This window comes from Lolium perenne, chromosome 1 (genome assembly GCF_019359855.2).
Source record: "Lolium perenne isolate Kyuss_39 chromosome 1, Kyuss_2.0, whole genome shotgun sequence".
NCBI classification, from domain to species: Eukaryota; Viridiplantae; Streptophyta; class Magnoliopsida; order Poales; family Poaceae; genus Lolium; species Lolium perenne.
The window spans coordinates 229,052,756-229,124,551 of record NC_067244.2 but is presented as its reverse complement, the minus strand read 5'-3'; the positions used below and the strand labels follow the sequence as shown (position 1 = coordinate 229,124,551).

General features: G+C 43.2%; 4 protein-coding genes and 1 long non-coding RNA gene across 10 annotated transcripts; 2 read left to right on the top strand and 3 right to left on the bottom strand.

Moving 5' to 3' along the window:
- Window positions 1-17,433: 17,433 nt before the first annotated feature.
- On the top strand, window positions 17,434-21,452 carry LOC127326836 (uncharacterized). Of its 5 annotated transcripts, none has more exons than XR_011750637.1 (5): window positions 17,434-18,065; window positions 18,727-18,822; window positions 19,427-20,832; window positions 21,006-21,059; window positions 21,166-21,452. It is a non-coding gene; the product is annotated as an uncharacterized lncRNA (long non-coding RNA). The 5 variants fall into 5 exon arrangements; XR_011750635.1 differs by having other exon boundaries at window positions 18,727-18,847; XR_011750636.1 differs by having other exon boundaries at window positions 18,703-18,822.
- Window positions 21,453-31,062: 9,610 nt separating this feature from the next.
- LOC127326853 (probable hexosyltransferase MUCI70) lies at window positions 31,063-36,670 on the top strand. Its single transcript, XM_051353636.2, has 9 exons — window positions 31,063-31,844; window positions 33,290-33,553; window positions 33,627-33,840; window positions 33,935-34,044; window positions 34,147-34,346; window positions 34,871-34,974; window positions 35,215-35,402; window positions 35,487-35,686; window positions 36,209-36,670. Exons 1-9 carry the CDS (start codon window positions 31,562-31,564, stop codon window positions 36,443-36,445), a joined length of 1,800 nt encoding a protein of 599 aa, XP_051209596.1. The 5' UTR covers window positions 31,063-31,561; the 3' UTR covers window positions 36,446-36,670.
- A 2,787-nt stretch (window positions 36,671-39,457) lies between these two features.
- On the bottom strand, window positions 39,458-40,978 carry LOC139834301 (uncharacterized). The gene has a single exon (XM_071824777.1). It carries the CDS (start codon window positions 40,976-40,978, stop codon window positions 39,458-39,460), a length of 1,521 nt encoding a protein of 506 aa, XP_071680878.1.
- A 3,892-nt stretch (window positions 40,979-44,870) lies between these two features.
- Window positions 44,871-49,666, bottom strand: LOC127326862 (uncharacterized). 2 transcript variants are annotated; one of them, XM_051353643.2, is made up of 4 exons: window positions 49,269-49,666; window positions 47,268-48,640; window positions 45,515-45,970; window positions 44,871-45,301 (listed from the first exon to the last, which is right to left on the bottom strand). In XM_051353643.2, the coding sequence occupies exons 2-4, from the start codon at window positions 48,357-48,359 to the stop codon at window positions 45,017-45,019; spliced, it is 1,833 nt and encodes a 610-aa protein (XP_051209603.1). In that variant the 5' UTR covers window positions 48,360-48,640; window positions 49,269-49,666; the 3' UTR covers window positions 44,871-45,016. The 2 variants fall into 2 exon arrangements, with proteins under 2 accessions (XP_051209603.1, XP_051209610.1); XM_051353650.2 differs by having other exon boundaries at window positions 47,268-48,637.
- An 8,810-nt stretch (window positions 49,667-58,476) lies between these two features.
- Window positions 58,477-59,594, bottom strand: LOC127326877 (VQ motif-containing protein 4-like). Its single transcript, XM_051353657.2, has one exon. The coding sequence runs from the start codon at window positions 59,526-59,528 to the stop codon at window positions 58,818-58,820; it is 711 nt and encodes a 236-aa protein (XP_051209617.1). The 5' UTR covers window positions 59,529-59,594; the 3' UTR covers window positions 58,477-58,817.
- Between the last annotated feature and the right edge of the window lie 12,202 nt (window positions 59,595-71,796).

Below are 71,796 nucleotides of genomic sequence, written 5' to 3'. Positions count from 1 at the left end.
AATCCAACACATGTTTCTTACACTCGGTGATATGGAAGAAGGGGAAAAGAAAGACTTTGTTTTAGAAACCCTTCTTAGAGAATTTGGTGGTATAGCAAGAGAGGCTAGAAAGGTCTTTGCTAAATATAATATGCTTGGTTCTTATACCAATTTTGTTAGTCTCCTTGAAAAGATGGATATGGATAGAATAAAGTACACTAATAATATTAATGATGGTGGGGAGATCAAAGCACCAATACCATGTAAGCTCCTAGCAATGAATGAAGCGTTAGAAAATAACTATGCTTGGCTTGTTTCTGAAAATTTGTTTGATGAAAGTAGCAAGCCCAAGACTAATGAAAAGGGAGCCGCTGAAACTTATGTATCCAATATACTATGCATGGTTGAGAAAACTCCAAACCCCGCTGAAAATTCACCGTCTCTCGATAATACTTGATTTACACTTTCTGCGCCTAGCTGAAAGGCGTTAAAGAAAAGCGCTTATGGGAGACAACCCATGTTTTTACCTACAGTACTTTATTTTTATTTTGTGTCTTGGAAGTTGTTTACTACTGTAGCAACCTCTCCTTATCTTAGTTTAGTGTTTTGTTGTGCCAAGTAAAGTCGTTGATAGTAAAGTTCATACTAGATTTGGATTACTGCGCAGAAACAGATTTCTTTGCTGTCACGAATCTGGGCTGTTTTCCCTGTAGGTAACTCAGAAAATTATGCCAATTTACGTGAGTGATCCCCAGATATGTACGCAACTTTCATTCAATTTGAGCATTTTCATTTGAGCAAGTCTGGTGCCTCGATAAAATTCGTCAATACGAACTGTTCTGTTTTGACAGATTCTGCCTTTTATTTCGCATTGCCTCTTTTGCTATGTTGGATGAATTTCTTTGATCCATTAATGTCCAGTAGCTTTGTGCAATGTCCAGAAGTGTTAAGAATGATTGTGTGACCTCTGAACATGTTAATTTTTATTGTCCACTAACCCTCTAATGAGTTGTTTCGAGTTTGGTGTGGAGGAAGTTTTCAAGGATCAAGAGAGGAGTATGATACAACATGATCAAGGAGAGTGAAAGATCTAAGCTTGGGGATGCCCCGGTGGTTCACCCCTGCATATATCAAGAAGACTCAAGCATCTAAGCTTGGGGATGCCCAAGGCATCCCCTTCTTCGTCGACAACATTATCAGGTTCCTCCCCTGAAACTATATTTTTATTCCATCACATCTTATGTGCTTTTCTTGGAGCGTCGGTTTATTTTTGTTTTTGTTTTGTTTGAATAAAATGGATCCTAGCATTCACTGTATGGGAGAGAGACACACTCCGCTGTAGCATATGGACAAGTATGTCCTTAGGCTTTACTCATAATATTCATGGCGAAGTTTCTTCTTCGTTAAATTGTTATATGGTTGGAATTGGAAAATGATACATGTAGTAAATTGCTATAATGTCTTGGATAATGTGATACTTGGCAATTGTTGTGCTCATGTTTAAGCTCTTGCATCATATACTTTGCACCCATTAATGAAGAAATACATAGAGCATGCTAAAATTTGGTTTGCATATTAGGTCTCTCTAAGGTCTAGATAATTTCTAGTATTGAGTTTGAACAACAAGGAAGACGGTGTAGAGTCTTATAATGTTTACAATATGTCTTTTATGTGAGTTTTGCTGCACCGCTTCATCCTTGTGTTTGTTTCAAATAGCCTTGCTAGCCTAAACCTTGTATCGAGAGGGAATACTTCTCATGCATCCAAAATCCTTGAGCCAACCACTATGCCATTTGTGTCCACCATACCTACCTACTACATGGTATTCCTCCGCCATTCCAAAGTAAATTGCTTGAGTGCTACCTTCAAAATTCCACTCTTCACCTTTACAATATATAGCTCATGGGACAAATAGCTTAAAAACTATTGTGGTATTGAATATGTACTTATGCACTTTATCTCTTATTAAGTTGCTTGTTGTGCGATAACCATGTTTCTGGGGACGCCATCAACTATTATTTGTTGAATATCATGTGAGTTGCTATGCATGTCCGTCTTGTCTGAAGTAAGAGAGATCTACCACCATAATGGTTGGAGCATACATATTGTTAGAGAAGAACATTGGGCCGCTAACTAAAGCCATGATTCATGGTGGAAGTTTCAGTTTTGGACATATATCCTCAATCTCATATGAGAATAATAATTGTTGCCACATGCTTATGCATTAAAGAGGAGTCCATTATCTGTTGTCCATATTGTCCCGGTATGGATGTCTAAGTTGAGAATAATCAAAAGTGAGAAATCCAAAATGCGAGCTTTCTCCTTAGACCTTTGTACAGGCGGCATGGAGGTACCCCATTGTGACACTTGGTTAAAACATGTGTATTGCGATGATCCGGTAGTCCAAGCTAATTAGGACAAGGTGCGGGCACTATTAGTATACTATGCATGAGGCTTGCAACTTGTAAGATATAATTTACATAACTCATATGCTTTATTACTACCGTTGACAAAATTGTTTCATGTTTTCAAAATCAAAGCTCTAGCACAAATATAGCAATCGATGCTTTTCCTCTATGGAGGACCATTCTTTTACTTTCATTGTTGAGTCAGTTCACCTAATTCTCTCCACCTCAAGAAGCAAACACTTGTGTGAACTGTGCATTGATTCCTACATACTTGCATATTGCACTTATTATATTACTCTATGTTGACAATTATCCATGAGATATGCATGTTATAAGTTAAAAGCAACCGCTGAAACTTAATCTTCCTTTGTGTTGCTTCAATGCTTTTACTTTGAATTATTGCTTTATGAGTTAACTCTTATGCAAGACTTATTGATGCTTGTCTTGAAGTACTATTCATGAAAAGTCTTTGCTATATGATTCACTTGTTTACTCATGTCATATACATTGTTTTGATCGCTGCATTCACTACATATGCTTTACAAATAGTATGATCAAGGTTATGATGGCATGTCACTCCAGAAATTATCTTTGTTATCGTTTTACCTGCTCGGGACGAGCAGAACTAAGCTTGGGGATGCTGATACGTCTCCGACGTATCGATAATTTCTTGTGTTCCATGCCACATTATTGATGATATCTACATGTTTTATGCACACTTTATGTCATATTTGTGCATTTTCTGGAACTAACCTATTAACAAGATGCCGAAGAGCCGATTCTTTGTTTTTCATTTCTGCTGTTTTTGGTTTCAGAAATCCTAGTAACGAAATATTCTCGGAATTGGACGAAATCAACGCCCAGGGTCCTATTTTGCCACGAAGCTTCCAGAAGACCGAAGAGGAGACGAAGTGGGGCCACGAGGTGGCCACACCCTAGGGCGGCGCGGCCTGGCCCTTGGCCGCGCCGACCTATAGTGTGGGGCCCTCGTGTGGCCCCCTGACCTGCCCTTCCGCCTACTTAAAGCCTCCGTCCTGAAACCCCCAGTACCGAGAGCCACGATACGGAAAACCTTCCAGAGACGCCGCCGCCGCCAATCCCATCTCGGGGGATTCAGGAGATCGCCTCCGGCACCCTGCCGGAGAGGGGAATCATCTCCCGGAGGACTCTACGCCGCCATGGTCGCCTCCGGAGTGATGTGTGAGTAGTCTACCCCTGGACTATGGGTCCATAGCAGTAGCTAGATGGTTGTCTTCTCCCCATTGTGCTTAATTGTCGGGTCTTGTGAGCTGCCGAACATGATCAAGATCATCTATCTGTAATTCTATATGTTGTGTTTGTTGGGATCTGATGAATAGAGAATACTTGTTATGTTGATTATCAATTTATATATATGTGTTGTTTATGATCTTGCATGCTCTCCGTTACTAGTAGATGCTCTGGCCAAGTAGATGCTTGTAACTCCAAGAGGGAGTATTTATGCTCGATAGTGGGTTCATGTCTCCGTGAATCTGGGAAGTGACAAATCTCTAAGATTATGGATGTGCTGTTGCCACTAGGGATAAAACATTGGTGCTATGTTCGAGGATGTAGTTACTGATTACATTACGCGCAATACTTAATGCAATTGTCTGTTGTTAGCAACTTAATACTGGAGGGGGTTCGGATGATAACCTGAAGGTGGACTTTTTAGGCATAGATGCATGCTGGATAGCGGTCTATGTACTTTGTCGTAATGCCCAATTAAATCTCACTATACTCATCATAATATGTATGTGCATGGTCATGCCCTCTTTATTTGTCAATTGCCCAACTGTAATTTGTTCACCCAACATGTTGTTTATCTTATGGGAGAGACACCTCTAGTGAACTGTGGACCCCGGTCCAATTCTCTATACTGAAATACAATCTCTGCAATCTTGTTCTACTATTTTCTGCAAACAATCATCATCCACAGTATACATCTAATCATTTGTTACAGCAAGCCGGTGAGATTGTCAACCTCGCTGTTTCGTTGGGGCACTGTACTTGGTTTGTGTTGTGCAGGTTCCACGTTGGCGCCGGAATCCCTGGTGTTGCGCCGCACTACATCCCGCCGCCATCAACCTTCAACGTGCTTCTTGACTCCTACTGGTTCGATTAAACCTTGGTTTCTTACTGAGGGAAACTTGCCGCTGTGCGCATCACACCTTCCTCTTGGGGTTCCCAACGGACGTGTCAACTACACGCATCAAACCTATATAACACAAAATAGTTATAGGTATCAACTATAAACCATGATTGGATGGACTAAATAAGTCTAATCCATTCTTAGAGGAATAAACCACCATGATCATTTCCATGTTAAGTACCTTACCAAGTACCATTATTGCAGTTTTGGTAGTAAGGGAAAACAAAGACCTATTTACCAATTAGGAGTATGTTACCCAATTAGTCCCCAATTAAGATTATTAGGACAAGAAGAAGTCCCAATCATTGAATCTTCAATAAGAAAGGAAACAAGTTTATAGAGTTGGAAGAAATCAAAGAATCAAAGTAAGAGCCATGATGCAGAGACAAACACTAATGGATTCCAGGAAGAATCTGGACAAGGGATATATTCAATTATACCTAGTAAGATCAATACGGAGTTCGAGAAAAGATATAGTCTGCACAAGTCAGATCCACACTCCGGAAACGTGAGAGAGTTCAAACTTCGAGGACAAAGTTTAGTTTAAGGGGTAGAGACTGTAATATCCCAGGTATTGGGGTTGCAAAAAATAGAGGAAACAGATGTGTGCATTGCATTCATGGATAGAAAATCTGGGGAATTTTCGCGCTTTAAAGTAAAACAGTCACAGTAACTGAAGTTTCACTTGATCTTGGTGGAATTGAAGTAGCTCATCAAGTCAAGCATTATAAACCTCAATGTGACTTTGTTAAAACCTTGTTTTGGGTAGAGATGATTTGATCTAAGGGGTTAGATCAAATGGAACTAATAATCAACACAACAACACCTTACTCAATGATTAATTGCTTGATCTCAAAACAGATCATAATATGGTAAACCTTGCCATAGCATATGAACATCTATTCAATTACAAACCAAGTAACAATAAAATGGAGAAACCATTCTTGACTTATTCTTTCCACGACTTAAACTAATCCATGATCCTACCATGAACCTCATGGAATTCATGTTGCTTTAGTCTTGGAAACATAACAAGGAGATCAACTCTAGAAATAAATATCTTTCTCTATTCCATATTATTATACATCAAACCTTGAGAGGTGAGAGTCCTATATCCTTTAGGGAAGCAATGACAAACCTAGAGGCAAACCTTGGATATAAATATCCATATGATCACAACATCATATTTAAAGAGAAACCCTAGAATATTATTCCAGACCATCCCTAGAGAGAGAACCCAATTATGTTAAACATAGATATTGATGATCACATCAACCTCTATGGAGCCTAATCTTAGGTTAGCATTGAAATCCTTCCCAAATGAGAGAGACCATTCATACTAACCCTAGTTTTACCTAATTAAGAATCAAGGACAATTCTTGAACTAAAGTATTAGGACTTAAACCATTTCACTTTGAAATGATGGGATAACCTAATATCAAATGGAACAAGACTATATCCATGAATTGGTGAAGTAAAGTAGAGACTAACTCAACTAAGTCATCTAGGTAGAGACTTAACCTTTACTATCTAATGAGATCTTGGGAACATGTCATAAACCCTAGAATAATCCATTCCTATATAAGAGAGCTCAAGTTATGGTGTTACACTCAAGTTAGTGAGGCAACACTTGGATTTGAGGGATAGAATTATCCATATACCCAGATGATTATATCATCATTCCCTGGAAAGAACCCTAAGTAATATCTCAGGCATTCTCCTGGGATATAAATTAATGAGGCAACCATAGTAGCCCCATTCAAGAAGGTAAATTAGAAGTACTATAACTTAGATGATCAAGACAATGCTTGATCATGGAAGTGAGAAACCCAATTAATGAGAGATACCTTAGGAATCCAAACCTTGATCATTATAAATGGAGTGATGATCATAAACCCTAAGAACTTGAGGTGGAGATATTAAGAACAAGTTGATCATGCCTAATTCATGATCATGCTCTTGAGGTATGTGAGGATAAGTTAAACCCTACTAGAATAAGTAGATCTCATCCTCACATAAAATTATAGGAAGATCACTAGTAATCAAATCTAGTCTTATATCCCACCCTTAACTTGTGAATCACTTGGTGATCATAAGTACAATTCTACCACATTTACATTCCACCTATTCTTCACTTAAGAACCACAAGAAAACATTTAGAGTCAAACTCTATACTCTAAATGGTGAGAAACCATACATCTATATGACCAAAGTTAACTATAAAAAGAACTATAACCACTGTAGTTACTTTAATGATTAATTGAGGATAATAATAGAAGTTAATTGGTAGAAGATAAAACCAATTCTCAAATCCTTAGTAATTAGAGAAGCACATGAAATATTAAGCAAGTAACCATCTTATCTTGGTTAGGGGAGACTAAACCCTACCAAATACATTATGATGCCATCCCATATCTCCAACCTAGAATTATATCTCAACCTAGTTTGTATACCACTTGAGTGAGCACAACTAAAAACAATGAAGCCACATTTTAGTTTCAAACCATGTGTCAGTAAGCACATAGAATTAGAACCCTAGCATTGCACTCTCATGCTTTATCATTAAACAAAAGAGACATCTAATGCTAAGCCCTATAATTAAACCCATGTGTGGTTAACAACCATTTAACTTTGTAACCAAGATAAACCATGATGGAAACAATACCTACCTTAGGTACTTTCAAAGATCAAGATAGTAACATCCTTAAAAAGGGGTTATAATAGAAATTATAAAAACCTAACAAATAGGTACTCACATAAACTCATATGCATTGGACTAAATTCTCAATTATGAGATCAAGTCCTAATGATACCTTGTAAAACTCTTGGAGTATAAATTATAAATTCTAACCATTCCAAAAGGGAGTGGCAATCCAAATAAAAAGGGACATTAAAATCAATACCTAAATACTTGTCTAATTGAAATTGTGACAATGCTCACATACACTTAATAATTATTAAACGAAACCATACAGTAATACAAAGCTCCTTGTAATAGACCTCATGAAAACCAAATTGTTAAACACCTGCAAAACAAACCAGAATTCAAATGTGAATTAAAACAAAATTCCAAAAATATAAAAAAAATTAAAAGAAAAACAGAAATAGAGAAAAAGGAGAGAGCCTCACCTGGACCTTACCTGGCCGTGCAGCCCACTGAGCAGCCCACCCACGCTAGCCCAGCACAGCCCAAACCAGCCCATCACGAAACGGTATCCAAATTAGAAGACAATCGTCTTCGTTCTCCTTCCCGAGCTCACCACCGCGTTTGTGCCAGTCGGCCACGACCTCGTCGCCGATAAGGACGAGCGCGGACGCCTGCGACCAGTTTAACAATGGATACAATGATCGCCGCGTTCGAGCTGATCCAAACACAAATGGATTCGTGCCCAAAACCTTGCCGTCATCACCGGTGCATCTGGGCCATCGCCGGTGATGGAGAGGACGATTCCGTCCTTGTCAAGCACTATAAAAACGCCAGGAGCTCCGCCTAGAAACCCTAGAACCACGAGGCTTACCCATTCTTCCTCAATCCCTCTCTAGCTCTCGCCATCTTCAACTACTGGCCGCCGGAGTCGAGGACGAAGCGGTCGTCTGGAGCCATGCTGGAGCCAGTGGAGTAGCGGAGGAGAAGCACACGAGCGTGTTGAACATCTGGGTGGAGTCGCGCATCAAGAAGACATCGGAATCAATCCAATTTTGGATTTTTCCCCGTACAGTAGATCGCCGAAATTGGTGAAGTTCTCGCCGTCTCCGTCAATGATCGACGCCATCGACCAGCTAGGAACAATCAGGGTAAGTCTGCGCATCTCCAAAACCTTTTATTATGTCCTAGGATCGTCGGTAGCTCCTGTTCCGATACTCACCGGACTCGCACCGCCGCAGGCTTGCTCTCCGGCGACGCTCCGGTGACCCCCTCGAATAACCGTCACCACCGTTCGATTCCGCGTGTCACAGGGGTTCGGTAGGAACTAACCGCGCGTCCCGGGATGCACTAAATCGGCGGCGCCACCTTCAACTGGCCGCCGGCGTCAAGCCGCCGGCGAGTGGGTGACGTGGCCGTGGTCCTCCAGATGTTGACCTGGTCTTTGCCTACATGGCAAATGACCTAGTCAATGGCCCCACTTGTCTGCGACTGCGGGTACAAATTGAACCGGTACAGTTAGCATTTATAGTTATTTTAGTATTCCTGAAAATAGTAGAAACTTTAGAAATTCATATCTAATTCATAAAAACTCAGAAAAATTCAAATGAGATATCAAAATGTTCCTAAAAATAAAATATATCCAAGAAAAATATAATATGGAATTTTATTTTTAATAAAAATTTAATTATTTTAAACTCATTAAATAAGCCTTTTTAATTATCCTAAATTCAATTAAAATTCACTAATTAGGAAAACTTCCAAAAATAAATAAAAACTCAATAAGTAAATAAGGAAAACATTAAAACTAATTTTCCTTTACTAATAACTCATTAAATCATTATTAGGAGTATTTAAACCCTGATTAATAATTACCCTAATTATTAATTGTTTAAAAACAATAAATGCCAAATTCAATATTGTTCTTTACTTAGAAGTTATTAATAACTTCAAATTCAAAATGAAGTTATTAATCATAGAACTATATGGTAAATAGTAAACCCTAGTTCCATATGGAAGAAAACTAGGAACTCATCATTTCATGTGTAATACTAAACCCTCAACTCATTTAGAAACCTAGCTCTATTATTACATGTGAACCCTAAATTGCTTCTAACCTAAACCCTAGGTTAGAGCATGTGATCATGGTACCTTCTTCCAAATCATAGAACCATAGTAGCAACTAAATAAATGCCATGACCACATAAAATGTAAGAACCCTATCACTAGTTAATGACTATGCTATGTTCTCATCTAAATAAAACTTGTTGATCTACTAGGATCAACCAAGTGTAAAACCCTAGCTCCTAGTCCCAAGACCACCATCCTTAATTATCCATGCTTAGCATCACACCATGGTGATAAACCCTAATAGTAACCATACCTATTATTTTGCATTACATACCATACTCCACTAAACCCTACTAGTGTGAGATACTTAGGAACCATCCCATTTAAGAACCAACCCTTCTTTGCTTAGGGAATTAAATAGCAAACCTAAACAACCTCAACCTAATTGATATACTTCTTATTATTTAAGAAGTATGTTCTTCAAAAGTTATTCTTTTGAAGTAAATAAAGAATTATCATCAACCCTGCTTATAAGGACCTATAAACCTAGCTAGCTATCACCAACAAGATGAACCAATCTGGATAGCCACCTTGTATGAACAATTGCTTAGGATACCTAGGCTTAACTCAACCTTGCCAGCCCTAGATGCTGATGAATCCAACCTTGTTTGGATCCATCTAATCCTTACTCCAGAAACCAATTAGAACCATAGAAAACCATAGAACTCCACAACCCTGATTATTATACTTGTTCTTTATTAAAGAACATGTTCTTCAAAAGTTATTCTTTTGAAGTATATAATAATTAATCATTAACCATGACATATAGTACTAAAATCAACCACTATTCATTACATGTTAGGATTACATCAAATCTTATTGTTGTGTGCTATTAATGCTATTGTTATGATATATTGCAGCACATGTTTATGACACCAAGTAATCACACATGAATAAGAACCTTGTTTGTGAATCACTCTAAAAGTGCAACACACTCTGAACTAATCATTACCACTCACTAATCCTAAATCATCGGGGTTAGGTTACGCTTAGAGCGATTGCATCTCATACTTATGCATTATTGCATCCTTGCCAATCTTTTAAACATCGTCCTTACCAGACGATGATGCTATTTTAGAATTTGGAGTTATTGCGTATCGAAGACCTTGATGTCTACGCCCCCCTCCTTTTCCTGTAGACAGTGTTGGGCCTCCAAGAGCAGAGGTTTGTAGAACAGCAGCAAGTTTTCCCTTAAGTGGATCACCCAAGGTTTATCGAACTCAGGGAGGAAGAGGTCAAAGATATCCCTCTCATGCAACCCTGCAACCACAAAGCAAGAAGTCTCTTGTGTCCCCAACACACCTAATAGGTGCACTAGTTCGGCGAAGAGATAGTGAAATACAAGTGGTATGAATATATATGAGCAGTGGCAACGGCACCAGAAAAGTGCTTTGCCCAGGACAATAAACAAGCAGTAGTAACGCAAAGAGTAACGCAAAGAAACGGTAAACAAGCAATGATAGCGATATTTAGGAACAAGGCCTAGGGATTAGACTTTCACTAGTGGACACTCTCAACTTTGATCACATAACAGAATAGATAAATGCATACTCTACACTCTCTTGTTGGATGATGAACACATTGCGTAGGATTACACGAACCCTCAATGCCGGAGTTAACAAGCTCCACAATTCAATATTCATATTTAAATAACCTTAGAGTGTAAGATAGATCAACACAACTAAACCAAGTACTAACGTAGCATGCACACTGTCACATTCATGCTAAGAAAGGAGGAATAGATCACATCAATACTATCATAGCAATAGTTAACTTCATAATCTACAAGAGATCATAATCATAGCCTACGCCAAGTACTAACACGGATGCACACACTGTCACCATTACACCGTGCAGGAGGAATAAAACTACTTTAATAACATCACTAGAGTAGCACATAGATAAATTGTGATACAAAACACATTGCAATCATAAAGAGATATAAATAAGCACTTCACTATGCCATTCATAACAGTGAATAAGTATTCTGTGAAATATAGCCTAAGAGACCCACACGGTGCACACACTGTCACCTTTACACACGTGGGACAAGGAGTCTCCGGAGATCACATAAGTAAAATTCACTTGACTAGCATAATGACATCTAGATTACAAGCATCATCATATGAATCTCAATCATGTAAGGCAGCTCATGAGATTATTGTATTGAAGTACATAGGAGAGAGATGAACCACATAGCTATCGGTACAGCCCCGAGCCTCGATGGAGAACTACTCCCTCCTCATGGGAGACAGCAGCGGTGATGAAGATGGCGGTGGTGTCGATGGAGGAGCCTTCCGGGGGCACTTCCCCGTCCCGGCGGCGTGCCGGAACAGAGACTCCTATCCCCCAGATCTTGGCTTCGCGATGGCGGCGGCTCTGGAAGGTTTCTCGTACCGTGGCTTTTCCGTATCGAGGTTTTAGGTCCAGGGGCTTTATATAGGCGAAGAGGCGGCGTCAGGAGGTCGAAGGGGCGACCACACTATAGGGGGCGCGGGCCCCCTTGGCCGTGCCGGCCTAGGGTTTGGTGGGCCCGTGCCCCCTCTCTGGCGGTTCTCGTGTGTTCTGGATGCTTCCGGGCAAAATAGGAACCTGGGCGTTGATTTCGTCCGATTCCGAGAATATTTCGTTACTAGGATTTCTGAAACCAAAAACAGCAGAAAACAGCAACTGGCCTTTCGGCATCTCGTCAATAGGTTAGTTCCAGAAAATGCACAAATATGACATAAAGTGTGCATAAAACATGTAGAAATCATCAATAATGTGGCATGGAACACAAGAAATTATCGATACGTCGGAGACGTATCAGACCTTGCCTGCATAATCTTGCAGTCAAGAAAGGCAAGTTCATCACTTGCTCATGTCATTTGAGTATCTTTATCAAATTACTTGCAAAGTACTATGATTATCACTATTGCATAAAAACCAAAACCACTATTTTCATAACTATGAATATGACTATGTGGTGGGCAATGGAACCATGGATTGTGTTGATATGGTGGAGGTTCCATTGCAAGGGTTTATATCCATCTAGGATTAAACAACAAATGTCGTCCAGTGATTCTTGTGCCGTAATACCCGTGTTAACCATAAGATCCGGAGTGGGACGGAATAGTCAAAAGTGTTTCCACCTCTCGTTCATCAACGGATGCGCTTTACCGTAGTACACTTGTAATCCAAGGGGGCAAGCGGTGAGGCTGGGGAGTCCTAAGTCCCCACGGCATTGTCCGTAGTACACTTGTCGCCCGAAGGAGCAAGCGGTGAGGCTGGGGAGTCCTAAGTCCCCACAGTATTGCGGTCTATGATGGGTTGTAGCTGCCGGTGTAGGAATGTATGGTAGAGCCCTGCATTGACGTCGTGGTCGGGGTCCACCCTGAAATCTACGGGAATAATGGGACCGGCGTGGACCCAGGGTCGGGGTTTGCAACAAAGGGTGGGTGTTCGAGGTAGCGGAGGAACATGATTGGCTAGACCTTATACCAGGCCTCACACCAAAGGAAGTGTGGACGAGCATGCAACTCGGTTGGCACCAAGGTTAAGATCTCTTATGGGTAAAGCAACACACCTCTGCAGAGTGTAATGAATCGTGACCTGTCACTCCCTGTTCCGGGATATGGAACTGCGAATGCTGCCGGAAAGGAACTCCATGAAGTTCTAGTAAACCGGTGAAGGCTGACGGACATAGTTCTTCTGAATAAAAGCAATCTTTTGAAGAAATGGTTATGAAAACTTGCATTGGTATTAGACTTTCTGGTCTAATGCCGTAGCTAGTGCATTAAACACCTCTTTCCTATAATGAACTTGTTGAGTACGCTCGTACTCATCCCACTCTTAAATCCCCTGCTTAGATATGGAGGCATCGAAGGAGGATCTACAGTGCAACTCGAAGGCCAAGGAGCCAACAACTACTTCACGAGACAGGACCCTGTCAGCGGAGTCAGATACGCCAACAAGGAGAAAACCTAGATTAGCAGTAGAAAGGAACTAGTTTCCTAAACCTAGCTCCTATTTAGCTAGAATCTATTCATAGCCTCTATAGCTAGTCAAATATTCTGCAAATAGAGTTCGTGATAGGATTAGACTACGAGTCGTTTTTCTGGAGTTTATTTGCAGCTTTACCTCATTGTAAAGTAGGAGGCTGTGATGATCTTTTGTAACAGAGTCAATGTTGTAATTCTATAGACATGCCTTGGACCCGCATATGTTTCTGTTGTACCACTCTGAGCGATATAATACTAGTGGAACGGTGTTTCATTGGTGTTATATCAGACTTGCATACTACATCATGCAGTGGTATGCCGGGTCAGCACATTACCTTACCTACATGCTTGCAAAATGGGGGTTAAATGATACTGTGAGAGTTAATTAACTCACTCTCAGGAAGTAGGGCATTACTAATCATTTTGTTAGTTTATTCTAATCAAACCTTCTATATGTTTTTGTTGTTGCATATTCCTTACTTCATGTCTCACGAAACCTAGTAATGTGTGCTGGGTTTTTTATTAGTTTAGAGGAGTTTTTGGTACATCTATGGGAATCAATTTTTGAAAAAGGATACATCTGCTTATGGTGGCATATCTAATAAAGATAGATTTGAGTTTTATTTTTTTTCTTTAAAAAATGAAACAGTGCCTAGACACTAATGATATAGTAGAAACGGGACTTGGCGTGATAATTCCAGAAAATCAACCCTAATAGGAATTGAACTCCGATCGTTGGGGTGCGCCACTGCGACCCCAACCACTGGGCTATGCCTTATTCACTAGTCATAAAACAAGTGGATTGGTCTTCTTTCACCAAATGAAACAAGCTAAATGATGATTCTGGAAATGACATCATGACTACGCGGCCGCAAGTAATATAAGTGAGTCGTTGTAACCTGTGTAAAACATGAAAAGTAGGTTTTTGGGGTACTGCTCGACACCCTAACGGGGTGTGGCCATCTCATTATATATGTGGTACAACTAGTGTACAAATGCACATATATAAGGTATATACATAAGCTATACATAGTATCTAACATCCTCCCTCAATCTTAATCGTTCTTTGAGAAATCTAGAAGCTTAAGATTGCGTCGGCATCCTTCAAACTGAGGTAGTGACAATGGCGTCGTGAAGATGTAAGCAAGTTGAACCTTGGAAAATATAATTTGAAGTGTTCCTGCACAAAATGTTACTTAACTTCTTTGTATTTCGTTCGGGCATAAAATACATGATCAGATGAAATTTATGTAGCATCGATTATGTCACACCAAAAAACTGGAGGCTGATCTTGAGAGATCCCAACTCTGTAAGTAAAAATTGTACCCAAATGAGTTCAACTGTGGTATTGGCAACCGCTACGAGGCTAAAAATGGGGGGAGGGGGCATTTTTTTGCTCAAGTTTTAGGGAACTATTGGGGAAGAAGACCCCTTAAGTTAGTTTCTCCTCCCACTGAATCTAACCTTTGTGCTCATGTGCAGAAAATCTTGTGGAGCCAGATTGATCGGACCACTCTGGCCAACCCAGTTCGCCATAGAGCCCTTTAGTTTAGCCCTGGACTGCTACTCTGCGGGTAGGTCCAGGTTAGGTGAGGGCTGCCCAAATGCTAGTAGGACTCAACCTGGAATTAGTCCGGACCAGTTCATCGACCCAGACTAAGGTAGGATCAGTCTGGCCTAACAGGCAAGCGAAAGAAGAAATACCACAACTTTTGCATCCAAACGTCAAATTTGATGATTTTGGGCTTGTTGGAATCAAAACAACGCTATATAACATGATGTAGAGAAACACCATAGTAAATCCATGGATGATAAAACCAAAATATGAAATATTTGACCTCTCTAAAAGACGACCAAGAAAAACCTCCAAACCAAAAACACCATATCTTGAGAATGCAAACTCCGACTAAGATGAAACCAATTTTATTGAAAAATGACTACAAGTCGTATGCAACAAAACGAAGAACCAACAATGGATAAAATACTAGGTACATATAGGTGTTTAACCTCTTTCACAAAGAACCGCTAAAAACTTCAACATAAAAAACACAACAATTGTTTTGACATGAATTTTTTTTATGAACTAGAGCTTGTCATAAAAATAAGGAGAAGCTTTACATCCTAAGATGGATAAATCCAAATACAACGAAAGTTGAAGCGAAGGATTCAAATATTTGATCCCTCTTCAAACAAACAACGTCTCCCAACAAACAACATGATATCGCTAAATGGGAAACCTTTCAAGGTCATAACTTTGCCTTATGCATATTCCACTTGAGCTTGGCTATGATGATCTTGTCAACCTCGAGATGGAACGACATTCTTGATTGCACTTGTTGGTGAAGTCTTGTGAATTTCTCTCCAATACTCCACTATGATAGAACCTTTTTGGAGGTACATCTTCACATTTCCATTATCCCCAAATGCATGGCAAAGCTTCAAGCATATGCTTTTCTTCGAAATGTCTCATCTTGAACTGACACTTTATTTTTTATTTCTTCATCATATTGATGTCTTGAAGGTACACACGAGAGCTCACCCCAATCCTTGTTTTTGAAAGACATACTTGCCATATACTCAACTCTCTAAGGAACAATCTTTAGATCACTCTTTGAATAACACCTTGGTCAACACTTGATTTTCTTCCTTTCTTCTTCTATCAACCTTAAAGCTTACATATGGTTTAAGCATTGCCTATGGACAAAACTTCAAGTGTAAATTGTAAACATTAGTTCATACATAGGGATTGTCATTACGTACCAAAACCACACATTGAGGCTCCATTCACTTTCGCCAACCACCCACACTGTTAGTAGCATTGGTGTGTGGGTTGCCAGTGGCCCATTGGCCCAACGATAGTGGATTGTAATAAAAATGGGGAGACTGTTCCTCAATGTCTTTTCATTTCCCGTGCTTCCAATTTGAGTGAAGATTTGGAAGATGAGGAATTTTTTTACGATGAAGGAATAGTGGATTTAAAAACGGGTAACTTAAAAGGGGGACGCACTCATAAAAAGAAAAGTAAGTCGTATGATAAGACTAAAGTTCGAAGAAGTTCTCGAATTAGATTCATAAAATCAAAGTCATAATGCATGGTCTAAAAGGTATGACTTGGAATAGCGAATGGTTTAAGGATCCTGAAATACACTTTTTTTTTGTTAAGGAATCTATTATAGATCATGGTCTTGATCTTATTGGTCTTTTGGAAACAGGAACATCCAATTTTGATATACCTTTTTTGCGGGATTTAGCTTGCGGTATGGATTTTGCTCGGTTTTGTTTACCACCACATGGGCGGTCTGGTGGAATCCTCGTAGGTATTAATATGAATACGCTCAAGGTTAATAAGGTGGTTTTGCGGTGATTTTTGTGTTACAATATCCATCAGATCGAAAGCCGATGGTTTTGAATGGATTTTGGTGCTTGTGTATGGAGCGGCACAAGCCTCTCACAAACATGAGTTCCTTTCCGAGCTAGTTAGGATGTGTGAATTAGAAACTTTGCCTATGCTTCTAGCCAGAAGAAAAGAGCGATGATAACTATAATCCTAGATAGCCGTTTATTTTTAACGCGATCATTGAGAACCTTAATTTACGAGAGATAAGATTTTCGGGTTGTCAATATACATGGGATAGCCGTAGAGAAACTCCAACTTTTGAAAAAGCTAGATCGTATTCTAGCTAGTGTTGATTGGGAACAAAAATTCCCATTAGTATCGGTGCGGGCGTTGTCTCGCTCTGGGTCAGATCATACTATTTTGTTGATTGATTTAGGTAATCAAGCACATAACTACTATATTAAACCTTAACAAACATCTTTTTTCTCATAATTTTGAGGTCTCATACAGAGTGAACCTGGTGGTGCCACGTGTATTTCGTTGGTGGTAACTCCTACTGAGTTTTTCTTGTGTACCGTTCGGTAGTTCCTAGCAATTTAAGATAGGTGCTTTTCTTGTTGGGGCTTGAGTTATGGGCTGTCGTGGTGCGTTGCTGGTGTGGCCATAATAGGTGGAGCAGTGGTGGGCCAAGTGGGGCAATGTCTGGATGGTTTTACAGGCCTGTCGGTTGTCTAGCTACGTGGTCCTTTTCTAGAGAAATCCTGTGCCAACAATACCGCCTCAATTTTCTTAATTTCCTCCCCGTTCTCTCTGTCCATTATCTTCCCCCACGACAGCGAGCTCACCCATGGAAAATCCCCTACACGGCTACACCTTCGCTGGCTTCCCCTCGCCGGAGCTCCGCCTTGGCCGTCCCCCCTCCGTTGAGCTCCTCTCTCTCGACCCCCGTGCGGAGGATGGAAGATACAACCGTTGCGACCTGGTGTCGAAAGTCTCTTTAGGCGGCCGGCGATCTATGGCACGGGGCGGTGGAGCAAGCCACTTGGGCCGGAGGTAGGCGGCAGCAGGCGATGCTGCTTGGGCGACGAGGCCGGCTACAACTGTGGCTTCCTCGAGCAGTTCCCACAGCCAGGTTGGCCATGACGAATACCGGCGACCCGACTGTGCCGGCAGACGGTTTGCTCAAAGTTGTCCCACTCCCGTAGCGGAGCCGGCGGCATCGTGGATCTCTACGTAAATTCGTCGGGCCATGAGGATACTGAGGTGGACTACAGTCTAAGACAGGCACGCCTTGCCCTTCGGTCAAGACATTGTTGAGGCAGGTGCGCTCAGCCTTGATCTTCAATTCTTCACACGCAACGTCACAGAAGTCTAATTTGATGGCTTCACCTAGGATTCGTGTCTCCTCCAACCTCAGGTAGCCCCTTTTTCACTGCACAACATCTATTAAAGCCGTGGTATTGAATTAGTTGTTTTAGCAATTATGGAGAGAGTGAGAGGATAACGGTAGTGTTGTGGTGGGCGCGAATGCTGTTGATGTAATAGATCGGTGTGCTGTAATTTCCATCAGTACACCACCACTGGTAGATTGCATATTTTCTGATTTGTTTTTAGATCCGGTTTGCTGCTAAGATTTGAGAGACGGGTATGCTTCTCAAATTGGAGAAATATGAGTTAACTGCTTTTAGCCATTACTCAATATTTTACACCGAGCTAAATTATATAGAATGTATGCAACTTGGCTAAAAAAGTAGTGACCGGCAAGCACTTCAAATAGTGCTTATGTGGTCAGTTTCTGGTAAATTATGCAAACTGTAGTTACAGTGAGTCTATGGAAAAACCATCTGGAATTCTTCTCGCCCCTGTCTCTTGCAACTCCCGTATATGGAGAAGTCACAAGAATCATGTGACCTTTCAATTCCTAAATCCTCCAAACCAAATCCAAAGTATTGGTTGTTTTCAGTTTGCTTTTTGCAGTGCAGTTTGCAAAGGATTTAAGTTTTACAAGTGCAGCTGCAGCTCTCTGATTTTTTTACTGAGAACATGCCTACCAGCCGCGTTGCTGCAATATTTTGCAGGCTGCTCTCTTCTTTACGGTTGATGTGATCATTTGGTCGACATGTGGCGCTTGCGTTCATACACTGACGGACAAGGAGCACAAACCGACTCAAAAGGTGCGGCTCATAATATATAATTTAGGTAAAGAACAGTGAATCTTAGTCTTAGGCGTGTAGTTAAATATGATCACTCATGGACACAATCAGTTGTTGTATTTTGAATTTTTTGATAATAGAGTATTCCTCCCATCTTGTATAAGCATGTTTCAGATTTAACGAATGGTGGCATGTTCTAATCCTATGAGCATCCAAAGGTTTAGATGTCATCTGTTCTATAAAACAACTGATTTCACTTCGAATGAAAGTTGCAGAGACTACATAGAGATAGAGAGATCAGTTTAATTAGAAAGAAGCACATATGTTAACTTCTGAACGAATTGCAGAACTAACTTAGGTATCTTTGACTCTCCAAATTTTTATTCTGTAAAAAGTGCCATCTTGCCTTCTTACATCCTTACCATTGTTTTTGTGTTTCCTATTTTCATTATACAGTGAATTGAGAAAAATACAGGAAAAAATGTAGGTACTTTGTATCTTAATGTACTACTCCTTTCAGTATATGTGATGCCTTATGTCCTTGCTCAGATCACAAAAATGCCTATTTCAGTATATTTGATTTTCTGTTTTTTTTTCTTACAAAATACAATTGCCATCATCTCAGGTGGAATATCAAATTGAAGATCTCAAGGCAGTAAGCTTGACAGAGAATATAAAGAGGTTTCAAAAAGTGATGCTCCATCTGTTATACTTTTGTCTTCTAATTAATCAGTATTGGGGATACCATGGTGCTCCAAAGGAGACTCCCAACTTCCCCTAAAAGATAATTGGCTTATATTATTGATGGTAATCCTTATTCACTTATGTTCGGAAAGCAAAATTATTAAGCAGTTAAATTGTATCCAAATAGTGTCTTGTAATTCTTGAAATGCTGATTGGTCTTTTCTCTCAGCCAACAAAATAATTCCTCTTGGATTATTGTTAATGTTGTCACCTATTTCACATTGGTCCAGAGTGTTCTATGGTTGCATCAGAAAAGAAGGCAGAAAATGATTATTTTCTCCGTTCTTAATGTTCAGTACATAATAATATTGACATTCTTGGAACTTCTCATGTCGTTCAGCCATTCTTATTTGACATTGGACTGACATTTTTATCATGAGACAAGTTAAAATTTGTGCTGGGCTAGAAAGAAGGCAGTATGTGCTCTATATACAGATCGGACTGAAATTCGGATGGAAGATACACATTTGCATGTATAGTTTCTCTTGCGTAGATTTGAATAAGTACATGTACTATTTAATCTCGCTCCCACTATTTTGAGGTTGGTATATCACAAATAGGTAGAATGTGTAGGTAACCTAGAACAAACATTGGAATTAGAAGTTAGGATGTTTACTTTTTGTGCCCAGTATTGATAAATGATCTAATTGCTTTTGGCGATGTTGATGATCTAAACGAGCGTGGGAGATGTAAAAAGCTGTTTTATAGCACTATGATTAGACCCTTTCTGATTATACCTTGATATTCTTAGTAATTTACTTCAAGCATGTGGTTAGGAGGAATTTGAGTTTGTAGCCTGACAAGTAATTAATGAAATTGTGGCTTAATAATATTTTGCTCAAACATTTAGGAGCATAGAGGCACCGTGTCAACATAAATGTTCTAATTGATATATATATACTCTCAGCAATTTACTACAACCATGCAGTTAGGATGAATTTAATGTTGTAGCCTGACAATTAATAAATGAAACTGTGGCTTAATAACATCTTCCTCAAATATTTAGGGGCAAGATAAGCGTTCATAATGATATCTGAAACCTGTCTTTTGTTGTTTATAGTGTCATTTGAAAGGTCAGCAATTACACTAATGCAGACATGGATACCAGATCCTGCCGAGAATCTTGACACCTGGTTCGAAACAGCTATCGGTAATGCAGATCCCTCAGTTCAGAAGGGAGCCAAATCGATCATCCTGCTTACCATGTGGAGATTATGGAATGTGTGCAATGACGCTATCTTCAAAAACATAGGAAAGTCTGCGAGAGAAAAGGAAACAGGCAGCCAGGCAGGCGCTTAACTTCTTATAAATTTAAGCAATTCTTTTTGTGATTACTTAGTACATACTGCTAATCAAGGAACTCAACATCTATTAAAACATGGAACTAAACATCTATTAAATGTTGGATGTTTCCATTAACCATGCCCAGTAATTGTTTTACCTCTTCAACTGTATTGTAGGTTAAGATGCAGGATAAAAGCATCCAAGATGAGGAGTTCATATTCACCAACAAGGTTAATCAAGGAACTAAATATCTAAATATCTAATAAATGTTGGACGTTTCCATTAACCATGTTGCAAGCTACAGAGAGTTGCTTACTTTTTTTGGCTTGATGCTAGGAATGGACAAATCTACAGCAGCAATGGCGTCATCTCTCTTCTTTTGTGAAAGGTCAAAATTTTCTGGCTTTTACTTGGGATACACATTGTAGATGAGAGAGTTTCTTTTTGGAAGATTATATGTGTCTTTTGTAATGAGCTAAAGATAAAGAAATGTTATATTTCATTCCTGGAATGTCTGCCTGGACATGCTGGAAGTACCTGTGACATTTTCCAAGCTACAGATTTGTTCGTGGTACCATTAAATTATATCGGTTGTCCCTTTCCATATGGAAGATATTACATCACTATAGCTTCAAATGTTTGCTGCTGCACGAATGACTCTATATTCAAAAACTTTCAACCATGAGTTTACAGGTGCATGAAAATATTCAAGACTAAGGGGGTTCTTCTATAGAGACTCCATGATCTTACCTGGCAATAAGAAGCTGGATGTTGGTTCCTCTTATAGAGCATCGCTGTGCTAACTCCTATTGCAGGCAAGAATACTCTAACTACATGTACCTGTTTTGTGTACTTTATTGTTGGACAAGGTTATATATCCATTGTTTATCTGTTCTGTGAACTTCTCCGCTGTCATGTATTCAAACTTCTGATTCATTGTTGCCAAGATGGGGTTCTTCCCCACCGTTCATATGTTGTGTGAGCTTACCTGCTATCATGTACTCCAACCGCTGATTCATTTGTTGTAAGTTAGGGTTTTTCTTCTTAGAAACTCCTTAATTATTATGCTCTGTTCTCTCTTTCTTACATATTGTTTTCTAAGGTCTGTCTGCTCTTCTATATTCACAACAGATGGCTCTTTATCTAATAATTTCTCTCAATGTCAAGGCTTATCTAACCATAACTGACAAGGAAGTTCTATGAATTAGTGAGGAGCTGAGTTTTAGCTTTGCTGCTGATGGTACTTAATGCACCAAAAATGAGCACTTTTTATAACTTGGAGCGATTGTTACCGATACTAAGATTGGGGTCTTGCAGTTTGGTGCACAAATTCAAATTGACGGTGGTCAACGACTCCTAATTGGTTGGCGATGACAGCTGAGTGGTTCTAATGGGTTTCCATTTTTTCAGCTTAGCCATTCATTTATGATTGTTTTTTATTCTGCAGTGTCACAAATGGCAGAAGGCTGCTTGACGGATATTGACACTGTACGGGAGATGATATATCTTTGCAGATTGGGTCGTCTTTGGGCAATTTACGCTAGATAATTCCCACCGAGTACTTGCACGTTAAGCTGTTGTTATTTTGATAGGAATAATGGATATTCTTTGGCCTCCAATATTGGTACCGAGTCTATTCCTGCTTTTCGCAAAAAAAAAAAGTCTATTCCTGCTCAAAGGTAGATTGGTAATAATAGATTAATCATGTAAGAATAACATAATGACAAGAATGCTTAAAATAATGTCCTGTAACAACTATACCTGAATGATGGCAGCAACAATGAATTCAGCTGGAGGTAACTATTCTGTAGGGATAAAAGCGGCATCCCGCAAAGTCCACTTGCTTAGCAGTAAATTTGGGGTGAAAACTTGAAGGAGCTGCGTAGGGTTGTGAAAATTATGTCCTGTATTTCGTCCCACGCAACCGCTATTGACTCAGAAGGTATTAATTAGCAGGGGTGGCAGCTTAGGTTATATCACATCTAACTATCGCCCTAATCTTAGATCGTCAGCCATATCTCCTGCATTAGATCAAGTGAAGTCTATGATATGTTGTTATGTTCTCTCAATGTCCAAGAACTCAGTGATTGGTGCCATGGGAATCTGCAATCGAGGTTTTCCTTTTGTACTGCTCATTTCTTGCATGCATCGTAATCACCTGACGGACATCGTTTTGTACAAATGGATCCTCCTAACAATACTACCTGACGGGCATCGTTTTGTACAAATGGATCCTCCTAACAATACTACCCACCAGTATGTTGGCTCATTCCTTCACCTGACGGGCGCGGCGTGCCGCCGCGCCACAGTTTGCTAGTAGTGAAAATAAGGCACGCATCTCCTTTGAATTGTCTTGGCTTCAATAAGAGGGTTTCCACGATATGGTGGCTGCTAAATGGCTAGCGGTACCGGCTAGGAAATCACCTATTGATACTTGGCAAAGGAAAATACGACACTAGCGTCATTTTTTGCTAGGCTGGGCTAAGAATTTAAGTGGCAAATCTAAAAAGGAATAAGAACGCCTATTAGGTGTTATAGATACGCTAGATATCAAAGCGGAGCTGAAAAGAGCTAATGACACCTTGAATAAACTTAGACGCGATGAAGAGACCAAATGAGCTCAAAGGGCTAAGGTCAAATATATTCAGGAGGGGGATAACAATACCAAGTATTTTCATCTAATTGCAAATGGAAAGCATAGGCAAAAAAAAAATCTTTCAACTAGAACAAGAAGAAGGTACTATCGTCGAGGATGATAACCTAAAGACATATATCACTGAATACTACAAAAAACTTTCTGGAGACCCTGCACCAGGTACAGTCACTATGATAGATGACAAAACACATGATATTTCACAATTGTCGGCGGATGAAAATAATATCCTCATTGCAGATTTTGCTATTGACGAAGTTCATGATGCTTCACAGATATAGAGTCAAGGAGACTTTAGTTCAATCTCTGGTTGGCTGGATCCTTCACTCCTTCTCTTAGTTTCTTAATGTTGTTCCTTTTCCATTTTCTACCCCCTTGATGTAATTGGTAACTTGTCTGGTTGTTTGCCTTGTGCATTTATAAATAAAAGAAAAATCACACCGTAGGGGCTTTCCCCTATGGTATCACTGTCAAAAAAAAAATTCATGATGCTATTTTCTAGATGGAGCATAATAAAGCACCCGGTCCAGATGATTTTCACGTTGAGTTTTACCAATACTTTAGGATACTATTAAATCCGATTTAATGGCGCCTTTTGTTTGCTTTCCAAAAGGAGAGCTGCCTCTGTTTAAATTAAATTTTGGGATCATTACCCTCCTCTCGAAAAAACAAAACGCGGTCCAAATTCAACAATATAGGCCGATTTTTTTTTGCTAAATGTGAGCTTTAATTTTTTTAATAAGGTGGCAACCAATCGTATTTCTGATTTGGCACATATAGTGATTAGGCCATCTCAGACTGCCTTTATGCCAGGGCTATATATTTTAGATGGGGTCCCGTGGTGCTTCATGAAACAATACATGAATTACATAAGAATAAATTAGATGGGGTGATCTTTAAAATTGACTCTGAAAAGCCATATGATAAGGTAAAATGGCCCTTTTTGCAACATATCCTACAGATGACGGGTTTTGATCTAGATTGGTGTGATAGAATTAAACATTATGTTGAACGCGGATGTATGGGAATTAGGGTCAATGATGATATTGACCATAATTTCCAGACTAGAAAGGGTTTGCGCCAAGGAGATCCTCTATCGCCGATTTTATTCAATATATTAGTTGATATGTTGGCTATTATTATTGCTCGAGCCAAAGAGGAAGGACATGTGCAGAGTATGATTCCTCATTTGGTTGACGGTGGAGTCTCTATACTCCGGTATGCTGATGATACGATACTATTTATGGAGCATGACACGGCTAAAGCAGTCAATATGAAGTTGATTCTTTGCATTTTTGAACAGTTATTGGGGTTGAAAATTAATTTTCATAAGAGCGAGATTTTTTTTGTTTTGGCAAAGTGAAAGATATGGAACATCAATATAAACAAATATTTGGATGCGAATCCGGAGCTTTACCATTTAGATATCTTGGTATACATATACACCACGGAACCCTTCGTAATGCGGAATGGATTCATGTGGAGAGTTGTTTTGTGTCCAAACTTGGATGTTGGCGAAGTAAAATGCTATCGTATGGGGATATGTTCGTTCTTATAAATTCGGTGTTAGCAAGCTTACCAATGGTCATGCTCTCCTTTTTGGAAATTCCAAAAGGGGTCAGAAAAATGTTAGATTATTATCGCTCGAATTTCTTTTGGCAATCAGATAAAACTAAGAAGAAATATCGATTAACAAAGTGGAATATTGTCTGTAGACCAATGGGTCAAGGGAAACTTGGGATTGAAGTGCTTGAGTTAAAAAAATAGATGTTTACTAAGAAAATGGTTGTTTAAACTTTTAACTGAAAAAGGTACGTGGCAAGAATTATTACATAATAAGTACTTGAAAAATAAAACACTTGCGCAAGTCGAAGTGAAACCCACTGACTCTCGATTTTGGAGAGGTCTTATGCATGTGAAGCAAGATTTCTTTAGTAGAGGGTATTTCCAAATTGGGAATAGCGCAAGTGTGCGTTTTGGGAAGGTATTTGGATAGGGGATTTGCCTTTTGCACAACAGTATCCTTCTCTTTACAATATTGTACAACACAAAAATGTTTTGGTCTCCACTGTGTTTGCCAACACACCTCTTAATATTTCTTTTCAACGGAGTCTTAATGATCATAAGTGGGGTGAATGGATGCATTTGTGTCAGAGGCTAATTTCAGTTAATCTGTTGACTGAGTCTGTTAAGTTTTTTTGGAAGCTCGCAGACTTAGGTTGTTTTACGGTTAAGTCTATGTATCTCGATTTAATGAATGATCATACTACATTTCTCTGCAAATACTTATGGAAATTGAAGATTCCTTTGAAAATCAAAAAATTTATGTGGTTTATTAGTAATAACTAGCACAAATGCCCGTGCGTTGCTACGGGGTAACAAAAAAAATTACTTACCAGTAAACAACTATTTCATTCTATAAATATGTGTGGAACATAAGTAATATGGTTCCCATTTATATATGGATGAATATCGACTCTCCCCTTCTCATGTTTCTTCTTGTCATGTCTCGCGGCCTCTTATTCCACTTCCCCTCTCCACCCCCTTCATTTACCCTTGGTTAGCATTGCCAATTCCACCACTTCATTTACCCTTGGGTTGGCATTGCCATCACTTTAAAAGTTTGCAATCCCACATAACCTCATGGATCATCAATATATCAAACTTTGTGACATACTAACCAAATTTACGAAGATTTAGTCCAGGGGAAATCAATACAAACTATACACTCAATTTTCACTTCTTTCACCTTAGTACATCATTAATAAAAGTGGGAAAAAAGAAGTAGTTACATAGGACAATTTTTTGGTAAAATCCTGAAATTGTGGAATACATGAGAGTTCTGCAGAATCTTTCATAACAACCAAGTAAACAATACTACTCCCTCTATCACATTTTAGATGTCCGAAGTGTAGTTGAAAACATTTTTTTATTTCCACCCTTCCTATTTCGAAAACACGCCATCAGATCCCCAATCCCCGATCGATCTTAACCTCGCACCAGTGGAGTCCCGCTCTTGCGTTAGCAACCTCCCGCCGGTGGACTCCCACCCTGCAGCCAAATCTACCCAAGCATGGAGTACTAAATGGCCTCATTTCTATAGCATGTTTTGCAAAGTGAGGATAATTTAAATATACATCGACAATCTAAAAGATACAGCATTCCGAAAAGGAAATCAAATACAGCTGTTACTACTGAAATGGAAAAGCACCACAATACAGCTCTATTTGAAAAGCTACAACTGCTACTACGCTACTACTGGACATGGAAAAGGAGTTTGACAGTAAAAACTCAACTAAGTTTGGAGAACCCTGATCCCGATCTCCATGTCTCGGCGGCATCTGATTGCACCCTTCCAGCCGCTGCTCCATCCGCCACCGCTAGCATGCTCCGCACCTTTGCGTCTGGCACCTCTGGAAACATAGAAACAGTGTGGTCTTTAAAGGCCTGGCTCCCTCTCTCCCCCTGCTCAGGAAATCAATCAATTAACTGTACATTGCATGCCAGGAAATTACAATCAATTCTGATAACACCTGCATTTAGTTCTTATAAATCTTGTCAAGACACGATCAGGAAAGAGTTCTGGATTTCTTTTTCTTTCAACAAAGGCTATCTTTACTTTGGTTATATACTCCAATATCATCTTCAAGAACAGGACATAATTACCAGCTAGCATGTATTGTGTCGAGAAGAAGGGACACTAAGCCCTGCAAGGAAAAAGAATGGGCCACAGATTGGTGCTTCAGGGGATACAACCTTCTTACAAAAAAGAGAGCAGTCCATAGCAATTAGCTCCTTTGAAGTTGCAGGATACATTAAAATTACTGCATTAAAATTTGCTTAATATTGAAATGGCAAAACTAACTGCTTTAGTAATTCAACATCTTCTATAAAATTAGCATGATTAATGGAATAATATGAACAAATAATCTATGACACAAATAATATGTTTCCTTAAGATATGTATGTTTGTCATAGATAATAACTAAAAAGAAGTCACAGTTCAAAGTGAATCACCTTCCCATCACATGCATAAGTTATTGGATTAAAAAAAATGCAACTAACTGCAACATATACAGAACTTGTGGCCCTTTCCATTTTAATATTTTATCCACTTTTCTTTAATTCCCCAATTCTTCATATTATTGGGTTGATGATTTCTAAATTAACTTCGAACACTTTGAGAATAATCCATAACATAAAAGCTTTCTCACCCTTTGGCCCCCTTTAATTGTCGCATACCATGAGGTTGACGAGCTTCGCTTTGAATGTGTTGTGCGTCAAGTAGCACCTGGTCCGCCCCCTCTCCACAACCCCGAGGTTGTCGCGGTTGAGGAAGATGACCATGGCGAGCATGGCGGTGTGGCGCGGCGCCAAGGCCGCCACAAACAACCCGCGACGACGGTCGATGGTGCTAGGCATCCGCATTGGGGAACGACATCGTCGCCATTGTCCGTGGTCATGTTCAGCGCGCCGAGGCTGCCACAAACAACTCGCAGTGACTATCGACGATGCCAGGCATATGCACCGGCGAACGACATCGTCGCCATTGCACCTTGAATAGTGTACCAGAGAACCATAATGTTGTATACAACTTACAATTTTGAGCAGGGAATCATGCTCAAGTGTCTTCCTCTTGCTACATGATAAAATGTCATTCCCCTTTTCTTCCTAAAAAATAAAGTATATATAATACATAAATATAAGTATGTAATCCATATGATATAATTATGGTTTATCTACAAACCAGACAAAAGTGCAAATAAAAACAGGCTATTTCCTGTAATTCTAACTATGGACGACATAGTATTTTTAATCAAATTATTAATGTGATTGCTTTTCTCTCTGAAGTATACCTTAACACATATGTTTGTTCAATCAACACTGGAAAATACTTGCATAACGGAGCGGGTCTTGTCAGCCTATCCTTGCAATGAAACCTGAAACTCAGCTCATCTACATAAAAAGGTTTTTCCTAACAAGAAACACCAGTGGCGCAAGGTACATGTATCCACTTGCTCAAGAAATTTGGAAGAGGAAAGAATAAAGGACATGTATGATTGTAATCCCGTACCTGGGTGCAGTATGCGCCGAATGACCAGAGCTTAGCCATTTCAGCAAATTGCTGAGGCACAACTACGATAGGCAACTGGACATCATCTGAAAACTTCATGTTTCTTGCCAACCATATTCTCACTTCGATCCTTCCTTTCACCATGAGCCAAGAAAAAAAAATTCATTTTTGGGTGCAGCACATTTTAAAATAGAGCAGGCACTATGTTGAATCCATCCCCAGTTACCGAGCCGGCTTCAGTATTGTTCATAATATATAAGATCTTTTATCTGGCATAAAGAAGATACGGAATCCTCAATGCAATAGAAACAGAGAACTTGCTGATTGTTTAGAGCCAATTCAAGTTCCCATCTGCTCAGATATAGGCAGGGCAACACCCAATCCCGCCTCCGATGGCAATAGTACTGGCTTCAGCCCCAAAGGCAAGGGCCTCCCGCTGCTCCGACGTAAGAAGCTACCCCTCCGCAGTGGAGGACCACCCCGGACCGCCTCAACAACGCTGGCACCGGCCGCCTCGGTGACTCTCTTTGCCGCCGAGGACTTCTGGTCTCACGGCCTGCATCAACTGGCGCCTTCTCTCATACGGCCTCCCCCACGTGCTCTGATTTCTCCGAGGCGCGGAACGCATCAGCGTCGTTGCCGCCGTGATGGTCTCCCCTGAATCGTCCGGCGCCGTGGCTTCTAGACGAGCGCATCACCGTGGAGTTTGTGGAGGTCATCGAAGCCCGCTCGGCAGCAATGGCAAGATCACCATCAGGATTCACCTGATTTTCCCATTCACCGGAGACAACATTGGACTCGCCTCAAGCGGACACGAGGTGCAGGAATTGTTCCGCCAGTGGGAGATGGGATGGCCGACGTCGATGAAGCACATCTCGCTGCGCCGCGTGCTGGACGCTCTCCCGCGTAGGCCACTTGAGGCGATTCTGGACCACGGCAAGTCGACGACAGCGGCAATGCCCGAGAGGTGTAGAAAAACCAGTCGATCTGGTATCCTCATTTTCGGTTCCGTCGGGATCCTCGTAGCCAGTGCGGGAGAAATAGTACTCGTTTCGTAGTTGGATCTCGTGTCCTCAAGATCTGGATCTCACGTGAATAATTAAATAGGAACCTAGGCTTGTAAAACGAGCACTCGCGAGCGATTAATTAGGCCCAGCCCATGTGGACGATGAACGACGACGACGAAGGGACTAAACGTATTGGCAGAATAAGGAACCAATTTAGTCTTTTTATTAAGTAGTAGAGAAGTGCAGTTAACTAATGATAATTTGGCTAAAAGGAAGTGAAATGGTTGTCAAAATTGTTGTTTTTGTGATTCTACTGAAACTTTTAACCATTTGTTCCTTACTTTCCCTTTTGCAAAACTCATATGGCGTATTGTTTACCTTGCTTACAATTTACCGCCTCCATCTAATATTACTAATATGTTCGGTAATTGGTTAAATGGATTGCAGAGGATTGATAAAGACAGAATTCGTATTGGTGTTTCTGCTCTTTGTTGGTCCATTTGTAGAACTAGAAATGACATTGTGTTTAACAAACAAAATGGTACTAATTTCTTGCAGGTTATCCGGCGTGCTGCCCATTGGGTCCAACTTTGGGTCTTTCTGCTCCCGGAGGATCAGTGGGAGGATATGGTTACTGGATGCAACCGGCTGCTGATGGTTGCCCAAGACGTCTTTTTCTATGCTACTGGATGGCAGCACATTAATAAACTAGGAAATGGATATTGGCCTTTTGTGCCTCATTTTTCTTTGGTTGATTCATGTTTCGATCTTATCCGATACTTGATTGTAAACTTTGAATATGTTGCTACTCATACTTTGAAATAAATGACAAGCCATATGCATCGATTGATGCAGAGAGGCTGAGGCTAGGCCTCCATTTCGAAAAAAAAGATATCCCCATAGGTGGTCAGGGTGGTGCTGGATTCCCTACCTCACCGAACACAAGTGTTGACCTCTCTATGGTGGCATCCGATGTCTTTGTTCCGAAAGACCTTGAGGTCCAAGTAGGGATGGGAGAAATCACATTTTAAGACCCTATTCGGTTTTTGCCCTCTCTCAAGCACCATAAGAAACCTTTAGATCCAACTTGGTGAATCATGCAATGGTGTCATCTCTTCTTGGAGGCGTCGCGTGGGTTGCTTGGTAGTTCCTAGACGACAATTGGAGTCGATGTTAACCACTACTAAGAGTCCAGGTTTCTACACATTCTTTATTGGAGGTTGAGTAGTTTCGTATGCTTCATGATTCAGTAACAAAAGCTCTTTTTGTTTTTAGTATGAGTGTTTTTTTTTCTCCGATTTTCTTTGTAGAGTGGATCAATCCTCCTATGTAATCCATGGACCTAGCAGCTTCATGATTCAGTAACAAAAGCTCTTTTTCTTTGCAAACAGTGAAAAAAGCTCTGATGAAATCGGATTATGTGCTAACTAAACTGCAGTGCAGTGTGTCCTATGCGATCTCACTTGTGCACGGCGCTATAATAAAATGGAAAAGAACCAACCAACCCCACATCACCGCTTCTTCCTTCCTTTCCATTTCCGGAGCTCCCTTTCTCACGCGATTTCGCATCCCCGAAATAAATTTTCAAAAATCTTCCGCTACTACTGCCACCAGCACCGATCTCTTCCCCAATCCGCCGCGCGCGCGCGCGCCTCGATCCGCGCGATTCCTCCCGCATTCGCTCCGATTTGTCCCCCGCGTTCTCGCGCCTGGATCTCGGGATATCCCCTTTGTCGAATCCGCCGCGGGATTCTTGCCATTTGGAGCTGTTTTATTGCTCCGGGGCCGGAGGAGATCTCAGTGTGGGAATTCTGTCGGTGCCACAAATCTTGGACTGCGCTCGGCAGCGGATTAAGACAGCTCCGCAGTTGCAGTTTGCATTGGATCGGACGGGAGAGGTTGGTGAGGCTGGTGGGCGCCTGCGATCCGCGCCGCTGCGCCAGCACAGCGTAGCGGGGCGATGAGAGCTGGCGCCGTGGCCTCGAAGGTTGCGGCGGTATGAACGGCGGGGCGTCGCTGGGGCTCAGGACGTCCGGGAGCTATGGATCCTTGCAGCAGTCCAGCGGCCTGTTGGCGTCGCCGGCGCCGTCGCCGCCGCTCGCGCTCCGGAAGCCTGCGAAGCTGTCCCTTGGAGGCGCCGGCGCCGGCGGCCGCGGGGGCGAGCGCTTACTCTTCGCCCGGATCTGCATGTTCGCGAGCCGGCGCCAGCGGATGCTCCTGCTCCTCCTCGTCGCCGTCGTTGTGCTCTTATGCTTCCACTTCTCATCACTTGTCAGTAAAGGTGGTGGCTGTGTTGCTTTGCCTCCTGTTTCATGCCTCTTATCTTTACTAGATCAAATGTTTACCAGTTTTTCTGTTTTGTTCCATTCATTTGGTTAACAAGACAATGAGTTCATCGGACTGATGCAATGCAACTTGCAAACAGTGTTGTTGTGTCATTAATGTAGGTATCTATCATCACTAGGACTAGAAAACATCTGCTTTCCTGTTACTTGGGCATACTTCATTTTCTGTGTGCAAGTTATAGGATGCCACTAGTGAGTATTATTATCAGTGTAGACTGCCTTCAAGTACACATAAAGACTAGTATTAGTGTGATAGTGCCAGTGGCCTTCAAGTGTGCGCATAAAGATTTAAGCCAATAGTTGACTTGCAAATTGTAAAAGCTTTAGTAGTGAAGTGAGAATGCCATCAAGACCTGGAGCAATAAAAAAGAAATAGGCATATGAATGGATACTTCAATATTCCGGTGCTAGCTAGCAACCATTTTTCCTCTACATTGTTTATTGTGTATAAGCATTTGAATATTTGATCACCTATATCCTTGTTTGTGGACATTCTTTAATTGGCATCACTTTTAACTATAGCTGGCTGATGTGAAAGGAACTGTATGCTATTCTTTGGCAATTTAGATCAGTGTCAATAGTTCTGTTATATTTGAGCTAGACAAGTTTGCATTAGATATTATTGAGGTGCAGAGTTGTTTGGGGCGTTTTTTTTACTGTAAGTGTAATATAGCTATTTCTGAGAGTTGAGGCTTTACAATGAGTTTGAAGGATGAAAAGTGTTAGTGTTGACAATGTTGCTGAAATTTATGCCTTTGTGGTACCTGCTACGCAGGCTTTTTTTCTTTTTCTTTTTTGGATTAGTAGTACCTTGAATTGTTATTTCTGCAATCATTTAGTCACCTGCATGCGTGTGTTTGCACATGTTCCTTTATATTTTTATGCTTTCCAGTATGCGTGTTGTTTGACTTTGGCATACTAATGAAAGCTTTTAAAATTCTACTAAAAAGGAGTTAGTCCTTTGTTTGATGTTGCAAGCCATCTATTCAAATTTCGTAACAATAGGATGAACTAGACCTAATCAAAGCAGTGTCTTATTTTAGACTTCATTGTCTTTAAGGAGTTATCCCTCTTCTGGTGCTATTTTTTCACGGTGCCTTCTAAATGTTTGTAGTAGATGTAGTTTGTTCTACTAAATATATGTTGTCTAACCCTGATGGGGTCACGAGCATTTATTTTGCTATGTTGCCTGCCCCCAGTGTTGTCTGCTAACAGTTTGTTTTGATTAAAAACTAACTGGTATAATCTTATTTTTTAGTTTGTAACAAAGTAAGACATAATCTTTTAATTGCAGTACTCACTTTTGTATTATTTCTGTGTTTTGACCTTGATATTTGTCTTTGAATACTGAGCCAATAAATCTTCTTTTGGCTGATTGTAGATGAAGTTGCAGCACCTGGTACCGAGACCATGCTGGGGATTTCGGATCATGTCCTGAGCTTCGTAAATCCTGGTTGGACATCCTCTTTCAGTGGAAATGATCTAAATACAACATCACTGACTGGAAAACAGTTTGACATCAGTAACGAAAAGGTTCAGGGTCCTTTGTGGACTTTCCCACCAGCTATTGCTCTGGAGCGCCATCCTTGTGAGAATTTCTCATTTTCTCCTCCACCTGTTGATAGGAAACGCACTGGACCACGGCGTAAGTTTCTTACTAATCCAATTAAGAGTTACAGAATTTCTGAATCTAATTATAGTATTTTGAACCTGTGTAGCATGTCCTGTTTGTTACGTGCCTGTTGAGCAGGCCTTGGCATTGATGCCACGTGCTCCAACAGCATCACCTATCCTTCAAAGTCTAAATTATGTGTCTGAGGACCATTTGGTTTTGAAAGAGTCCAGGAGTGGGTCTTTGTTTGGTGGTTATCCATCCCTGGAACAACGAGATATGTCTTATGACATAAAAGACTCGATGACAGTACATTGTGGGTATGCTCATGTTTACTCATCTGCTTTAACTCTTGCACATCTGTAGTGTATACAACGACTGATACTGTAGCACTAACCTTTTCTTTATCATAAGATTTGTGAGGGGGAAGATACCTGGTCTCAATACAGGATTCGATGTAGATGAAGCTGATCTGTATGAGATGCGGAAGTGTCACGGAACAGTTGTTGCTTCTGCTATTTTTGGTAACTGCATGCTCTTTCAACGTTATAGTTATCTTTACATTTGATCACCTTTCTATGTTGGTACTAATTTCTAAACTTGCTTATTTGTTTGTACTTTGTCAGGGAATTATGATATAATGCAGCAACCAGAAAATATTAGTGAATTTTCAAAGGATACTGTTTGCTTCTTCATGTTTCTGGATGAAGAAACGGAAGCTGCAATAAAGAACACCACTACTGTTGATAATATGAAAAGAATCGGGCTGTGGCGTGTGGTTGTTGTCCACAACCTTCCATATTCAGATGCAAGGAGGAATGGAAAGGTACATGTATATTCTGTTGTTTTGATTTCCTAGCTGAAGCCGTGGACTTTCAATTACTTTTGGCATGTAGATGCATAAGTGCACAAGTTAAATTTCAGCTAAGCAGGAGATGTAAACTACAAATTATTGGTGTAAAGATAATTATACAATATCTGTATGCAATATTTTTATGTCATATTTTGAAAAACATGCATCTTGATCTTGATAAGCCGGTTACTAAAGTTACCTCCATTGTGAGATGAAGTGTGAATGATACTTAAGTTCTTGCAAGTCCTTTTTTTTCTTTATTCCATCATTCAGATTATAAGTAATAATGTAACTGATGCTTTTAAAAAAATATTTTCTTTATTTTATCCATTGAGTGAATGTGTAGAAAAGGAGATCGCAGAATCCCCATCTATGTTTCTTGACTGAAAAAGAAAATGTTCTGAAGAAAGGCGAGGGCGCACCATGCTTAATGTGAGTCGGCATCAGTGGTTTGTTTTTCTAATCGTTTATTTCTTTTGATGTTTTCCCCCAAACAGGTTCCGAAACTATTACTACATCGACTTTTTCCTAACGTGAGATATTCACTCTGGATTGATGGGAAACTTAAACTAGTGAAGGATCCTTATCAGCTATTAGAGAGGTAAACATCACGTTCTCTCACTGAGCTTGGCTGCTATTTTTGTAACTGTACTCTGCATATAACTCAAGGGCATTTAAGTTTGCTGCCAAAAAAGCTCGCTTGTTGCCAGTGACACCGATGCTCTATTTATTGTATTAAGATGTAAGCTGTGTCACATTTTTGCTGTATTTTTTCCAAAGTCTACTGTTATCTGGATTTTGACATGTTATTTTCTAATTTCTATACATTGTTATGCTACAGATTCTTGTGGAGGAAAAACGTTAGCTTCGCAATTTCCAGGCATTATAGACGCTTTGATGTCTTTGAGGAAGCTGAGGCGAACAAGGCTGGTGGAAAGTATGATAATGCTTCAATTGATAACCAAATAGAGTTTTACAAGAGAGAGGGTTTAACCCATTATTCGTCAGCTAAGCTTCCTATTACGAGTGGTAATTGCTTCTTCTCATTTTGACATGGTAACATTTTCAATGTACGTCTTCCTGATAACATAAACAATACAATATCTTTAACAGATGTCCCTGAGGGCTGTGTGATAATAAGGGAGAACATCCCCATCACTAATCTCTTCACATGCCTTTGGTTTAATGAAGTTGATCGCTTCACCTCAAGAGATCAGATAAGCTTTAGCACAGTGAGGGATAAAATACGGTCAAGAGTTAATTGGACTGCAGACATGTTTTTGGATTGTGAAAGGCGTGATTTTGTTGTTCAGGTACCTTTGAATTAATGCTTTGTGGTGTGTTTCTAAATTTTCTGTACACCTTGTTCTCACGGAATATAGTATTGATAGTTTCAAAAGATAATAAAATGTAGAGCCTACAATATGATCGATGATAAGAAACTACAGTCTGGCTTCTAATAGTGGAGATCAGATGGCATTGATCCCTGTCGTCTTAAGAAATAACATGATTAACAATACTTCCTCTGATCCATAATAAGAGTATCATGCTTATTCCTGAATACCATTTTGTTTCTTGATTTCCTGTACACCCTGTTCTCCTGGTGTATATTATTTGTTAGTATCAAAGGTTAATGTTGAGTAAAACCCAAGACATGTTCGATGATTATTACACCATGCAGCCTAGTTTCTAGCAATGGAAATCGAAGGGCCTTGATCCCTCTTGTGTTAAGAAAAAGAACATGATTACTAGAGTAATAATTTGCATATTCCAGAATATCATAATTGTTTGTTATCTGTCCCTTATTTCTCCAGTATGTCATTCTTATTTTGCAGGCATACCACAGAGAGCTCATGGAGCAAAGGCTGGCTGCCTTAAGAAGCCAGCCTCCACCGCCTCCTCCTGTGGTGCGCGCTCAACAACCCCGAAAGATGCTCCCAGACAATGCAGCAAAGGAACCCGTGAGAGCTTCTGCAACCAAGAAGTCGACAGGGAAGCGCTCACGGAAATCAAGCTCAAAACGGCCCCATAGAACGAAAGCCACCAGTGGGAAGGAAACCGTTCAACTGTAAATCTGCGGAGAAATTTTGCCCCCTATACAGCTGCGGATCAGATTGGCATCCAGCACGGATTGGTTTATTTAACTCCTATTCATGTTCCCCTCCCAAAGGCTTCAAAATTTTGTCAGGACTTGTTGATAGAGGATTACAATTTTTTGGTGTAAATAAACATTTCGGTGTAAAGGTGGATTTAACTAGCAGATGCTTCAGTTCAATATATTATCCTTTTGTTTCGAATGGGTTTGCAAATGGTTGCTAGGCTGTATTGTCTGTTGCCGGCACCAAGCTTATGTTTGGGCAAATCATTTTTTGGAGGTATTTGGGTTCAGAAATTTGGGTATGTTTGGTTCATGCCATCTCATGCCCTACCAATTTTTGCCGACCGTTGGCTAGCCAAATAACTGGCTATTTTGTATCATCACACTTCACTTGAATGAAACTATACTACAGCTAGTTTGAAGTGGAGGCTCCCGATCTTTGATTTGCGGATGACTTGTTTTTGAAATGACTGCTAGTAAGTACAGTACTAATAAAATGGTTTAATTTGTTGAAGGGCCATTGCAATATGGTTTAATACAAACATGTATCTCAGTTAGTTGTATCCATTGCATTTTTTTAATGAAACATGAAAGGATGGACATTATGGAAATCACCCACTAGCCATGCTTAAGAGTGTATCTCTCCCTGATTCTCAAGGTTCAGGGCGCGGAGGACATTCGGCAGTTTAGGTCCCATTGCTCACCGAGCGATTAGCCGTACGCAATCTGCATTCATCAAGGGGCGACACATCCTTGAAGGGATTGTTTCCCTTCATGAGATCATTCACGAGACTAAGTCTAAGATCCTTCGGGAAGTTTTCCTTAAACTAGACTTTAAGAAAGCCTATGATTGTGTTGATTGGCAATTCCTACGAGAGGTTCTGCTCAGGAAAGGTTTTGACCCAGGGTGGGTCCACCGCGCGATGAGTCTGGTCTCGAGGGACAGACTACGATTACCTTCAGCGGGAAGTCGGAAACTACTTCAGTAATGGCTGTGGAGTGCGTCGGGGTGACCCACTCCTCTTTGATTTTACAGCTGAGGCCCTGGCCGCTATACTCGGCGCGGCTTCGCGGTCAGGACACATCTTCGGGGTAATCCCACACCTCGTGCTCGGGGGGGGGGGGGTCTCACATTTGCAATATGTGGACGATGTGATCATTATGATCCAACCCGACGCTCATGGTATTGCACACCTGCAATTCTTGTTACCTTGTTTTGAGAAAATGTCAGGTCTTCGCATTAATTTCCACAAGAGCGAGGTCATGGTGCTGGGGACCACTGACAAGGAAAAACAAAGCACTGCTAAGTACTAACATGCTGAACTGCAAGTTGGGCGCGTTCCCCTTTACTTACTTGCCTTGCCCATTGGCGACAGGGCTATTGCGGCAGTCGATTGGGGTCCACTTACCCTTAGGGTTGGCAGGAGTGTGGATCCTTCGACGGGAAAATTCATGTCCTCTGCGGCCCGCTTGACCCTGATTAATGCGTGCTTGTCCAACCTACCCTCTCCGTGAAATGGGAGTATACCTTCTGGGAGAGGGTATACACCTTGTCCTGCGAAGACACCGGGTTAGGTTTTTCTAGGAGGCCAATGGGCCAAGGTGCAAGTACCACTGGGTTCGGTGGGAAGCGCTGTGTAAACCAAAATCCTTGGGAGGACTAGGTATCATCGACACAAAAATCATGAACATCTGTCTCATGACGAAGTGGATCTGGAAACTCTACGCTGGGGAGCAAGAGATCTGGGCGGATATAATCCGGAACAAATACCTTAGAATGAAAGACTCCTGGTGGACTCGAGTCCACCACCCGGGGTCCCAATTTTGGAACTCTATCCAAAAGGTAAAGTAGTGTTTTCCTTGGGGGAGAAACACCATGTGCAGAACGACTTTTCCACCCGCTTCTGGGACGACTGGTGGAAAGGGTAGGGACCCTTAAGAGCCCGTTACCCCACTCTGTATGAGATTGTGGCGGAGGCACAGATTATGGTGGCCATGTGCTTCTCAGACATGGGATGGCGTTTCGAGTTCCGCTGCGAACTGGGGGTACGCGAGAGGGTTGACCCTGCCTCTGTCCTCACGACTGTTGCTGGGACGCGATTCAGAGGGCCATGATGGGATCCCGTGGGCGCTAGAGCCTTCGTGGAAGTTTTCGGTGAAGTCCTTATACCGGAAGCTGTGTCAGGGGACCTTAGAACACTTTAGTGATATTTAGAAGGTGGTCGTGCCCATGAAAGTCCGGATCTTTCTTTGGCAGCTGGTGCAGAAACACTTACCTTCAAATGATAATATTCACTGCAGACGGGGTCCGTTGTCGGGGCGATGTGCCTTCTGTGCGGATGCGGAGGATACTGCTCACATCTTCTTTCTTTGCTCGTTGGCTAGATTCATGCGGAGTGCAGTGAGGGAACAATTGCTCCTGGAAACCTGCTTGATTTGCGGATGTGTGAATCCTCGATAATTTGACGGGCCAAACTAAGCGGGTTCTTTGGATTTGTTGCACGTCCCTGTGTTGGGCTCTTTGAAATATTAGGAACAAGTTTTCTATCAAAGGGATCTTCCCCTCCCAGCCTGCTATTGGTTTGCATAAAATGTTGTTATATCTACAGGTTTCGAAGCCAGTGGCTAGGAGGCAAGACCAGGCGGCGTTGGAGCAGGTGATTGATAGGCTTCGCACGCTTCATGCCAACATCAGGGAGAGTTCGGAGTGATCGACGACGGCCTTCGTCCTACCTTTACCCTTGTTTAGCTTTGCTTGGACTAGTCTACTTGCATATTTTGGAGTTGCGGTGGGGCGCGGCACCTTATGATGCTGCGGTGGCCATGCCTGGCCTCGCCTTGGATTTCAGCTTGTAACCGTTTGGTATGATTTATGTTGCGAACTCTGTGTACTTTGCCGGTTGCGGCTTCATTAATTTAAAGCCGGACTCATCTTGAACCTTCTGTCTAACACCTAGGGATACATGGGAAAGAGCAACAAGAGGGATCATCCCAGGACGAGTTGAACGAGAGGGCTAGATCCAGACTTGATCATTCTTCTCACCGCCCTTTTATCCTTGTCGCTCCAGCACCGGCATTCGTGCTGCATGTCCCAATCCCAGAGTCCATTGTATCGGACATGGCCATCTTTAAGCAGAACAAGGCGTTGCAAGGCGGTGCACTCGCTCACGACATACTTGAGAAACTCCATGTGGTGGAGGTGGAGCTGCTGCGTGAATCCAACCATGACCAGCTCCTTCAAGTTACTAGTAGGATACTGCTGCTCCTGGCTCGTCTTGGTCCAGATAACCCCGAATGCTTGTGGCTCAATATCCGAGTGAGCCACATGGATGTGTAGGACCTCGAGCGATGGCGCGGCCATCAGGAGCAGGCGCGGCAATGTGGCGTCCCAGTTGGAAGGCAGGTCGGCGACAAGGAGCCTCTTCAGCGCGAACAATTGGTTGTCTATACACTCAGCCTGAACCCACCTCCTGGGTCCGGTGAACCGGATGACGAGGTTCTCCATGGTCGAGGGGGACGTCCCAAGGAACTGCTCGAGCTCAGTGTGCGGCGGCGGCGAATCTACAAATTCCTGCTCTACGAAGAAGGTGAGGTTGGTGTGCGTGAGGCACGGGACGGAGCCGAACACGATCTCCACGGTGTTGGTTAGGCACGCCAGGCGGGCGAGCATCGGGAGGTTGCGCAGCTCGATCACCAGGAAGGAGCACGCCTCCACGACGAGCTCTCTGATCTCTGAGCACGGGGCGTCCACCACCAGCCAGTCCTCCAGGCAGCAGCAGAACGTGAGGTGCAGCACCTGCAGCCGCGTGCACTGGCTGAACACCCTCTCGTACACGTCGACGGGCGTGGAAGCGGCCATGTCTCGCAAGACCAGCGTGGTGAGCGCGTCGTAGCGCTGCAGCTGCGGCGGCACCATGCAGTTGCCCAGCGTCAGGCTGCGCACGCGCGACCTGTGTCCGTCCTCCTTGAGGCGCAAGGAGTAGGCCGGCGGCACGTCTTCATCGCAGGTGTAGGCTGGCCTCACAACGACCTCCACTTCTTCCACTCCCCATGCCGCGACCGCGGTGGCGATCAGCCGGTCCACGACGCCAACGTCGCGCGTCTCGAAAAACTCGAGACGGAGGGTCTTGGCGCTCCGGTGCGCGCGGCCACCGTCCGCTTCCAAGAAGCCAGCGATGCCGTCGACGAACGCCTTCATGGTAGCGCGCTCGCAGCTCGCCACCAGGCCGTCGAGCATCCTGCCGACATCCTCGTCGCGCGGCAGGTTGCGCGCGCGGAGTGCGACGGTCCGTTCGTACTCCGGCGCGAGTACGTCGCGCACCCTGAAGTCGAACGCCGGGAGCTCGCGCGGGATGCGCGCCCAGCGCCTGGCGAGGACGGCGGTCGAGAGCGCGGCGCGGGTGCCCAGCTTGCTCAGTATGAGGCGGATCAGCTCTTCCGGCAGCGCGCTGAGGCGGTCCGCCTCTTCGCCGGCCGTGCGTGGGCGCACGCGACGCAACGTCGGCATGGCAGCAGACTCGATCGATGGTGTCGATTTTTTGTTCAGGTAAAGCGGGAGAAGGTGTTAATATAGGCAGCAGGGTCCACGTTGCAGTTCGATTCGGACATGAACAAATTAAGGTCGGTGTGTGATCGGATTTGACTCCCGATTCCCCAAGGCAACGTTCAGTGTTGCAGTCCGAGAGTGCTTAGTTTAGACGCGTTTGACAACCCAAACATACTGTCAAAACCCTGGCAAGAGGGGTATCTGACCATGTTGCTTTTATTATTGATACGGGCCTTAAGGAACCTGTAGTGTTTAAACAATTTCGCTTTGAGCTGTGTTGGTTTAATAGAGAAGATTTAGTGGATGTTGTTAAAAACGTGTGGAATAAATCCTTTAGTGGAAGAAATCTGCTTGACATTTGGCAACAACGGAAGAAATGCCTCAGACGTGTTTTAAAAGGCTGGAATTTGAATATAGAAGGGATGCATAGGAAAAAGAGGAAGTATATTCCGGAGCAGCTTGATTTAATAGATATATACAGTGAATTAGCTGGACTTTCAGCAGCTAACTATGAGCTTAGAAATAAGTTGCAAAATCAGTTAAATGCTATTCTTAGAGAGGAGGAGATTAAATGGAGACAAAGAGCTAGAGAGATCGATATTAGGGAAGGGGATCGTAACACTAAGTACTTTATGGCTAAAGCGAATGGTAGGAAAAGGAGAAATAAGATTTTCCGTTTTATCCAGGATGAGGGGATGATAGAGGGCGATGACAATCTTTTGAATTATGCGACTAGTTTCTATAAGAACCTTTTTGGGCCAGTAGACTTACTGCCGGTGTCTCTTGTTTGGCCGGTGGAAGATGTTCTATCTGATGAAGCTAAGGATAAATTAGCAGCTAGATTTACTTTGGAAGAGATCAAAGAGGCGGTCTTTTCAATGAAACTTAATAAAGCATCTGGCCCCGATGGATTCCCAATCGAGTTTTACCAAAAGTTTTGGGGTTTGATTTCGAATGATCTGTTCTTACTTTTTCAAGATTTTTTTGACAATAAAATAGATATTTCCAGGCTTAATTATGGAACTATCATCTTGATAGCTAAAGGTTTGGGGGCAGATAAAATTCAGATGTATAGACCGATTTGCCTTTTAAATGTGTTGTTTAAAATTTTTACAAAAGTGATGAATAATCGGGCTATCCTAGTCGCTGAGGAGGTGATTTCAAAAATACAATCAGCTTTTATAAAAGGTAGGTTTATTTTGGATAGTGTGGTAGTTTTACATGAGACGATGCATTATATTCATAACAAAAAAAGTTCAGGGGTCCTTTTTAAGGTTGATTTCGAAAAAGCATATGATAAAATTAATTGGGACTTTATGTTTGCAGTGTTGGAAATGAAGGGGTTCCCAACAAAGTTTGTAGAGTTAACTAAGAAAGTCGTAAAAAATGGTAAAGTTAGTGTCATGGTTAATGACAAGGTTGGACCTTATTTTCCCACTAGGAAAGGCTTAAGACAGGGGGATCCGTTCTCCCCAATTCTTTTTAATATAGCTGCTGATGTTCTGGCTACTTTGGTGTCGAGAGCACAGGAACAAGGTTTCATTTCTGGGCTTATTCCGGAAATGTATGAAGGGGGTCTTTCCTTGTTACAATATGCAGACGACACGATTTTTATGTTTGAAGACAATTTGGAGAATGCTAGGAATTTAAAAGTTATTTTGTGTACTTTTGAGCATTTGACGGGTCTGAAAATAAACTTCATGAAAAGTGAAGTCTATTGTTTTGGTTCAGCCATTGAGAGGCAAGAGGAATATACGTATATATTCACTTGCAAAGCCGGGGTGGTACCTTTTAATTACTTAGGTATGCCTTTACACTATAAAAAGATTAGTAGAATTGATTGGAAACCAGTTGAGGAGAAGGTAGAGAGAAAATGCCCCTGTTGGCAGGGGATTTACTGTCTTTTGGAGGTAGAATTATTTTAACCGAGACTTGTTTGAGCAATGTACCAGGTTTTATGATGTCTTTCTTTCGTGTTCCTAAAGGTGTTTTGAAGCGCTTTGATTTCTTTAGAGCACGGGTGTTATGGCAAGAAAAAGACGGGGTTAGAAAATACCACCTTGTTAAATGGGCGGATGTCTGTCAACCTAGAGACCAGGGTGGACTGGGTCTTACTAATTTAGATGTTAAAAATATAAGTCTTCTTTGTAAATAGCTGTGGCGCTTAGAGAATGAAGAAGGGACTTGGCAGAAGGTACTAAAGTTTAAGTATTTGAAAAAAGGAACCCTTACTCAGGATAGAAAATACATGGGATGTTCGCAGTTTTGGTCCGGATTGATGGGAGTTAAGCATATTTTTTATAGCTGCTGTAAAAGGATTCTGGGAGATGGGTGTAAAACAAGATTTTGGGAAGATGTGTGGGTTGGAGAACAACCATTGTGTGTGGTCTTTCCAAGGATTTATAATTTGACTTTTTCTCATGAGATTACAGTAGCTAAGGTGTTTGCTCAAGAGTTTAATTGCATTCGTTTTAGAAGATGTTTATATGGCGAATCCCTAGAAATGTGGAACAAGATTTTAGATATTTGTAGAAGAACTAATCTAACCGAGGAACCTGATAGAGTTAGCTGGACTTTAACCAAATCTGGGGCTTTTTCAGTTAAATCTCTTTACACTTATTTGATAGCTCGACGTATTTTATTCCCGTACAAAATGATTTGGAGGATGAAAATACCTCTTAAAGTCAAAGCTTTTATTTGGCTAATTGTGAAGGATAGAATCTTAACCAAGAATAATTTGGCTAAGAAAGGCTGGAAAGGGAGTATCTTATGTGAGTTTTGTGGTGGTAATGAAAGTATCAATCATTTGTTCTTTGAGTGTCCCTTGGCGAGATTTAATTGGAGTGTAGCAAGTTGTGCTTTAGGGATAGAGAGGAATCCTGAGAACTTTTATGATCTTTGCCAGAATTGGTTACAGGAATTTTTTGGTGTGGATAGAGTAGTGGTCATGTTAGGTACTACGGCTTTACTTTGGAATTTATGGAAAACAAGAAATTCCTCTTGTTTTCAAAGGAAGATGCCTAATAACCCTACTGATGTTATCTTCTCCATGTGCCGTCTCTTGGATGATTGGAACATTCTTCAGAAAGAAAAGGTCAGAAGAACCGTGCCGCGGGTGGCTGAGCGGATGCGAAGAATTGCAAAAGAAGTTTTTGGGAGGAGACACGGATGGGCTCCTGTAACAGGAAGAATCTGCGACGGTTGATGGATTTCGACTATGTATCTGCATGTCTTTGTTACTGTCTACCCCTGGAGTCTCTCTATGTGCTCCTAATGAAAAGACTTAGACCTTAGTTCCTAAAAAAGAGAGAAGTTGTAATAAGTTTTAGTCTTTTTGCTCCGGCTTTAGATTTCCTGTGTGGTAGTGGTGTGTTGAGTAGCAGAGGTTCCTGCTGGAGTATCCGTTTTTGTTTTGTTGTATAACAGACTCTAATTTCTTTAATGAAATTGGGGGCCGTGTGGCCCCTTTTAATCAAAAAAAAAAAAACAACCCAAACATGTTTCGACGTGTTTGACGACCCACACTCGTGTGTTACGATCCACATACTTTGTAGCTTGTGCCTGAATTCTCATTTGCAATTTAGCCTGCTCAGATTTGTTCAAAAGCAAGCCCAAGTAGATTACATAGAAGATGACAAGTCCAATTTTCCAAGGGGCAATATGTGCCGTTTCAAACAAAATTTTAACACATCCAATATGCCTGCACAAATACCTCCGATACTTGACACAGCAAGCATCTACAGTTTAGGGCTCACATTGCTTCCGAGTTCAAATTTTAGCTGATGTCACATAGACATAGCCAAGATTTCTGTGCGTTCTTTTGAGATAAATCAAAAAAAAAAAATCCTAAACAGAGACAAAATGCGGACAAGTTTTTATTGTGTTCTGTAAATAAAATGCGTCTTCAGTAGTTTTGTGTTTATATACATAGAAAAATTGATTTTCAGAGTTGTGATCTATCACGGGACACATTTCGGGGGAGAAGGGAAGGACACATAATTACAGTAGCTTTGGCGGTGGAGTCCCTGAGAAATCAGGCTGGCTATATGAGAGCTTTTGGATCCAGTTCGCAAGCCTGTTCTTGTTTTGGTCCTGAGCTTCCTGGCAGCTGGCGCCTAGGATCTTGTCAAGTGTTCCATCTCTATCAAGAACCTTCTTCAGATTTTCAAGAGTTTTAACTATTTGACTAAACTCAGGCCTCTTGTCTGGTTGAACGGACCAGCATTGCTCCATCAATTGTTGTACTGGTGCCGGGCAGTTCGAAGGAACAACCGGTCTCAAGTTCTGAAATGGGAAATTATGCGTGTCAATTTCATTAGCAAACAGTTCACTGCCCGTAAGGAAAGCACACGTATATATACTAACTAAAATTTAGGCATCAGTTCATGTCCAAATTGGCAAAATGTGTAATTCTCGAGAAAAATTCTTCACTAGAAACGAAAGCAAATTGCAAAGTCCTGGATTACTAAAGATAAGGAACTAACAAGAGCCAAATACCTTATTAACAACCGCGAAAGCTGCTTGGAGCGGGGTCATCTCTTCATAAGGCATTGAACCACTAACCAATTCCCACAAGACAAGGCCAAAACTATAAACATCAACTTTCCGACAATACGGCTTCCGCTTACACATTTCTGGCGCCATCCATCTATATGTACCTGGGTCATCTTCCAATGTATTGCAGTATACGTCTTCAAAAGCTACTCCAAAATCAACAACCTTTGCGCAACATTCTCCATCAAATAGAATGTTCTCAGGTTTCACATCACGGTGGATTACTCCTTGCGAATGAACATATTCCAAGCCATATGCAATGTCCAAGGCAATGGAGAGAATCTTCTCCAGCGGAAGTTGTTTGCACTCCTGCTTGCGCAAAAAAGACCTCAAAGAACCTCCAGACAGGAACTCGGTGATGACACAAAAGACAGGTGGACAGCTACATGCTCCAACCAGCTAAACAAAATATTGAGAATGGATTAAAAATGACTCGTTGTTACTGTATAAGATGATATCTAGAGAACCAACATAATAAAATATTGCTACAGCATGATTATATTGACTTTATTGCGTTAAATCAGATGATATCTAGAGAAACAATGTTGTCCAGAAAAATACAAGGAAACAGCTATGATGGTCGAGGTATTGTAATAACAAAGGTGCATATTAATTAATCATCCCACTGCTGCATACAACTATTAACATTGAACCAACATTGAGAATGGATTAAAAATGAAACTTTGTTACTGATATCTGGAGAACCAACATGAAGAAATGTTGTTACAGTATGATGATATAGCCTTTACTACGTTAATCAGATGATATCGAAAGAAACAATGTTGTTTAAAAAATATAAGAAACAATGTCATTAAAAAATATAAGAAATAATGTTATAAATATAACACTGGTGAGGGTATTCGAATACGAAGCCAAGAATATGCATTTCTTATTATTTTTGTGAAATAAATCCAATGGTACATGCTGATTAATCATTCCACTGCCATGCGATTTTGACAACTATAACAACATTGATCAAGTTGATGGGTTGAGGAGTAGTTAGATAATCATTTCAAAGTCAAACATATGGATTAGTATACTAATAATCTTGTGTGCATGTCATGTCCAGGGGATTTTTTTTTTCATCTTTTTATTGGGCAGGGGAAGATACTTGCCATTTCAGTTAGCATATTCCTCGAATATGTCTTTTGATGAAAATACCCTGGACCTACTAGCAGAAGAACCATGCTTGCAGAAAAACGAGAAATACATGATGTTGACAACTATGACAGCATTGACTAAACTGATGGGTGCGGGAATAGTCAGATAGTTATGTCAAAGCCAAACACATTGACTAGTATATTAGTTGTGTACTTGCCATCTCCAGGGCAATTGCAGTGAGCATATTCTTGTATATGTGTTTAGGGGGAAATACCCTGAATCTACTGCAGCAGAATCGTGCTTGCGGAAAAACAACAAATATGGAAGGGTGAAGTTAAGGCTTATGATGTTGCTATGTTGCTACATATTTGGGTAATATCCCAGTGGATGATGTGCCTGTTAATGATTAAAGGTGTGCTGCATGACTCAACAACAACAAAAAGAAAACAAATCCAAGTATGAGCAGCTCCATGAATACATGGGAAGACAAAACGCTATTGGATGGTTATCTAAGCAAGTAACAAATGCTAACTCATTCGCAGTAAATAGCTAGAGAACACCAGAAGAAAAAGTATATGGACATCCGGGCAGTTACCTTAATGACATTACGATGATTGAGCCGAGCTAGAATGGTGACTTCGACAGTGAACTGCTTCTTCAGGCGAGCAGTCAATTCCTCATCTTCGTCATCATCAGGCAGCCTGATAAACTTGACTGCAACAGGCTCCTCCTTGTAGATTCCGTGGAACAAACGGCTATAAGCCCCCGCCGCAAACTTATGGCCGATGAGCAGCTGCGAGCGGTCGACCGTCCACTTCTCAAGTATCTCCAGCGCAGCGACCTTCGCCACCCTAGCATCGGAGTTCCTCGGCCAGGAGGAGGCCCTCTTGGTGACCAGCTTCCCCGCCACCCTCGTGGAGGAGAAGGCGAAAGGCGGGCTATCATCCAGGAACCGCGCGGAGCTGGACTTCCTCGGCCGCTGCGGGGAGGAGAACCTCTTGCTGGCGGCTTTGGCCTCCCTGAAGACATCGGAGATGACGCGCGTCGGGATCGGCGATTTTGATCTTTTCTTGGGCTTCGTTGATCCGTCTCCGACGACCCTGAGAGACACGCTGCGTGCATCCGGTTTGGCGGATAGTGTCGCGTCGTTCGCAGAGAAAGGAGATGGGCTAGAGCACACCCTCTGCAGCCTCAGGCTCTGCTCCTCGGAGTGGAAGGAGAACTCGAGCGTGTCCGGGCTCCCATGGCTCTTGGGACTCTGAACAGCATGCCGCGGAGGAATATGCAGGGGCTCGACGCCTAGGATGTTTCCCTTGTGTCCCACCTCCCCACCTTGCTTCATCGCTGGCAGCAGACCATCATCACTAGTAGCAGCATGCTGCTGCTTCAGCTGACCTTCTGAAGACGCAGCGGCCTGCGAAGAAGCTGCTGCCGGCTTGGCCCTCGGGATGGACGGCCTGGCCGGCGAGGCCGGGACGGCGGCTTTGGCCCTGGGCTGCTGCAGGCTCCGCGCGGGAGCCCTGAGCTCCGAGTAGTCGAACCCTGCCTGCTGCTGCTGCTTTGGGTCGGTGGCGCTGCGGCGGTAGAACTGCTCGTCGAAGGAGCGCCTGCCGGAGATGGAGCTGGACCTGACGACGGAGTGCGTGAACCTGGTGCGGCGCACCCACGAGTACTCGTCGTCGTCCATCCCCTCCGCAGAAACCTTGGGTTAGTTAGTTACCCGGATCAGAGCGCCCGGCACCGGCACCGGCACCGGCAGGATCGCGCGCAGGCTTGCAGCCGGGAGCTGGATCAGTCAGAGAGGACTCGGATGCTAGAGCAGGATCCGCATTTGACGATGATCCCTCCCCGCGGTAGTCGGGACCCCGGATTGACTGCTCGACCGCGCTCCGCTCCGGCGCGCCATTCCGGCCAGATTCGGTCGCCCCCGTTCCCTCCGCCTGAACTGAATGGACCTGGATCAATCTGCTGCAAATATATACACGGGAATGAAAATCAGATGGGCGGAACCAAACTTTTGGAACACGCGGAGTATCGCATTAAGAGCCTAGCAGCGGATTGGCGGAATCTACCGACCAAGCAAGAAAAGGCGGGCAAATCGGTGGGAGCCGCCGGTTCGGGAAAGCAAAAGGCAGTGGCCAAACATTGGGCCGTACATGCCTCGGCGAATGAGTAGGCCGGGCGGCGCGGCGGAGACCGCCGCACCGAACGGGAAAGCGAGGGGCGTCGCGTCGCCCGCAAGCAGACGCCAGTAGACGGTAGTATTGTTATCTTTCTTGCGGATTCCGCCGGGATTCGAAGCTGGTTCGTCCCAAGCGAAGCAGCTACGATGACGGTAGACTGACGGCACGAAAAGGAGAACCGCATCCGAATCAAACCGAATCGAATCTAAACGGGAAAAACTCCCGGTGGAGCAAGAATCTAGATCACGGGGAGCGGAATAAACAGAACGGGAAAGTTGGGGGAAAGAATGTAATGGTGGCACGCGCGCGCGCGCGAACGGGAAAGGCGTCGCCCTCGTGCGCGCTCGTGGGGAGTGGGGAGTGGAATCCCGGGAGCTGGGAGACGGAGGAGGGAGGCGGGCGAGGTAGCTTACCGAATCGAATGGAGATGAGGGGAAGGAGCTTCGGTACGCCTACGCCTCCGTCGTCGTCGTCGTCGCGGCAGCAGAAGCAGATGCAGAGTTGCGCAACGCCGTCAGTCTTCAGGCAGAGCCACAGAAGCCTCAGTCCCAGGCAAGCTCACCGGAAGCTTCTTGTACTGGTACACCTTCGCTGTACGGTCGTCGTGGCTGGAGCAGGTGCCGTCGTCGGTCTTGGGAGCCGCAGGCAGGCTGACGGGCAAGCTCGTGCGTGGAGGTAGTGCTGCTACGGATATGGGATGGTGCTGGGCGTGGAGGCGGAAAAGTACAAGAGTACACTTGGAAACCCGTACGGCTGGTGCGCGCGCGTGGAGCCGTCGCTCGCCGGAGCGTGTCGCGTGTGGTCGTCTTCTTCTTCTACCGCTGCCCCCACAAGAAAATGCATTCTATTCACTCGATGACTCGAGCAATTATTTGTGTAGGGAAAATGGGCATGGCTTATCAGTGTTATTTGTGCTTGGAGCATCTCTACCAGCCCCCGCAACCTGCAAACTCGCGGATATAGGTCACAAAAAACGAGTTTGTAGTCCCAAACTTCGTTGTGTAGAAAAAACGGCAAACGAAACTGTATTTTTCTTAAGACAAGCTTTCTCGAGGGAAATTAAACGAGCACAGCAGAAATTTAACCCTATTGAATTCGCCGCCATGTTAAGGTGGTGACAGGGACGGGGATGAACGAGGATGACTCCACTGTCCCCGCCAATACCCGCTAGCCTATGGAGGGGGGCATCCCCCGTCCCCACAAACGAAGGGTACCCGACCCTCGTTGTGGACCTTGATGGCGGGATCTGCAGGAGTACGTCGGATACTCCACATGCACCTTGAAAGCGAGCTGTTGCTGGAGGATACCGGTGACGAGCTGATTCGGGCAAGTAGATGCAGGGGACAACTTCGTCGAGCTCATGCAGCGCAGCTGTAGGAGGATTCCGACGACGAGCTCCTCCTTGTGTCGGTGCGTGGCCACCGCTCGTGTGACCCTGTGAGTTGTGGAGGAGAGAAAGGAGGTGCTTGCGGCCGTGGTCTGATGGGGCTAGAGAGGGATCGAATACAAAAGATGGAAAATGTCCATTCGTTCTTCGCCACCTGATGGAGTTGGGAGTGATGAGGGGCGGCTCGTGGCCTTCATGGTCTCCGAGATGGGATCTGGGAAGGTTTTGTTAGGCTGACAGGTGGGTTCTTGGGTATCTGTGGGGGGCACCAGCTTACTGGGTACCCGCTCCGCTAGCCCATGGGGGCAATTTGCCCACGTTCCCTAGTTCTTAGTGGGTATATCCCCGCGGGTACCCACGTCCCACAGGGTAAACAGTCATCTTGGCCGCCATGGCATCCTAACTACCAAAATTCGACTCACCAGAACCTATAGTCGAGGTTGTGACGCGGGCGGCGGCTCACTACTCCTTGTCGGTGTCAAGGTCCATGGAGAACTTGCCCTGCTCTTGGACGACCAGGCGTCACCCCTCCGCCTTGTCGGAGTCATGGCGGATGTTCTCAGACACTTACGTGATAGTGGTGAGGAGGTGCATATCGTCGATAAAGTTGCAAAAGAGCTTTTTTTTTTTCAGTGCGAGATGCGGAGCCTGATAAGTTTCTCTTATCATTTTTGTCTAAATTTATTTTTTCTCTTATCAGAGCCGGGAGAGGCCCGCATGCAACACGGGTGAGCAGCTGAGCATGGTTGGGTGGGTGGAGGCTGACGTGGCGCGCGAGATAAGTGATATTGTACATCCTGCGCGTCGCGTCGCCGTTGCTGTAACGTGGACGGCGGTCGGCGATGTGCCAAGGTGGGGTGGGTGTCTGATTGGCGTGGGGCCTGCTCCGGGGAGTGACCTCACACGATTGCGGATTGCTTCTGTTGACCGGAGATCCGATGGACGGGACCTACCGATTATACGAGAGACGACTGAGGCGAATTGCCCCGCCACCAACTACGGGTTCCGGGCATCGGATTCCCCCGTGCCGAGCGCGCCGCCCCGCACGCACGCACGCAGGCACGATGACGATGGGGTGCGTGGTGGAATCGCGTGCGTTTGGTCGGCCGCCCCTCGTGGGCGCGGTGAGAATTGTGGCACGAATGGGCCAGCCCAGAAAACCGACCCACTACCAGTACCAGCGGCCCGTGCGTCCTCGTTCCGCGGAAAGAAAATGGTCGACCAGTGCGTGGGCCGCTTCACTGTGTCTGCTCTGCTGCTCGTACCAACGCTGCCGTGTGGGCTTGCTTCGACCTACCGTCATAGGCCGCTGTATGGCTCGGCCTTGTGCAGCTTTTCTTATTTCCGAGCGCAGTTTTTTTTTTTTTTTGAGACAATGTCCGAGCGCAGTTGTCTCATGCTGCCCGTAACCTGTAAAACCAACGAAGCTTCTCACTCAGTTCAAGCCACCGACGAACAGAACAGAACAGGTGTCTGTTTGTCGTCGACGCCCACAAAACCCCACACAATTAGTGCCCCCATCTTTATCTAACCCGATCCGTAATGTCCGCCACGACCAGGGCACATGCGACGCACGAACGAATGATTAATGCCGGTCTCGTCGGTCATTGCCGCGTAATCCGACTGTCCGACCATGCGCACTGTGGCCAATCAGTGCAACCTCTGAGCTCTGACTGTGGAGCGATCGACCAGCAGCTCAATTGAGGAAGATTACTTTGATTCTCTCCCCGCACAAAGCTCACACTGGCTGAGCAGCTAGCGATTAGTTAACTGCTAATGGCCGGGACCAGTGGCTGTCTCTAGCTCACTTATTCCTTCGCTGCAGCTTCCTCTGGAGCTGACGCCAAATGCTTAGCTCGCACCAGGAAGCTCAGACTGACCTCCAGCCATTTTTTCTTAATCAGATTCTCCAGACAGTGTAGTCGCAGCTGTGCTTGGTTTATACTAATTTTATTCAGTCGGTGTACACAAGATTAACCAGTTAATTATGGTCTGTCAGTAGTTTGTAGTGCCTGAAGACATGATTTGCAATGATCTGTGTTATCTGTAGACAGCAACCTACAATGATGTTTCCGAAAGATATCCCCAATTGTGTTATAACTTGTGCTCTTTTCCTTAAAAAAGTGTATATCTTTTTTTTTCAAAGTCAAACATGTAAAGTTGACAAAGTTTATTAAAAAAACTAACAACACCTATAATACTAGCTTGATATAATATAAGAATATATTTTATGGTGTGTATATTGATTTGGTGTTGTACATGTTACTAGTTTACTTTCTACAAACTACTCATTATGCTCCTAAATATAACCTAAATATGAGACAAACGTAACATATTGTATTTGGGAGAAGAGTGAGTATTAAACTAAGATGTTTTTGACTCTTTAAGAACTACCCGCAAAGCAAGACTCTTCAAGTCTTGTACTCCCCTCGATCTAATTACACAGATTGAGGAAAATGTGGTGTACAATCTATAGTTATGAAAATACAAGTTTTCTTGAAGCCTCTTGCTTCACATCTTTTATCAAAGGGTGCTATTCTATAATGTTTATTTAGCATATCCCTGCTAATTGAAGCGATCTTAATTATCATTTGTTTAACCAATTTATTTCTACTTCTGCGGCCATTTTTCCACAGCAGAGTGTATAAAACAAGTTCAACAAACGTACACTGTGCCTTAGTCAAAGATTACTTCTTTGCTAAAAAAACAAGTTGAAGACTAATCTTTGCGCATCGTGGATGCCAGAATGAAAGCTGTATGCGAGTGCGTGTGCGTTTATTCTGATGCTATCAGGGAAATAAATGTAGTGAACGCCATTGACTAATCACGATCTGAACTACGCTTCAAGTGATCTCTCGCAATATACGCTCCGCCACCGCGAGCTTGGAACGCATGCAAAGCACCAAAAACTTTGCGTTTTCTTCTCGTCGTCCCGATGGAAAAGCTCGCGGTTCCTCCATGTTCCCCGAGGAAGGCTTGACCAATTCGAGGGGTTAGCGATTACTGGACAATCAGCATAGTAATTGCCTGCAAGACTAATTTACCGTGGAAAAAAAACGACGTGACAGAGCTAGACTGATGGGTATTGCTATCATCTTCGGGCATGCCGCTGTCCAACAAACTACAGTAGTAGTAGTTGATTTCTTTTCTTTTCTTTAGAACTAGACGAACATGATTACAGTGGAGATTGATTAATTCCTTCAGGAAGGAAAGAGGAAAACTAGAAGAACTTTACAATAGAGTTTGATCAACTCCTTCATGGAGAAAAAGAGAGGAAAATGAGTTTGATGTATAATCTTTGTTAACGTGTTCAATTGACTATGGATTTTGCCAATTCATTACACGGATCGTACATTTCAAGTTGAATATTTCATACAGTATTATCTTTGTTGTATCTTCAGTTGATTTCCGAATTATTTACAACGATTCAGATGCAAACATGTGCGTCGCACCCCGTCTCTGAAGTCTTTGGTACAACCTTATCAAACTGCCATATATACGTAGTTTCCCTATCGCGAAATAACTTGCTCAACTTATCTAAATAAAGTTGAGCAAGTTATTTTGGGACAGGGGAGTACTACATATCAAATGTCCTGATACTCATAACCAATATATCTGGGTGTACTAACTAGACCTTGTTGTAGTCTAGTAATATATGTTGATTACCTTGTGCACAATGTGAACCCTAATATAACTAGAGTGAGAAGAGAGGAACGCATGTTTGGTGTCATCTCGTTGGCAAATGGCGATTCTGCCGTTTGATGTACACCAAGCTAGTAGCCATGCCAACCCATGGCTCCCTTAAGGAAAGAGGAAATCGAGAATAATCTTACTAATTTTACTCCAAATAGAGAGTCTTATTGCGCTTTTTGAAAAGAAGAAAACAGAGTTTGATGAATTCCTTCATGGGAAAGCAAGAGAAAAATGAGTCTGACATGTTCAATTGACTACAGATTTTGCCAATTGAATACAGGAATCGTACGTTTCTAGCTCGATATTTCTTAACATTTGTTAGGCATGCCACTGTCCAACAAACTAGTAGTTGATTTCTTTTCTTCAGAACTAGAAGAACTTAATGTGCAGTACAGATTGGTCAATTCCTTCAGAAAGGAAAGAGGAAAACGAGAATAATGTTTCTAACTTTACAACAGAGAGTTTGATCAATTTCTTCATGGAAAAAAAGAGGAAAGCGAGTTTGATATATGACCTTTGTTAACGTGTTCAGTTGACTACGGATTTTGCCAATTCAATACAGCTATTGTACATATCAAGTTGGATATTTCATATGTATTATCTTCGCCGTATCTTCGGTTGATTTCCGAATTGTTTAAAGCAATTCAGTTGCAGACATGTACATCGCGGTAGACCCGTCTCCGAACTCTTCAGAACGAACATATCAAATTGCCATACATACATATTGTACATATCAAATGTCCTGATACTCATAAATAATTTATTAGGGTGTACTAACTACCTTGTAGTCTAGTAATATATCTAGATTACCTTGTGCACAATGTGAACCCTAATATAACTAGAGCGGGAAGAGCAGGAAAGCATGTTTGATACCATCTCATTGGCAAATGGCGATTCTGCCATTTTATGTAGGCCAAGCTAGCAGTGCCATGCCAACCTATGGCTCCCTTAAGGAAAGAGGAAATCGAGAATAATTTTTCTAACTTTACAAACAGTGTGGGGAAACCTAATATTCAGCTTAAAAGAACAGTCTTATTCCCCTTTCGAAAGAAAAGAAAAAAACAGAGTTTTGTCAACTCTTTCATTGAGAAAAATAGAGGATAACGAATTTGATATCTGATCTTCGTTAACATGTCTATGGATTTTGCAAATTCAATACAGGGATCGTACATTTAAAGTTGGATATTTCATATGTATTATCTTCGCTGTATCTTCAGTTGATTTCCGAATTGTTTACAGCCATTCAGATGCAGACATGTAACATCGCAGCAGACCCGTCTCCGAAGTCTTTGGTACGACCATATCAAATTGCCATATATGCATGCTACATATATATCAAATGTCGCGATACTCATAACCAACATATCAGGTGTACCAACAAGACCTTGTAGTCTAGTAATATATCTTGGTTACCTTGTGCACAATGTGAACCCTAATATAATTACAGCGGGGAGAGAAGGAATGCATGTTTGGTACCATCTGGTTGGCAAATGGCGATTCTGACGTTTTATATATGCCAACCTAGCAGTAGCAGCCATGCCAACCCAAGGAAAGAGGAAATCGAGAATAATGTTTCTAACTTCACTAATACAGAGTCTTATTATTCCCCTTTTCGAAAAAAGGAGTTTGATCAATTCCTTCATGGGAAAACAAGAGGAAAAAAAAGAGTTTGATGTATATTCTTAGTTGACTACCGATTTTGTTGCCAATTCAATACATGGAATCGTACGTTTCCAGCTCAATATTTGATATTATCTTCTATGTATGCTTAGTTGACTTCCGAATTACTCACCAATTCAGATGCGGACATGTACATCGCACCGGACTCGTCTCTGAAGTATTTTTGGTACGACCATATCAAATCGCCATGTATACACACTACATACATATGTTATGTCTTGATACTCAGAACTAGCATATCGGTAAGATTACCTAAACCTTGTAGTCTATCCATATATCTTGATGGGTGTGCCTATGTCTCAGTTGACTGAGATTTTCTTAAGTCTCAGTCAACTCAGAAAAGTGCAACTATAGTTCAAAGAAAAGTGCAACTATAGTTCAAAGAAAAGTGCAACTGGTTCAGTTGCACATTTCTATCAGAAAAGTGCAATTGCACTTTTTTAACAGAAAAATGCAACTCAAAGCACATTTTTGTAAGTGATTTAGACATAAGAAAATCTCAGTTGACTGAGACATAGCAAAACCGTATCTTGATTATCTTGAGCACAATGTGACCCCTAACCGTAATACAACTAGAGCAGGAATGCATGTTTGGTACCATCTCGTTGGCAAATGGCGATTCAGCCGTTTGATGCACGCCAAACTAGCAGCCATGCCAACGGAAGGAAAGAGGAAATCGACGATTTCTAACTTCATAATACCGAGTTTTATTGCCTTTTGGGAAAGAAAGAAAAAAGAGCTTGATCAATTCCATCATGGAAAAACAAGAGGAAAAAGAGAGTTTGATACATAATCATAGTTGACATGTTCAGTTGACTACCGATTAGGTTGCCAATACAATTCAATACATGGAATCGTACGTTTTCATCTCAATATTTGATATTATCTTCGCTGTATGCTTAGTTGACTTCCGAATTTACTTGCACCAGTTCAGATGCAGACATGTACACCGCACCGGACTCGTCTCTCAAGTCGTTGGTACACGGTATCAAATTACCATATATACACACTACATGCATATGTTATGTCTCGATACTCAGAACTCACATAACAATACGATTACCTAGAGACCTTGTAGTCCAGTACTCCAGTCATATATCTTGATTATTATCTTGGGCACAATGTGTGAACGCATGCTTGGTACCATCTCGTTGGCAAACTGCGACTCTGCCGTTTGATATGCGCCAAGCCAGCAGCCATGCCAAGCCATGGCGGCTCCCTGCCCAAAGTCAAGGAGGACACCGGATGCAGTTGGCGACGTCTTCCTAGCTTGGCGACGCCATTGGCCATTGGCCAGCAGCAGCATCCAAGTTCCAAACTGCACATGTCACCGTCTCATCCTACATGATGTGCATACAAGGATGGATTCCTCCTCTCTCTTAATCTTCGTTCCTGACGTCGGTCTACGGCGCCGTGAGATGCGTGCGTGCAGGTGCAGTCTTTGCTGACCTTTCTTCAGTTGATCAGTTCACCACAGGAACGCTAGGAGTAGAATTTTGCTGTTGTAACAAGCAGGCACAGCTCTAATTTGGCAGTACTTACCATGCATTAGCCATCTCGGCTAAGCTAAGATAATGTGCAATTGGGCATCCATGTCGCTATCTCTCTGGAAGATAGCCAATTGCCATAGTCATTTCCTTGAGACGGATTAAAATTCAGCTAGATAGATGTGTGACAAGTACAGTGGTACAAGGGCTGTAGTCCAAAGGCACGCAAGGGTCAAGCAGATGGGTGCTGAAATAGGGTACGCATGCAAGCTCCCTTCGTTTCTACGGAATCAATGGTTGTTTTTGCGACAAAGCCATTTTAAAACAAAGCCATTTCACCTCGCTTCGCCTCTAAAGCTAGTTCAGCGAGTGGCTGGCTGGGTTGCTGCTTGCTGAGTGATCAAAGTCAGAGGATGGTTGGAGCAGTGCAGATACGGAAAGTAATCATCTCACATGGGGCCCGGATTAGTTGCTGGGACTGCACGGAGAGTCGGAGATGATGCGATTAATTAGCGTACACACAAGTCAACAGCAGCGGCTGGCGTAATTAGCATGTTCAGTTCACGCACGGCCATAATTCAGTTCATGCCGATCTACCACCAACCTCTGAAGAAAGCCAGTCAAAAGCTCCTTCTAGAAACGGTTCAGGCGAAGAAAGACAGTGTAGTAGAATTGGTGGATCTTCCTGCCCGCCACACTCCCTGGCGTCAGTCCTACTCCGGCCGGCCGGCCGGTCCAAAGCGGTCAACCAGACGGGCCCATCAGCCCATTTGGTCATACTGCTAGTGGAAACTCTCTCTGCATTTTGCTTTCTCCGTTTCGAGATTGCTTTGCGTTTGTTAATTTTTCTCGCGGAAAGGTTGAGAGGCATGTGCCCACGCCGACCTGGTGAGCACCATGGAAGTGCATGCCTACTTTACTTTTGAATGGAAAGCAAGGTCAGTGCTCCGGTGGTCGGAGGGAGTGCCGGCCATCGGTCGCGGGCCGCCGGCGCACCACACCTTTCCCGCAATGCCAAAGATGGTCAACCGGACAGTCTAACCACCACTGGTGGCTCGAGGTGTTGGGTGACAACGACGCCTCCTTGACCAAGAACCCATGCCAGATCAGTGGTGGAACCTTTCAAAGGGACACGGTTGTGGAAGAAAGAAAATATCCAAATTTTGTACTCCTAGCGAAAATTTCTCTGAAGAACATTCAAGATCGCAACTCGATGTGACGCTTCTTTGCTCGGTATCGTGATCACTGCGAATTTGCAGAGTTCCAGTTGCTCGCAGGGTCCAAGAAGATACTCTGACATTAAGCTTAATTCTACACACGCTGCAGGAAAATTCCAGTTGGGGACTACTCGTGGCAGTGTTAGCTAGATTTGGGTAAAGAGAATTCAGAAAGCTGCAACAATTATTGGGAAATTAATGGTGTTTCCATGAAAGGAATGACAAGCATCTCTGCGCAGTAACCGAATGAAACGGACAGGGTTAATGGCGAGTGAATTGGGCACAACTGAAATTTACTACTGCACTACTACCAGCACTGATCTACCATCGAGATCAGAACAGGGGAGGAGGAGCTCAAAGAGTGTGATTCCTTTCCGTTTCTTCGGGAGCTATCATCGCTCAACAACAGCGACCAAAAATTACAGCAAGAAAAGCACCGGGAACGATCGAGTCCACGCCGTATACTCTACGCGCGGAATAATAGCAACCCGATCAACTTCACTCCGACGGCGCCGCCGCGGCCGAGGCCATTCTTGGTGAGGTGACGGGGAACAGCGGCAGGAGCCTCGGCGGGGCCTCGCCGCGGGGCGAGGGGTGGAGGAAGAAGCCCTTGCGCGCGATGGCGGCGCGCTCCGCGGCCGCCGCCTCCTGCTCGGCCGGGGACGCGGACGCGGACCGGTTGAAGGGGTCGTGCACCAGCGGCGTCACCGGGCTGAGCGCCAGCGACGGGAAGTCGAGCACGCTCGGGGACAGCAGCTCCGGCAGCGCCTTCCTCGGGGAGGCCCCGGCGGCCGAGGCCATGGCCAGCGGCGCGATCATCTTGAGGTTCTTCATGCCGCTGCGGCGCTCGTACAGCTTGAAAGCCGGCTTCTTGGGCCGGCACGGGGCGACGCCGTGGTGGTGGGCCTTGTTGGCGGGCGGCCTCTGCGCTGACGAAGAGGGAGCCGGCGGCGGCATGTCGGCGCCGGTCAGCATCTGGACGACCTGCTTGAAGGAGGCGCTGTCGGCCTGGACGAAGGTGGTGGGGAACGGGGTGGTGTCGATGGTGCGGGGCACCGGCCTGGGGGACGGCGGGAGCGGGTGGTGCGGACGAGGGGACGCGGCGGCGGCGGAGGACGGCGAGGAGGAAGATGTGGAGGAGGACGGGGAGTTGGGGTCCTGCGGCGCCATGGGAAGGAGTTGTTGCTTCAGAGGAGCAGCAACTTCCATTGTTGTTGGTTTCGCGGAGGAGGAAGAGAATTGGGTTGAGCGGGGGAGGGGAGGTTGTGGGAATAAGAAGGGGAAGGAGGGAGGTTAGAGGTGATGGACGCAATATAGTTGGTTGGCGTGCGCGATGCATCTTTTTTTTCTCTCTCTCTGAACAAGTTTGTTTTCTGCCGGTTATTTTCTCCGTAGATTTTTCTGCTGGTTTTCAGGCTTATTTTTTCTACTGGAACTTTGACTCGTCTTGTTTTAGTTTGTGATGAGAACCAACCCGCGGTTGGATGGTTATAAGGGCAGTGGCACCCCTATCCCAGCAAAGTTCAAATTCCAGATTTGACACTTTGGTGTCTCATAAAGGCGAAATATTCTTCAGTGGGAGACGACGTTCCCGTCGATAGCGAGACGCCTGAATCTCAAGACCCGCCGGATCAGTTTTTCGATGCAGTATCTTGGAGGTGCTCATAGGGGTAGGGTGTGTGTGCTTTCATATGAGTGAGTGTGTGCGCGTATGTATGAGCGCCTTTGATTGTACTGTGTTTCGAAAAAAAAAGTTTTAGTTTGTGATTGCACCATTCAAAAAATAATCTAATTGCCGAATCCAGAGAGTTACTAATACTTGCACTATTGAAAACTAGCTTCATTTTCAAAACAAGATATGCAACACTTAAACATTCACACTATCGTCAAATTTAATGTTGTTTTAGTGTTTGCACCATTGAAAAATATCCACCTATCCAGCATGTGGTTTTTGGACTCGCACCATTAAAACCTATCCATTTGTGCTTCACCATTCAAAAAAAATCAATTGTCGAATTTGGAGCTTTTCGGCGCTTGCACTATTGAAAACGGTTGTATCCTCGAAACATGATATGTAACACTAAACATTCGGACTATCGTCTAAATTATTGTCCTAGTTTTCCTTTAATTTTTTTGTTGTAAAATGTTTTTTTGTAAGCTTATAGTGGAAGTTGGCTTCATCTGTTTTCAGTGTTTGTAGCATTAAAAAAATTCAATTATCAAGCACATGGTTTTAGGGCTCGCTCCACTAAAACCATCAAAATCTCCAAACAAGATATGTCACGCGAACTTGCAGATTGTCATCATACTGTGTGATGAAGCTTCTCGCGGTGCGGTGCTGGGGTTGCGGGTTGAGTTACGCGGGTCTAGCTGAGCCCTTGTCGCGTTCCTTTATACTTTTTGTTTTCATTTTTTGGCAAGCTTATCGTTGAGGTAATCTAATTTTGGCGTTTGCCTGTAACCGAAACACGTGGTTTTAGTGCCCGCGGCATTGAAAACAGTATAGTTCTCCACACAAGACATGTAACATGTGTAAATGTGAATTATCTCATTACTGCGTGACGAGGCTCCACATGCTGAAGGATGCACTGCGAGCGGGTAACACTAAGCGCCTAAGCCCCCGATTCGTTATAGTTCTCCTTAACATTTTTGTTTTCAACTTTTTTTGCTAAATTTATTGTCCAAAGTTTTATATTTTTCTAAACCTTGTAAACATGATTATCAAAACTAAAATAAGCAAGACAAGAGTTTTTGGTACACATTGTTATCTTTTGACATTAAGTTGACATTTACTCTAAATTTAGACAGAGTGTACCGAGATATATTTTTTCCTAGATTACAACTTAAGTAGTCAATGATATAACCTGCAAGAATGCGAAATCACAAATCTAGATTCTTTAAATTAGGGGCTACACAAAATTTGATAAAATTGAGAGTTTTGAAAATATCACGGTTCACTATAATGAGCGCATTTGTAGGATACACCATTAAATACGTCTAGATTTGTTTACAATTTAAAGCATGTAAACATAGTTTCTCAATTTCTAAGAGTAGAGGATCAATGGAGTTGGGGAGCCAGATACCCCTACTCAGTGAGTATCTCATTCAAAAGCTCTTTCTATTAATATTCCATTTGACGAGTTCTAACTCTAACAAATGTGACAGGCGGGCTCTGCTTTAGATTAATTTCGCTACGGTTTTTCTGGTGATTTCCACAAATGTGCCACTCCACCTCATTTTGAGCGCCTTCGCAACCGCCGTCCTCTAAAAAACCCACGCTTCATGCCGTGTGGGGGCTTTAGGTCGCTGGCAACGCTTCTAGTTGCCACCGATTTAATCAGTCTTTAGCTAGCCATTTCGAGCTAACCAAAAAGCCCTATGAGATTTGCGTTGCGTCCCATCAATATTAGTAGAGCCACCAATCAAATCAATTCACCGCGAAATGTGAAAATGTGGTACATAGTATAGACAAAATTTGCCGAATGCAGCACAAAATGAGAAATTAATGCTAAATGCGGGGTACAAAGGAGTCAATATCTTGAAAAAGGGGTCAATTTTTTTTTTGGAGTTGTGAAACCAGTGCAATTCCTTTCACTTTTGGATACTTTAGGCCTTGTTAGGTTAATCCACCTCTCAAGTTGATTGGAATGGTTTGGAGAGTATTAAGGGGGATTTTCCACGTTAACCCCCTTCAATACATGTCAAACCGAAGAATGTACAAAGTAGAGATGCAAAATATTTACTTTTTAAATTATAAGCAAGAGAAAGTTAGGGTACAAACTTGTACATGAAAACGGAGCCATATGCTTCCAAGTTCTACCACACCCAAATCTTTTTTGAGATCTTACTTATTTTTTTTAATGTGGGTTCACTTCACTACCTATATGAGCTGTCACGTTGTCAAACCATTTCATAAACCTTTTGGTTGTATTTGTTGATCTGCGTTGCCGCGTGTGTGCTTGCGATTTTGCGCGTGCAAGTTGCGATTTTTCGAATAAGAAAACGGCGGAAAAGTAGGACGCAAAGTGAAGAAAAAAGGAAAACAAGATAGCGAGTGTAGCTGGTCATCACAAGGCAAAGGTAGGAAGAGTAGCTTCTAAAAGAAAAGAGGCAGTACTACGAGTGACGGGTCCAAAGATGCTTTTGTTTTGTCAAGTCGAGGAAATAAAGGCATTGACTTGGGCAGCCAGCCTTGACCCTCTCAGCACTCTGCAGCAGCATCTGCTATTTCTCCATAGGCGTAGGTGAGGTGGGCCGGCCGGACCGACCGACCGAGAAAGACTCTTCCTACTACTATTCCTGACCGTCGACCGGTCGCCGCCTCGTACATTGCCTTGCTTGGCTCCTGCAGAGTTATGCAGCGCCCGGCCTTTGGTCAAGTGCATCTCCAGCGGCGCGACCCATTTTAATATCCGCGAGCGTTCGTCGTGCACTCGTGCTGCGGACGCTAAAGTGATCGTTTTTGTTCGTGCGTTCGTTTGCGTCTGGGGGTTGCTTCAGCTGGGCGACGTTTTTTTTTCTTCTTTTTTTTTCCTCTTCTTCATTTAAACATAGTTTCAAATATTGGTGGATTTGGTAGATTTGGGTATGAACCCTAGATTTGGTAGATTTCTTGGATTTGGATATGTAGAAATTTATGTTGGTGGAATCTACATTGTAGTATATGTGTTTGAACCAAAGATTTGTTGGAACCCTAGATATGAAATTTTACATGTATGTGTTGAAATCCTATGTATGTAGGGGTGGAAACGGATCGGATGCGGATCGGATAGTGCCCTTCCCATATCCGTTTCCATATTTCCAAAACGAATACGGATGCGGATACGGATGTTGCCGAATACGAATTCGGAGCGGATGTTACTCGAATACGAATACGGATCGGATGTTTTCTCAATTCGGAGCGGATACGAATATAAGGAAATAATATATTCATGTCTTATAATGCGCCAACTATAGAATGGTAGAGAGATAAATATACTGATATAATGCATAGTAGTTTAAATGAAATGACATAAAAGAACATTTTGCCCATTTGTTAGTTTCTCTAGGTTAGATAATTGGCATATTGGGGTTGAATTACTAAAATTTGCTGACATAATCTTATTCGGATACGGATATATCCATTTCCATATCCACATTTGCTTCAAAATTCAATACCATATTTGTATTTGCTTTTTGAAAAACGGATCCGGATATTTACCATATCCATTTCTACAGACGTCCGGATTCGGATATTACCACTTCCATTTTTAATTTTTCGAATACGAATATCGGATAATATGGACTATCCACTACCAGTTTCCACCCCTATATGTATGTATGTGTTGAAATGTTGGTTGTGTTTGAACCAAAGATGTTTGAAATGGCTATGTATGTGTTGAAATGGGTATGTATGTGTTGAGTTTGGTAGGATTTTTCATGTTTTTAACACAAGTCAATGTGTGGCGCCCTTCCCACTGGCGCCACAAATGCTAGTGTGGCGCCCGTGGCTTCGGCGCCACACATGACAACTTATATGAACTACTGGGTCGAAAACATCCAGGGGCTCCGGACGATAAGTCCTTAGCCGTTTTCGCGAGCCTCTATGTGTGGCGCCCGTGGCATCGGCGCCACACATCGAGCCTCGCAAAACGGCTAAGTCCCAGAGGAATTGTCTCACAGTATGTTTTGGGGGATTACAAGTGCATGTGTGGCGCCGTTGGGAGGGGCGCCACACATGCTGCCACGTCGGATGGGCGCACCAGCTCAGCGGCGAGGGGGCCACATCGGCTGGGTCAGTGGCACCGGCAGGAGGGGAGCCACATAGGCATGTGTGGCGCCCGTGGGAGGGACGCCACACAAAAGGGTTAGATTGATGAAATAGTTTCACCGGAGGATCATTCTGTGCTTTTCTTTCACTTTTGGGTTATTTTTGTGTAAATCGGCTCACAAGGCAAAGGTAGGAAGAGTAGCTTCTAAAAGAAAAGAGGCGGTACTACGAGTGACGGGTCCAAAGATGCTTTTGTTTTGTCAAGTCGAGGAAATAAAGGCATTGACTTGGGCAGCCAGCCTTGACCCTCTCTCAGCACTCTGCAGCAGCATCTGCTATTTCTCCATAGGCATAGGTGAGGTGGGCCGGACAGACTATTCCTGACCGACCGGTCGCCGCCTCGTACATTGTCTTGCTTGGCTCCTGCAGAGTTATGCAGCGCCCGGCCTTTGTCAAGCTGCACGACGCATTTTAATATCCACGAGCTGTCCGTTGTGCTGCGGACGCTAAAATGATCGTTTTTGTTCGTGCGTCCGTTTGCGTTTGGGGGTTGCTCCAGCTGGGCGACGTATTTCTTTTTCTTTTTTTCATCTTCTTCATTTAAACATAGTTTCAAATATTACATTTTGAAACATGATTTTACACAAACTAACACATAGTTTGGAACATGGTTTACACAAACTAACACATAGTATGAACCATTGTCGATACAAATATAAAAAAATTTAAAAAAAGAAGCCAGTTGTGTTGATTTCCGTATGTTCGCTACTAAGAAAGAACATTCGAGGGCACACCCAATCACCCAAACTGGAAAATCCAGCGGGAGGAGACGGTGCCCTTGTTGGTTCTACCGAGGAAGAACATCCAGATACCTCAACTACTGGCTTCGTCTGACCCGTAGCCAGATTCGCTGCAAAGAAAGAACACCCTAAGTTCTAACTATCAGTGTCCGAGCCGGATTCGCCGATGTGGTAGTGCCTGCGGCAGGCTGTGTCGTCGAACACCTTTACGATCATCTCGCCGTCCCCCTCATTGAGGAAGGTGAGCTGGCAGCCGTGCTCGAGCGCGAGGTCACGGGCGAACTTGTCCCACCCCGTGTGCAGGTACATCTTGCCCTGCCCCTCGAACAAGACCTCCACGGTCCAGCGGCAGAAGTTGCAGCTTGCCTCCCGTAGCTGCAACTGCGCCGGCTCGACGTCGTCGACGAATGATGTCTACTCACGCTTCTTTTCCTGTAGACAGTGTTGGGCCTCCAAGAGCAGAGGTTTGTAGAACAGCAGCAAGTTTTCCCTTAAGTGGATCACCCAAGGTTTATCGAACTCAGGGAGGAAGAGATCAAAGATATCCCTCTCAATCAACCCTGCGATCACAATGCAAGAAGTCTCTTGTGTCCCCAACACACCTAATACACTTGTCAGATGTATAGGTGCACTAGTTCGGCGAAGAGATAGTGAAATACAGGTGGTATGAATATATATGACCAGTAGTAACGGCGCCAGAAAATACTTGATGCTACAACTGGCGTGTGGTTGATGGTGGTAATATTGCAGGCAGTACAGATGCAGTAAAACAGTAAACAAACGGAGATTCGATGCTTGGAAGCAAGGCCTAGGGATCCTGCTTTCACTAGTGGACACTCTCAACAATGATCACATAATAGAACCACTCTACACTCTTGTTGGATGATGAACACCACTAATTGTGTAGGGCTACAAGAACCCTCAATGTCGGAGTTAACAAGCTCCACAATATTCGATATTCATATTTAAATAACCTTAGAGTGCACGACAGATCAACACAACTAAACCAAGTACTAACATAGCATGCACACTGTCACCTTCACGCTACGAAAGGAGGAATAAGTCACATCAATACTATCATAGCAATAGCTAACTTCATAATCTACAAGAGATCACAATTATAACCTACGCCAAGTACTACACGATGCACACACTGTCACCATTACACCGTGCAGGAGGAATAGACTACTTTAATAACATCACTAGAGTAGCACACAGATAAATTGTGATACAAAACACATTGCAATCATAAAGAGATATAAATAAGCACTTCACTATGCCATTCATAACAGTGAATAAGTATTCTGTGAAATATAGCCTAAGAGACCCACACGGTGCACACACTGTCACCTTTACACACGTGGGACAAGGAGTCTCCGGAGATCACATAAGTAAAATCCACTTGACTAGTATAATGACATCTAGATTACAAGCATCATCATATGAATCTCAATCATGTAAGGCAGCTCATGAGATTATTGTATTGAAGTACATAGGAAGAGAGATTAACCACATAGCTACCGGTACAGCCCCTTAGCCTCGATGGAGAACTACTCCCTCCTCATGGGATAAAGCAGCGTTGATGAAGATGGCGGTGGAGATGGCAGCGGTGTCGATGGAGAAGCCTTCCGGGGGCACTTCCCCGTCCCGGCGGCGTGCCGGAACAGAGACTCTTGTCCCCCAGATCTTGGCTTCGCGATGGCGGCGGCTCTGGAAGGTTTCTCGTACCGTGGCTTTTCCGTATCGAAGATTTAGGTCAGGGACCTTTATATAGGCGAAGAGGCGGCGTCAGAAGATCAACGAGGCGACGACACAACAGGGGGGCGCGGGCCCCCCTTGGTCGCGCCAGGGTAGTGTCTAGTGGGCCTGTGGCCCCCCTCTGGCTCCTCTCGGGTGTTCTGGAAGCTTCGTGGGATCCTAAGATGCTGGGCGTTGATTTCGTCCGATTCCGAGAATATTTCCTTACTAGGATTTACGAAACCAAAAGCAATGAAACAAAGAATCGGCCCTTCGGCATCTCGTCAATAGGTTAGTTCCGGAAAACGCATAAATATGACATAAAGTATGCATAAAACATGTAGATATCATCAATAATGTGGCATGGAACATAAGAAATTATCGATACGTCGGAGACGTATCAGCATCCCCAAGCTTAGTTTCTGCTCGTCCCGAGCAGGTAAACGATAACAAAGATAATTTCTGGAGTGACATACCATCATAACCTTGATCATACTATTGTAAGCATATGTAATGAATGCAGCGATCAAAACAATGGTAATGACATGAGTAAACAAATGAATCATATAGCAAAGACTTTTCATGAATAATACTTTCAAGACAAGCATCAATAAGTCTTGCATAAGAGTTAACTCATAAAGCAACAATTCAAAGTAAAGGTATTGAAGCAACACAAAGGAAGATTAAGTTTCAGCGGTTGCTTTCAACTTGTAACATATATATCTCATGGATATTGTCAATGCAAAGTAATATAACAAGTGCAATATGCAAGTATGTAGGAATAAATGCACAGTTCACACAAGTGTTTGCTTCTTGAGATGGAGAGAAATAGGTGAACTGACTCAACATAAAAGTAAAAGAAAGGCCCTTCGCAGAGGGAAGCATTGAGAGAGTGGACTAATAGAACCCGGCGGCATGTGAGCTTGGCTGAAATCAGCATCTGATTGGTCCAGCAAAAATGTGTGAGGTCCACTGCTACAGGGAGTATACGCCAATGAATACATGTGTGGTCCTCCATCGCAACCTATCCATCCCCATCCCCTCCTCTCGGGCGCCCAGGCGAGGCGAGAAAAGTCGCGGACGACGGCGAGGTTGCGGACGGCGGCCGCCGGGCGAGGTCGCGGGGGGCGTTGAGGCGAGGTTGTGGACGGCGGCGGCGCTTCGTCGTCATCCTCGCGGTCGCCGTCGGTACACCGGACACGAGCTCGGGCGTCCAGCTCAGCCGGCTGCTCTGACACCGCTACGGCCACTGTGGTCGGCTGCTCTGGCACCGCTACGTCCAGCTCAGCGTGGAGGCGAGCGACGAGCCGACGACCGTCGCTGGCACACATCGAAGAGGTGGCGACGACATGAGCATTGACTGCTGCGTGTACGGAGTCACGCAGACAGTAGCGCCCGTACGTCGTGGCGCACCGCCTCCCACTCGCAGGTGGCCGTGCCTGAGGTTGAGGTCGACCCGAGATGGCGCCGGCATGGCTCGACCCGGGATGGTTTCCCCCGCACAGGCCAGCTTCACTCGACCGCGTAGGACGCCACCGGCGATGCTCCGGGGGCCGATGCCCGTCGGAGCAGCCGCACCCTGCGTCGCCACTGCCGATGCTTCCGCCCGTGTCGCGACGGCGGGGGTAGCGACAGAGGAGCAACAACGCGGAGACTGGCAACAAGAGCATAATGCTCAGGTGCGCCCGTGATGGCGCCCACGCCATCCTCGTCTGCTACGGCGCGGACGGACACGCGTGACGCGGCAGCAAGTGCTGAGTGCTCTGCGCCGCCATCCGGAGAGGGGCCCCGCCCAGGTGCCCATCACCACGCCGCCCCGACGCCGACCATCTCCGGCTACGGCCATGCTGCCTCTCCTCAAGCGCGCCCACGAGCAAGTCAACCACAGTCGCGGCCTTGCCCACCCCCACGCGCGTAGCCAGCTGCCCCGCTCAATCGCGCCCCGCCCGCTCGACTTGACCGCCGGCCAACCAGTCCCGCGCTACCGCCGCCCCCGCAGACCACGTCCACTCACGCTGCTGCCGGCGAGCCCGCGCCGCCCCTCAGATGGAGAAAATAGATTGGCATTCGTGTGGTGTGGAGAGGGGGCAGGTTTTTTAATTCTTGGTCCCACTCGGTTGTATTCATACTCCGTATGATAGCTGCTGCTTGCTGCTGTGGTCCCAAACGCAATAGCTTAAGCCAATTAAAACTTGCCACATGCCCGGAGCAAATGCCCGCCGGTTCAACGATGCATTTTCCGAAGCATTGATTGCTATATTTGTGCTAGAGCTTTGGTTTTGAAAACAAGAAACAATTTTGTCAACGGTAGTAATAAAGCATATATGTTATGTAAATTATATCCTACAAGTTGCAAGTCTCATGCATAGCATACTAATAGTGCCCGCACCTTGTCCTAATTAGCTCGGATTACCAGGATTATCACCGCAATGCATATGTTTTAACCAAGTGTCACAAAGGGGTACCTCTATGCCGCCTGTACAAAGGTCTAAGGAGAAAGCTCGCATCGGATTTCTCGCTATTGATTATTCTCAACTTAGACATCCATACCGGGACAACATAGACAACAGATAATGGACTCCACTTTAAGGCTTAAGCATTCAAAAATTATTAATTTTCTCTTATGAGATTGAGGATATCTGTCCAAAACTGAAACTTCCACCATGGATCATAGCTTTAGTTAGCGGCCCAATGTTCTTCTCTAACAATTTGCATGCTCAAACCATTCAACTCATGGTAAATCGCCCTTACTTCAGACAAGACGAACATGCATAGCAACTCACATGATATTCAACAAAGGGTAGTTGATGGCGTCCCCAGAAACATGGTTATCGCTCAACAAGCAACTTATAAGAGATAAGATGCATAAGTACATATTCAATACCACAATAGTTTTTAGGCTATTTCTCCCATGAGCTATATATTGCAAAGATAAAGAATGGAAATTTAAAGGTAGCACTCAAGCAATTTACTTTGGAATGGGGGAGAAATACCATGTAGTAGGTAGGTATGGTGGACACAAATGGCATAGTGGTTGGCTCAAGGATTTTGGATGCATGAGAAGTAATCCCTCTCGATACAAGGCTTAGGCTAGCAAGGTTATTTGAAACAAACACAAGGATGAACCGGTGCAGCAAAACTTACATAAAAGACATATTGTAAACATTATAAGACTCTACACCGTCTTCCTTGTTGTTCAAACTCTTTACTAGGAATTATCTAGACCTTAGAGAGACCAATTATGCAAACCAAATTTTAGCAAGCTCTATGTATTTCTTCATTAATAGGTGCAAAGTATATGATGCAAGAGCTTAAACATGAGCACAACAATTGCCAAGTATCACATTATCCAAGACATTTTACCAATTACTACATGTAGCATTTCCTGTTTCCAACCATATAACAATTAACGAAGCAGTTTCAACCTTCGCCATGAAAATTAAAAGCTAAGAACACATGTGTTCATACGAACCAGCGGAGCGTGTCTCTCTCCCACACAAGCATGAATTTATTCAAACAAAAACAAAAACAAAAACAAACAGACGCTCCAAGTAAAGTACATAAGATGTGACCGAATAAAAATATAGTTTCAAGAGAAGTGACCTGATAATTTTGTCGATGAAGAAGGGGATGCCTTGGGCATCCCCAAGCTTAGATGCTTGAGTCTTCTTGAAATATGCAGGGATGAACCACCGGGGCATCCCCAAGCTTAGAGCTTTCACTCTTCTTGATCATATTGTATCATCCTCCTCTCTTGACCCCTTGAAAACTTCCTCCACACCAAACTCGAAACAAACTCATTAGAGGGTTAGTGCATGATAAAAATTCACATGTTCAGAGGTGACACAATCATTCTTAACACTTCTGGACATTGCCTAAAACTACTGGAAGTTAATGGAACAAAGAAATCCATCCCACATAGCAAAAGAGGCAATGCGAAATAAAAGGCAGAATCTGTCAAAACAGAACAGTCCGTAAAGACGAATTTTATTGAGGCACCAGACTTGCTCAAATGAAAATGCTCAAATTGAATGAAAGTTGCGTACATATCTGTGGATCACTCACGTAAATTGGCATAATTTTCTGAGTTACCTACAGAGAATTAGGCCCAGATTCGTGACAGCAAGAAATCTGTTTCTACGCAGTAATCCAAATCTAGTATGAACCTTACTATCAAAGACTTTACTTGGCACAACAATGCAACAAAACTAAGATAAGAAGAAGTTGCTACAGTAGTAACAACTTCCAAAACACAAATATAAAACAAAGTACTGTAGTAAAAAAAACACATGGGTTATCTCCCAAGAAGTTCTTTCTTTATAGCCATTAAGATGGGCTCAGCAGTTTAAATGATGCACTCGCAAGAAATAGTAGTTGAAGCAAAAGAGAGCATCAAGAGGCAAATTCAAAACACATTTAAGTCTAACATGCTTCCTATGAAAAGGAATCTTGTAAATAAATAAATTCATGAAGAGCAAAGTGACAAGCATAGGAGGATAAAACAAGTGCAGCTTCAAAAATTTCAGCACATAGAGAGGTGTTTTAGTAACATGAAAATTTCTACAACTATATTTTCCTCTCTCATAATAACTTTCAGTAGCAACATGAGCAAACTCAACAATATAACTATCAAATGAAACATTCTTATCATGAGTCTCATGCATAAAATAATTACTCTCCACATAAGCATAGTCAATTTTATTAGTTGTAGTGGGAGCAAATTCAACAAAGTAGCTATCATTATTATTCTCATCATCAAATATAGGAGGCATATTGTAATCATAATCAAATTTATCCTCCATAACAGGCGGCAACAAAAGACTACTATCATTATAATCATCATAAATAGGAGGCAAAGTATCATCAAAGTAAATTTTCTCCTCAATGCTTGGGGGACTAAAAATATCAAGCTCATCAAAACTAGCTTCCCCAAGCTTAGAATTTTCCATAGCATTAGCAACAATAGTGTTCAAAGCATTCATATTAATAACATTCCCATTAGCATGCATATAAAGTTCCATGGGTTTTTTAATTCTCTCTTCAAACACATCATGCCCTAATTCAAGATAAAGTTCATAAAGATCTCTCATATTTTTGTTGTTTTCCATTATGACTAACTAGTGTAAACAAGAAACAAAAAGATGCAATTGCAGGATCTAAAGGAAATAGCTTCGATTACTTACAACGGCGA

Coding starts and splice junctions, on each gene's coding strand:
- LOC127326853 (XM_051353636.2), top strand. CDS start 31,562: ATGAACGGCGGGGCGTCGCTGGGGCTCAGGACGTCCGGGAGCTATGGA. Junction 33,841..33,934: donor TCGATGACAGTACATTGTGG/GTATGCTCATGT, acceptor CTTTATCATAAG/ATTTGTGAGGGGGAAGATAC. Junction 35,403..35,486: donor TAAGCTTCCTATTACGAGTG/GTAATTGCTTCT, acceptor TATCTTTAACAG/ATGTCCCTGAGGGCTGTGTG.
- LOC139834301 (XM_071824777.1), bottom strand. CDS start 40,978: ATGCCGACGTTGCGTCGCGTGCGCCCACGCACGGCCGGCGAAGAGGCG.
- LOC127326862 (XM_051353643.2), bottom strand. CDS start 48,359: ATGGACGACGACGAGTACTCGTGGGTGCGCCGCACCAGGTTCACGCAC. Junction 45,971..47,267: donor ATCATCGTAATGTCATTAAG/GTAACTGCCCGG, acceptor TATTTTGTTTAG/CTGGTTGGAGCATGTAGCTG. Junction 45,302..45,514: donor CTTTCGCGGTTGTTAATAAG/GTATTTGGCTCT, acceptor TTCCCATTTCAG/AACTTGAGACCGGTTGTTCC.
- LOC127326877 (XM_051353657.2), bottom strand. CDS start 59,528: ATGGAAGTTGCTGCTCCTCTGAAGCAACAACTCCTTCCCATGGCGCCG.